The 71,487-nt window shown below is 39.7% G+C and overlaps 5 protein-coding genes across 8 annotated transcripts in view; 4 read left to right on the top strand and 1 right to left on the bottom strand.

Annotated features, from left to right (window-relative positions):
* Positions 1-9,929, top strand: part of LOC138966725 (post-GPI attachment to proteins factor 6-like) — an 11,394-nt gene extending 1,465 nt beyond the window's left edge. Inside the window, exons 2-12 of one of the 2 annotated variants that reach the window (XM_070339047.1) lie at positions 91-259; positions 735-939; positions 1,678-1,814; positions 2,861-3,114; positions 3,612-3,859; positions 4,311-4,537; positions 5,214-5,371; positions 5,825-6,003; positions 8,237-8,506; positions 8,902-9,109; positions 9,525-9,929. In XM_070339047.1, coding sequence (XP_070195148.1) covers positions 91-259; positions 735-939; positions 1,678-1,814; positions 2,861-3,114; positions 3,612-3,859; positions 4,311-4,537; positions 5,214-5,371; positions 5,825-6,003; positions 8,237-8,506; positions 8,902-9,109; positions 9,525-9,562 — 2,093 coding nt within the window. In that variant the 3' untranslated portion in view covers positions 9,563-9,929. The remainder of the gene's footprint in view (positions 1-90; positions 260-734; positions 940-1,677; positions 1,815-2,860; positions 3,115-3,611; positions 3,860-4,310; positions 4,538-5,213; positions 5,372-5,824; positions 6,004-8,236; positions 8,507-8,901; positions 9,110-9,524) is intronic. The other variant, XM_070339046.1, reaches the window with a different exon arrangement.
* Positions 9,930-23,990: 14,061 nt separating this feature from the next.
* Positions 23,991-28,336, bottom strand: LOC138965858 (uncharacterized). Its single transcript, XM_070337956.1, has 2 exons — positions 26,809-28,336; positions 23,991-24,772 (listed from the first exon to the last, which is right to left on the bottom strand). Exons 1-2 carry the CDS (start codon positions 28,321-28,323, stop codon positions 24,479-24,481), a joined length of 1,809 nt encoding a protein of 602 aa, XP_070194057.1. The 5' UTR covers positions 28,324-28,336; the 3' UTR covers positions 23,991-24,478.
* Positions 28,337-32,134: 3,798 nt separating this feature from the next.
* LOC138966723 (probable thiopurine S-methyltransferase) lies at positions 32,135-44,407 on the top strand. 3 transcript variants are annotated; one of them, XR_011455745.1, is made up of 10 exons: positions 32,135-32,784; positions 34,648-34,787; positions 35,410-35,502; positions 36,353-36,482; positions 37,503-37,555; positions 38,397-38,471; positions 38,912-38,997; positions 40,856-40,900; positions 41,377-43,883; positions 44,142-44,407. XR_011455745.1 is itself a non-coding variant. In XM_070339043.1 (9 exons), the coding sequence occupies exons 1-9, from the start codon at positions 32,557-32,559 to the stop codon at positions 41,487-41,489; spliced, it is 963 nt and encodes a 320-aa protein (XP_070195144.1). In that variant the 5' UTR covers positions 32,135-32,556; the 3' UTR covers positions 41,490-44,407. The 3 variants fall into 3 exon arrangements, 2 of the variants coding, with proteins under 2 accessions (XP_070195144.1, XP_070195145.1); XM_070339043.1 differs by having other exon boundaries at positions 41,377-44,407; XM_070339044.1 differs by lacking the exon at positions 40,856-40,900 and having other exon boundaries at positions 41,377-44,407.
* Positions 44,408-50,575: 6,168 nt separating this feature from the next.
* LOC138966724 (probable thiopurine S-methyltransferase) lies at positions 50,576-64,640 on the top strand. The gene is made up of 9 exons (XM_070339045.1): positions 50,576-50,693; positions 52,766-52,897; positions 53,599-53,691; positions 55,088-55,217; positions 56,287-56,339; positions 56,656-56,730; positions 57,753-57,838; positions 59,962-60,006; positions 60,711-64,640. Exons 2-9 carry the CDS (start codon positions 52,794-52,796, stop codon positions 60,824-60,826), a joined length of 702 nt encoding a protein of 233 aa, XP_070195146.1. The 5' UTR covers positions 50,576-50,693; positions 52,766-52,793; the 3' UTR covers positions 60,827-64,640.
* A 6,362-nt stretch (positions 64,641-71,002) lies between these two features.
* Positions 71,003-71,487, top strand: part of LOC138966722 (growth arrest and DNA damage-inducible protein GADD45 alpha-like) — a 2,234-nt gene continuing 1,749 nt past the window's right edge. Inside the window, exon 1 of the mRNA XM_070339042.1 lies at positions 71,003-71,174. Within this exon, the coding sequence (XP_070195143.1) occupies positions 71,128-71,174 (47 nt within the window). The 5' untranslated portion in view covers positions 71,003-71,127. The remainder of the gene's footprint in view (positions 71,175-71,487) is intronic.

Below are 71,487 nucleotides of genomic sequence, written 5' to 3'. Positions count from 1 at the left end.
GGCTTAAGAAACGGGGACAGAGTTCAGGCGATGGTAAAGCACAGGTGTTTCGAATGAGCTATTTGTTGATGTGTATGGCTATTTGTGCAGGTCTGACAGAGGCATTGATATGGAGGGCGGAGCAAGGAATCAGCTACTACTCAAACTATGTGTCAATCTCACCTATAAGATTCTCCGTCCCTGCCGATCGTGGGGAAGCTGTGTGGCGTTTTCGTGCTTCAAAGTCCCCTAACAGCTGTGATGTGAAAACCGTCAGCATGTACGTTTTAGTAGTAACTTTCAGGGCATGGGGAGAGAAGGGGGGGGGGGGGGGGGGGTAAGAGAGGGAGGAGGGGAGGGGATCAGGGGGGGGGGGGGTAGATTTATATGTATATTTGTGTGAAGGGGATTGAGGGTGGTGTACATGTTTGTGGGCAACAGAAATTAGTCTCCACAAAGTTTGGTAGGTCTGGCCACTGAGGGTTTTATTTCCATATAATTATTTCTCAGATTTTAACTTGTACTAAAGATGTTGAAGGTAATGCAGTCTCTGATGTTAAAAGTGTTATGCTTTTGATGATTTTTTGGGACTTTTACCAAAACTTGTGTCTGCATAGAGAGGTTGTTTAAATATTAGATTAAATTTAAAGGCATCAGGGACAAAAACTTGCAATGAAACATACAACGCATATGTAAGTGTTAAATGTTTTTAGAGAAAGTAATTTTTTCTTCTAATGTTTTCCTCTTTGTTGCAGCTTTCTTCAGTACGGCAGTCTGCCAGTAGTAAATCCACTGAATGAGAAGTTTCCAGAAAAGTTCTACCTGGGCCGAAGTCACTTGGTGCACCTGAATGTCTCATCAAACAACGTCAGCGCCTCTCACACTCAGCTTTTCCCACAGCCGGGTGACTGGTACGCCTTAGCTTTCATCCCTGAAAGCAATGACCAGATCACTCAGAAGGTATAAGTTTGAAACTATTCAGTATCTATCATTTTCTATTATATGCAGTGTGTTCGAGAATTGCTTCAGAACACTTACACAGCAGACAATTGTATATTGTGTGAGGAAGTATCTTTGTGTCAAACAATTGTATATTGTGTGAGGAAGTATCTTTGTGTCCATTTTTTTTATATTGTGTGAGGAAATATTTTTGTGTCAAACAGTTGTATATTGTGTGAGGAAGTATCTTTGTGTCAAGTTTAATTGCTTATGGTAACGGCACAGTAAGCTATAATGTGTGTCATTCATCCAAGGACTTTTTAGAAGAGCTATCTATCTTTCTAGAATTTTTTTGTGGTGGTGGTTGTTCATAGGTGGTAGCTAGTTTATTCTAGGTACATTGTACTTGCTTTTTGTGAAACTACAAATATTCAGTTGTTTATTTTAGATGGTAGCTTACAGTTGCAGGATTCTGCCCCAAATGCCAGAGTGCATAACGGGCAGTAGCCCCTTAAATGTGCGAGAATCATTCCCTTTTTGTTTGCTACAATGTACTTTGTGCTTTAAGTATCAGTGACTTTTCAATGTATTAATAAAAACTGCTTTGTAATAATTTAATTTGAGAATTTTTTTTTTTTTTTTGGGGGGGGGGGGGGGGGGGGGGGGGGCAAAATATGTACATTTGATCAAGCCATACATTGCTAGTGTTGTCACCGATTAACACGAACCAGTTTTATATACATTCTTTATCTTGTCAAGGGGCTGACAGTATCATGCAAGTACAAATTCAGCGCATCCTTGGAGATGAAAGAGTTGCCTCCCTACGATCACCTGAATATAAACCAGGTGTCTGACTTGAAGCTAACGGGTCCCCTTGGTCATGGGGTGTGGGTTGGGTGAGTCTACTAACACACATATTTATGCAGAGAGATTGTATCTGCATATAATGTCTATGCAGTGTTGTTCTCAGGCTTCGGTCATTGGTTCATACTTTTTTAATCTGACGCATTGGCCTGACACCTGGCTGGTCGACCGTCGGATAGTTTGGACATGTAGGATATCTTCTGACCATCAATTTTTCTACCAAGAGGACAAAGCCAGGGCATTTCGACCTATACATATTTAAATCAAGGTCCAACTGACCTGTTTTCTTCTGAAGCTGGGAACAACACTGTGTATGTGTGTAACTAATGAATTGTATGGACTTTTAACTACAATTACAATACTGGTGCATTTAACAAAACAAAACAAAATACAGGTGCATTAGTTCTGTCTTGAAAGCCTTTGATTTTCCCTTTATTGTGATTTAGTGTTTAATCACAGATGTCAAAATCTTACCAACAACAAAAATAAGAGCAGCGCTGTATTCTGTACACTGCTATTAAACTTAATAGCAAATCTTGTCTTGGCCTACTAAATACTTATATATATATATATATATATGTCCTCTTTTCTTTTTCTTTTATTTTGAAGCATAAGGTCTATTGCTTCTTATAATGCTTGCTTTGTGCATACTCGTTATGCGTTTTAACAAAGGAATGTGTCATGCTTTTTAAATGATATCTATTGTTATACAGTACTTTAAAAAATGCTATAAAAAGAAGGTTTTATATAAGTATACTTCCTTGTATAGACTTGGGTAAAATGTTTTTATTAGTAACACATACATGTGTATAGATCTGTGTGGTACATATTTAACCAAACACCCGGATTAACAGCTGCAATGGACTTTAGCTGACACGCTACTGGAATACTTGTCTCATTGTGGAATGATACTGTCATTATTTATGTGTATTTTAGTTCTGATGTATACCTCAACATTTGTGAACCCAATTTATCCACACTTGTTAAATTGTCAGAATATTTAATGACCTTTTATTGTTTGCATTTTATAATAACTTGGATTTATTATTATATTTCTTTTTTTACACAATCTCTACAGATTCAAAGTTCCTGCCACAGCCTTAACAGTTCAGCTAGATGCAACGGTAACGAACTGTTCCCTGGACTCGTGTTACCTGCAGTTAGCTAACCTGGATGATGAAACAGGTCAGCTAATGATAACCAATTGCAGCAATGCAAATAAAAGGAACTGTTCACTGAACCTAAGCTCACCTCTGCTGGGATTCAAACACTTTGTGCATCTGCAGTTGTTGTCTGGAAACGCAAGCGTGGAGGTTAACTTCACTGCAGAAGGTATTTTACTATCTGGGCGTGGATTTTAAAGCATCAATTGAAATGTTATTGTTAATTTGAAAGTAAATTGATTTTATATGGTACTGTAAGGTTTCATTGGTGGAAGCTGCTTAGCCTGAACTTGTAACCGTTTTGTTGTAATCTTGTTATGTTTGAATGCACAAATGTGTGATTATTTATGGATGTAACAAGAACAGTGGCACATTTATCTATTTGATCTATTTTTCAGTGTACGCTGTCATTGGTTATTTACTTGAGTAATACCACTGAAAAAACGGAACAACTAAGATTAGGTAGGATATTGCGAATATTATTTATGTGCTGTTTTTGGCTTCTGTTATTGGTGCGCTCATTTTAGCTGTTGAGATTTGGAGAATCAGTTCACCAGTGTCATAGTTTTCTTGTTGCTACATGTGTTTTGTTGATGTGCTGTCTCATTTCGATTTGCTTCATGTTTTGTTATTTTTAATTTATCCTATGTTTTTCTTTGTCTGCAGAATGTTCAGAGGCAAAAGAACCAGCAGACAACAGCACATTTTACTGTGAGCTTCAACCAAGTCTTGATCGCTTCCAGAAGCCTGGCGATTTCAGCACCAACTTTGTTCGCCTTTACAACGATACTGTGCAGCAAAACGAGTTTCTCCTGTCAAACACCAGCACTACTGTGGTACCGTTCAGCGTGGAGAGAATGACAGATATTGGTGGCACTCTTGGCGTGAAGGTTTCATTCAAGAAATCTGATGTGGTGAGATTATATTCTCCAAAGAAATCGTAAATGTGTGCCCTATAAATGTAGTGTTCCAGGTGGTTAGACGGATACAGCATGTGAGAGAAATAAACAAAAAAGTTACAACAATAGCTTCTGAGGAAATGAAAAGTCAACAAATATTATGAAATGTAGAAGTTTCCAAAAGATAAGCTTGAAATTTATAGAAACCAATCAGATTTTCTGTTCTTTTAAAAAAAAGTATTAACTATTATCTTGGAATTGTGTTTTCCACATATGGTGTTGGCAGTCTGGCCAGAAACTGCTAATTCTTCTTCTGAAAAAAAAAATGGTTTCATTTTGTTCAGTTGCGTTAATTCCTTATACTCTCAATTGGATTTTTTGTGTGGAAATTAAACAGTTTTATTGAAAACAAGACATTTTCCTTAAAGGCAGTCTCTACTGTTTTCTGTTTTCTTTTATTCACCAGGCAGAAGACCAGAATGTTCGTGTCTGCGGCCAGGTCAAGGTCAACAGATTGCCTTTGCTGACTGATGACCTTGACCTCTGTGCCAATGTCACCAACAGTCTTCGAGTAAACTCAAGCAGTGAAGGAGAGGATGGGATTGTGTCAAGCAATGTGTATGTCCCGTATCCCGAAGAAGGAATGTGGCAACTGGCTTTGAGACTGGAATGCTATAATGCAACAAACAGCAGGTTTGTACTGTACTGGAAGGATGCCAATATGTACTTTAAGTAACATTAATGTTTGAGCTGCATCTACTGCCAGAGCAATACTAATAAATTTACCCTTGTGACACCTTTCAAGTTAGGTGAAAAGAAACCAAGTTCTTTTTTTTTGCAGCAGAAATAAAGGATATGCAATATATATATGTTATTTGTATTATCGACCAAATTACAACATTTTACACAGATCAAGACATTCATTGTTCTACAAGACTGTGCTAGCAGTCCAGATTGACTGTTGAGATTTTGGTCAAAATACTGACAACATTTATGTATCAATCCATTTTAGGTACTATTCTTTTTGCTCTTGATGATTGAAATCCAATGTTCATCGATATATTTTTGTTTAAAAAGGAGAGAGCGGCTGAGTGGAAGAATATGTAAAACTCATGTATATGCTGCTCTGATGGTAAAAACTTGAGGCAAATACCTTGATTTATTTACGGTGAACTTTTTGATCAGTCATCCTTTATGCACACTTGTTTCTTATTTATTTTCTTCCAGCAGTTTAATTTAGTTAGTTAACATGGTAAGCATTCAATTAATGAACGGCATATTTACCAATTCAGTCTGTCAACTAATTTCAAATTCAGCCTAAAAAATAGCTACATTGTTTCATGTTGTTTTACTGTTTCTTCACTTGCAGTTCTGCCATAGTAGAGTGTGTGAACGGCACACAGAATGTGACAGTGGCAGTGAACATCGACAGCTGTGTGGACGGTGAATGTAACGGCCAGGGAGAGTGTCGAGAGTACATCAGGAGTTCTGATTTTATTGTCTTCTCTAGCTGTGTGTGTACGGCAGGTGAGAATTAGTTTATGCATCAGTCTTCAGTCTTTCTCTGTTAAATTTTTCGATAATGCAGTGGCAGTAGAATTTTGTGAAGGTCACTGGACACCATGAGAAAGTTTTTTTCTTGTACGAATGACAAACATTTACAAATAAGATGTATGTGTGTTTATGTGCCTGTGTTTGTGTGTGAGGTGAAGTTGTATGGGTCTAATTTAATTCAGTCATCACAAAGCAGTAGTTTTCTTCTTCTTCTTCTTCTTCTTCTTCTTCTTCTTCTTCTTCTTCTTCTTCTTCTTTTTCTTTTTCTTCTTCTTTTTTACACAATCATAGGCATTATTTGCATGACTGTTTATTGTCAGAGCAGTCTGAACAATATTCTCATGAAAGGGACTATTGTCTCTCTTTAGTTATTCAGCTTGCGACTTGAAACTTGACCATTAAGCTGAAGTTGCTGTACTTTTACAGGCTGGAGAGGCTATGGGTGTACAGATGGACGTGAGGCGTACAGCGGCAGCAGCCAGCTGACGGAGGTTCTGCTTCTGACAATTAGCAACCTCTTCTTCATGCCGGCTATCTTTGTGGCACTCCATCGCCGCTATTATATTGAGGCCATGGTCTACTTCTACAACATGTTCTTCTCCACGGTAAGAAGTGTTTTTTTCTCCTTTTAAAGACCTGATTTTCTTAGCTTTGTGTGTGTGGGGGAGGGCGGAGGGCTTGGCCACCCCCCGCGGGTTAGGGGGAAGAATTTACCCGATGCTCCCCAGCATGTCGTAAGAGGCGACTAACGGATTCTGTTTCTCTTTTTACCCTTGTTAAGTGTTTCTTGTATAGAATATAGTCAATTTTTGTAAAGATTTTAGTCAAGCAGTATGTAAGAAATGTTAAGTCCTTTGTACTGGAAACTTGCATTCTCCCAGTAAGGTAATATATTGTACTACGTTGCAAGCCCCTGGAGCAAATTTTTGATTAGTGCTTTTGTGAACAAGAAACAATTGACAAGTGGCTCTATCCCATCTCCCCCCTTTCCCCGTCGCGATATAACCTTCGTGGTTGAAAACAACGTTCAACACCAAATAAAGAAAGAAAGAAAGAGGGCTTGGCTTAAAAGATGCTTTTTCTCACTGTATGACACTCGGATGAAGTGATCGACTTTAATAGAGTTGAGGCTTCTATCTGTTACAGAACGTGTTGTTGGCATTATGAGAAAATACACTATATTTTCCATGTTTTATTCAGTGTTTTAGGGGCGGGCAGATAACTCAGTCTGTAGCTGCATTCTGGATTTGAAACCAGTTTGTCGCTATTGGTGGGTTTCAAACCTGGGTTCTGTGAGGGATTTATTACCCAGGGTCAACTTAGTGCAGACTCTCCTTGGTGTCTGAACACCCCCGTGTACCCATGATAAAGAGTCCAAGTTCACAGCGGAAGTCTCAGGGCTTGGAAACATCAATCAATCAATCAATGAGGCTTATATCGCGCATATTCCGTGGGTACAGTTCTAGGCGCTCTGCAGTGATGCCGTGTGAGATGAAATTTTATACGGCCAGTAGATTGCAGCCATGTCGGCGCATATTTACCTTTCACGGCCTTATTCCAAGTCACACGGGTATGGTAGACAATTATTAACTGTGCCTAAGCAATTTTGCCAGGAAAGACCCTTTTGTCAATCGTGGGATCTTTAACGTGCACACCCAATGTAGTATACACGGGGGGTGGTTCGGACACCGAAGAGAGTCTGCACACAAAGTTGACTCTGTGAAATAAATTTCCGCCGAACCTGGGATCGAACTCGCGCTGACAGCGGCCAACTGAATACAAATCCAGCGCGCTACCAACTGAGCTATATCCCCGAACACATGCATGCAGAAAAAACGAACAAACAGGTAGCGCTGTACTGTATGACAGCTTGCTTTCCCCAGGAAAGAAATAGCAATCCATTTCTGTTCTTATTACTGTTTCAAACTATTCCTCAAAATAAACTGCTTTGTCATCCCGTCATTATCTTTACCCACCCATTTGCTCTTTCTATTTGCACTTTTAGTATTTCGAGCCCGTTCTTTGCAATGGTAAGATGTTTGTTCTGATTTCTTTTGCTGTTATGGTTCTTGTTGACCTACATTTTTCTGTGCAGTCATTTGAGTCATACTGCAGTATTTCTTGAGTATCTTCGAATGTTTGAGTTTTGTTTTGTTTATTGTTGACCTTTGGTTTGTTTGTTTGTGTCACATATCGCATCAGAAGGGCTCTTTATCAAAGGTCTTTATACAGAACAAAAAGCAGAGTTCAGGAAGACTGAAATTATTGGTTTCTCTTACATGTACTTCTGGTTGTGTGTGGGAGGGAGGGATGGAGAGAGGGAAGTTTTTGGAGGGAGGGCCTAGGGATGTTTGTCTCACCAGCTGTCAATTTATTTTTTTAGATTTTAAAACTTCCCTCTAGTGCCATAACAATGCTTATAATGCCACAGATTGCATGATGCGAAATAAGTTCTTTGAAAAATGCTTGCTCAGCTAGGATGTTGATCTCTAGCTGTAAGCGTTCAAACGAAAGGATGCTTGTAGTTTTATGTATGTAATAGCCTGGTGGTGTCTGTGATCAGAAGCTGATGGTTTACAGTGGACAGATGGTGCCCTCAGGGGAGTCTTTTTAATTCAGCGGAACCCCCTTTTTAAGGCCTCTAAAAATCAGACAATCAGGTCCTAAAAATGAGGGAGTCTTAAAACGGGGGTAAATTTACAAAGATTATGAACAGAGCAGCTGATAAAACGGTCTGAAAAGGGAGGAAATCTTAAATTGGGGGTCTTATGAGGGGAGTTCCACTGTATTGATTTGTGTACGCTAATGACCAAAATCATCTTTTCTCACTGTTTGCAGTTCTACCATGCGTGCGACGGAGACCGCATAGACAAGTACGTCTACTGCATGACCAAGTACTCGGTGCTGGCGACAGGCGACTTTCTTGCGTCGACCTGCTCCCTTTGGGTGACGCTCATCGCCATGGCGCAGATTCCCATAGACTTCAGCTCGGCTATCCAGATGGCAGGGCCCCTGGCGCTGATTATGGGTGTGCTGCTTGACCGCCACAGCCTGTGGGTCATTGCCGTGCCAACCGGCGTCGGCCTTCTGCTTGTGATTGTGTCATGGGTAGGTCGAGGATTATGGTGGTGGTGGGGATGCTGATGCTGATGATGGTGATGATGATGATGACGACGATGGGGATGATGATGGTGATCATGATCATGATCATAATCATGACAGTTTTAGAACATTATCATTGTCACACTTTCTACTTGTTTAGCCCCTGCCCCTCGTTCTGATTTTTTGTTAGTGTTTTTAAGTCAGTTAGGAATGGAGAAAAAACCTGCACAAACAGACAATTTCATAGGATAAGTAAAACGTACAGACCTCTTATGATTAATCTAAGATCATAAAGAAATGCTGAAAATATTCTGTGTTTTTAGAAATTTGTTATTCATATATTATATAAGCTTTTTAACTGTGATTTTAATCTAAGCTTCCGTTTTCTAAACATCCTGCAGACAAAACGCTGCTGCAGCAACAAACGATGCTTCCCAGACAAGCGACGATACCTGTGGATGCTGCCCGGAGTTCTCTTTGCTGTGGCCGGTGCTGTCATGTTCGCCTTCTTTGAGACGGCCAAGAACTATAAATACATCCACAGCGCCTGGCATGTGTGTCTGTCTCTCTGCATCATCTTTCTTCTGCCTCCCCGTCGCAAAGAGAAAGGTAAGGCAAGTGAGCGGAGAGGGGTTTCTTTCGATTTCATTTAATTTCATACCTCATTATCCCATTGCTGGGAAACTTGGGTTGCTTCCTCCCAATGGAAAGCTAACAGCGACAAAAGTGGTGCTTACCAGTTGTGTGGGAGATAGGTGTAAGCATGCAGGGGGGAGAAGGTTTGGCTTTTGCTCTCCAGCTGTTTACTTCTAATTACAATGTACATTTTTTTGTGTTTATAGCAAATTGCTTTTACTTTCAAGGTATACTTATTTCTCAGTACCTTTGCGTTTTCAAGGAAATATGTCCAATTTATGGCTTCTTTTGGTTCTATCAATGGACAAAAGAAAAGACCTTACCTCTTTTTATTGTAAAAGTTCATGTTCCTTTTAGAAACAAGCACATCAAATAATTCAAATCGCAGGTTACTTGTTTTTCAGTGGTGATGTCAGTGAACTTTGACGACACGGAATCCACAGAAGGATTAGTGCTTGGGCCCAACAACTACACTCGCAGGATGAACTTTGAACTCTGAGTCAGCTCCAGCTCAGAGTGAGCTGGTTGGGATTTAACAGCTGGAGAGAAATCGCGTAAAACTTATGGATTGAGGAGTTTGGGAGATAATGGTCGGTGGTAATCAAATTTTGGCGATGCTAGTGCTGGAGAGCTCTGGTTCTATTTATCAGTATACAGACTATGTTTTATCAAGTTCAAGCTGTCTCTTGACAAATAGAATCACCCATGAGGTACTCTGAATATTGTTTTGAGAGTAGCCCACACACTAGTATTTTTTCTGTCTGTGGTTACTTTCTATGGGGGGGGGGGGGGGGGGTAATATGACACAGTGCACTTGACAGCTTACAGAGAAGCACTGGTTCAGTTTAAAGAACCAGTTACAACTGAAATTAAGTTTCAACTGACAGCTAACAGAGGCACATACAGTTCAATTAACCAGTCTATAACGACCACCTAAGAGACCTAATGAAGTGGCCGTTTTAAGCAGCTGGTCGCAATGGAAAGGTGAATTTATACATAAAAAATCCGGGATCCTTTGGGGGAGATCGTAATAGGCAGGTGTTTATTTTAAAGTTCCTCCTGCCTGTAATGGTTTGCATGTGCCTTTATCTTAGTTTTTAGTGAGAGAGTTTTGATTGCCCTAAATTTCACCAGCAACACCATGTTGAGGTGTGAATTTTGTCCCTGAATGTTGTTTCTGTCTAATGTGCCCCTCTTTGCTCTCTCTCTCTCTCTCTCTCTCTCTCTCTCTCTCTCTCTCTCTCTCTCTCTCTCTCTCTCTCTCTCTCTCTCTCTCTCTCTCTCTCTCAATGTTACCTTTTGTTCACACCCCTTCATAAGGGGCTATGGCCTAATGAATAAACCGTCTGCGTCTCCCCCCCTCTCTCTCTCTCTCTCTCTCTCTCTCTCTCTCTCTCTCTCTCTCTCTCTCTCTCTCTCTCTCTCTCTCTCTCTCTCTCTCTCTCTCTCTCTCTCTCTCTCTCTCTCTCTTGGGTTTGTTTTAGATTCTGTGAATTTCTTCTAGTTGATCAACTGCAGTTCTTTCTTTCAGGGATGCTTTTATCAATTCAATGTATATGCTTAATTGCAGATGTTTGTAGCCACATTCCCTCTTTTTTGTATCTGTTGCATACAGTATTGTGTTGTCTTATATCATCAGTCTTAAGACCTTTTCTTGTTGAAGGGAATTCTTGAGCGACCTTGAACAAAGCTGAACACATTTTGTGTGTGTCTTGGGCAAACTCTAGATCCTCGGACATTTGCATTGAAAGAAACTAACATATCTTGACGGCACTGCACAGTCGTGTAGTAATCAGGTAGTGTGCATTTTACTGATATGTTCTATTTAATGGACTGCTAGATCAGCAGATCAAAGCTGACATCATTACTAAAAAGATAAAATCAAAGGTTCAAAGACAACTTCTGGTAAAGATTTTCAGTTCAAGATGTCAATAGAATAATCAAGCGAGTGAAGGGAATTTGCTAAACATGTTTGGGAAGAAAAGATAATCAACCATAGTGTACTTTGTGGATGCCTTTTTTTGGAAATGTGTGGATGATTTTGTGGAAAAACAATTTTTGTTGCATTTATTCTAAGATTATCCTTTTTTTTATATAAAGTCTTATTTTCCATGTGTCTGTGATTTTAGGATTGTTAAGAATCAACTGCAGTTTTTAATTATGAAATCCCATTTGTGTATATAAATATTGCTGTGTCACTTTTAATTACCTCTTTTGTAGAATTAGAGATTTATGAAAGTAAATTGAAATCCACATTGCAGTGTTTTCCTTTGCTTGAACATTACATTTATAGTTGTGCCTCAGATTATGAACAAATTTGTGAAGACAAAAGTAACTCAAAACTTGTAATGATTAAGACATCTCAGTGTACATTTTCTGAACATTTTAAGGATAATTATTAATCTCCTTTAAGTGCCATTATTTTGCGTGCTTTTGTTGTTGATGACTAATGTATATTTCGATCTGATGGTAAAAACAAGTCGCGTAAGGCGAAATTACTACATTTAGTCAAGCTGTAGAACTCACAGAATGAAACTGAACGCACTGCATTTTTTCACAATGACCGTAGTCAGCCGCTTGTGCAAAACGGAGTGAAACTGACGAGCCTGTTCAGCACGGTAGTGGTTTCGCTGTGCTGCATAGCATGCTTTTCTGTACCTCTCTTCGTTTTAACTTTCTGAGCGTGTTTTTAATCCAAACATATCATATCTATATGTTTTTGGAATCAGGAACCGACAAGGAATAAGATGAAATTGTTTTTAAATCGATTTCGGAAATTTAATTTTGATCATAATTTTTATATTTTTAATTTTCAGAGCTTGTTTTTAATCCAAATATAACATATTTATATGTTTTTGGAATCAGAAAATGATGAAGAATAAGATGAACGTAAATTTGGATTGTTTTATAAAAAAAACATTTTAATTACAATTTTCAGATTTTTAATGACTAAAGTCATAAACTAATTTTTAAGCCACCAAGCTGAAATGCAATACCGAAGTCCGGCCTTCGTCGAAGATTGCTTTACAAAAATTTCAATCAATTTGATTGAAAAATGAGGGTGTGACAGTGCCGCCTCAACTTTTACAAAAAGCCGGATATGACGTCATCAAAAGTATTTATCGAATAAATGAAAAAAACGTCCGGGGATATCATTCCCAGGAACTCTCATGTAAAATTTCATAAAGATCGGTCCAGTAGTTTGGTCTGAATCACTCTACACACACACACACACACACACACACACACACACACACACACACACACACACACACCCACCATGACCCTCGTCTCGATTCCCCCTCTATGTTAAAACATTTAGTCAAAACTTGACTAAATGTAAAAAGAGTAATAAACAGTCATGATGTTTTTGATGATGATTCTGATGATGATGGTACAACACATGATCACAGATAGTCCGATAGTTCTTTCTGATCAGATTAATTGATATTTCGAAAGCCTCATTCTTTTAATTTTGTTGATATCCGTTACACTGTGATGCCTTTTGTTGTCAGAATGTAAAAATGAAGCATGCAGCTTTTGAAATCCAGTTGTTACAGGTTGATTTTAAAAAGCTTTGTTGTGAGTTGGACTTCACCAGTTTGGAAGGTTTTGTTATCAAGTTGATGTTGAAAGCTATTTTGACGAGGCGAGTTTTGAATAGCTTTGTTGTGATTCAGATTTGTAAATCTTGCTATCAGGAAGAATTTGAGAGCTCTGTTCATTGTTAACGACTCAAAAGACATGCACTATTTGGAGTGTCTGTTTGTGAACTCTCTACCTGTATGTACCCCACCCCACCCCCCCCCCCCCCCCCCCCCCCCCCCCGCGGGTTAGGGGGAAGAATTTACTCGATGCTCCCCAGCATGTCGTAAGAGGCGACTAACGGATTCTGTTTCTCCTTTTACCCTTGTTAAGTGTTTCTTGTATAGAAAATAGTCAATTTTTGTAAAGATTTTAGTCAAGCGGTATGTAAGAAATGTTAAGTCCTTTGTACTGGAAACTTGCATTCTCCCAGTAAGGTAATATATTGTACTACGTTGCAAGCCCCTGGAGCAAATTTTTGATTAGTGCTTTTGTGAACAAGAAACAATTGACAAGTGGCTCTATCCCATCTTCCCCCTTTCCCCGTCGCGATATAACCTTCGTGGTTGAAAACGACGTTAAACACCAAAGAAAGAAAGAAAGAAAGAAAGACCTGTATGTACCAGACATGTTAAAAGATCGCCCCTAGTTGTAACATTGAAGCATACATTTTATTTTATTTTCAACTGGACAGTATTTGCTTCTTAAGTTTCTGGGGACATCTGCTTAAGTGATTTGGTACACCATGCAGCAAAATTGGATGCAACAAGCTGTGATGGCTGATAGTCGCTCACCATCTGCAGCATACAGTTAGAAAGGTAGTGGGAACTGATCTGCGTAATTATGCTGTGGTCGCACAAGTCGTTTTCCAAACTGCTATATGTCTTTACATGTGCGAATCCTGGTTGTCAAAGAAATTGGTCACCCTGTAACACCAATCAGTCAAACCAAGTCTGAAACCCCCAATGATCAAATCAAACATCAACTGGAATGTTTGACCGGTTGCTAAATTTCATACTGGTATTTTGAGATTTGAACTGGCGTAATACCAGAAATGTGTGGTTAACGCCATCTCAGCTTATGTGATAAGTTAATTATATACAACTAGTTGTATTCAGCTTTGCTGTGTTGTGTAACAAAGCCCTAAGCAGTTTTGATAAGCAGCTACTGTTATCTTTTCAATGCAATCCGATCATGTGCAATTTCTTTCTCTGGTGTTGAATTACATCCACAAGCATTTCATTACAATTGTATTATGACTTCAGGGATGACAAATGGGGGCAGTGTTTTGTTGCATTGTATTGGTGTTTTATGATCTATCCTCACAATTCAGGCTTGTATTATTTTATTTCATTTTTGGGAATAATGCATAATCTGTTATTTGTACATAATTATGCTGTTATTTGTTCATGAACAAATGTTCAGTTCTTTATTGCACATATAGAACCCTTTCAAAACATTCCAGATGGTAAGACTTCTTTTCAGCAAGAAAGTCGGTGATCTTTGCATTACCTGTTAAAAAGAAAAGCAAAAAGGTAGCTTTTGGATTCAATAGTTTTAAAATCTCATCAAATTAGATAAAAGTCATCCTTTTTTTATTTGGTAGAAATTATAATGAATGCTTTTAAATGAATGTTTTTGATCTTTTCCATGCGTGCTGTTAGCAACATGCAGTTTCATACTTATGGGGGGTAATTTTTTGCTGATACATGTAGCACACACAGACAGTTATTGACAGGTTGACAAACAGACATGTTAATCTTGAAAATCCATCAGACATATTGCCAGTCTATGAGCATGTGCATACCATTTTGTATAGTAAATGCAAATCCAGTACAAATACAGAACATCTAGTCTCATAGTTTGTAGGACTGAATTTATATCTACTGAAGACACATCCATGTCTGTTTGATGTTGTAATTTTCTTGCTTGATTGTTATGTCTTTTTGTTGTTGTAAAGAATGTCATGTGAAATGCAATGATGCGCGTTGCAATGAAAGTGCTACAATGTCTTGTAGTGATGTTTGAAATTATTTTATTTACATATTGGTATATTGAGTGTACCTTTTAGACCTTTAAAGATGTGTTTATGATTGTTATGTACACTATGAATTTCTGTAGTCTATTTTCATGTTATTTAAATTCAAACTTTTTGGAATTAACTTATTACATATACATACATTCTGTTGCTTGTGTGAATATTTTATTCTTCTTGTGTAAAAGGCTGTTGTTGGCTATTTTGATTATTGCTCAATAGGGATGTACAATCCAAGATACTTTCGTTCCAAGAAATAATTTAATTTTGATAGCAGCTTTTAGTACAGTAGTTAAATAATGTGCTTGTATTAGTTTTTCAATTTGCATATGCTTTGATTTTCTTTTATGATTTTGCAGTTTTATGATTACAGCTTGGCCACTCTTTATTGGAGGATTGAATTGAACTGACTGATAGTTTAATTCACATCTCTATGCGTTTCACATATACATGAGTGGATAAAAGTCGTATCATATCTTTATCACAAATACATAAGTGAATAAAAGTTTGCAGTTAGGAATCAAATCAAGAGTTTCTTAAAGATTTAATAACAGATTAATGGGCCTGAAACTAAGAACATAGAAAAAGGATATGACAACGAGTTATGAGAATTTTGCGAGACAAGATAGGTTTGTGTAGAAAACTAAGCAAAATTCACACATTTTATTTTGACAAAATGTTGTGTTAGTCATGCAAGACAACTAAAATGTACCTTTGCCAGCAAACCTGATGTAGGTAATTTGCTTTGTACGGGAGCCATCAGTAATGTCACATGGGAAATAAATTCCGAAGACAGCTAGACATGCATTCACCTTATCACCTTATCAGACGAGGATGAGAAATTACATACAGTTAAAATTTATAATGGAAAAAAAGGGGAAAAAATCAATCCTTATGCCGCCTTACTTTGTTACTGCCTTGAACGATCATGAAAATTCAGTTATATCGTGAAGATGTGATTGGACAGTTTATTTTATTGTCTAATTTGCTCTGCATGCATGTCCATTAAAGCACACATATTGTTTGAAAGTTAGATCAGCAGCACCTGTCTTGCAAAAAATATGTGAATTTCAGAATTGATTTTTACATGACAGGGGATTAAAGTAACAACTATCATTGTACATGGTATGTGGGGTGGAGATTTTCATCTTTTGATTGAGACAGCTTAATTATACATTTATTGTCATTATCTTATATAGCAAAAGATTATTGTTTTATTATTTGATACAGAGCTACAGGTGATAGATGATTGTGTCAAATTTGCATCGCATATATAACTATTTTACAGAAACCAAGATTTTGAGAAAGCCTCTACAGTTTGTGATCAAGTATCCGCGCATTTCATCAATGTTAATTATAACAATAGTTTTTGCGATCTTCTTTTGATGTCTTCTGTGGTTTTGATTTACATCCAAGATATGTTGGCCTTTACTGCATGTCAGTTACTATTTTGATGAACAAATTGTTGCTTGAAATCACTTGTATTTCATCAATGTTAATTATAACAAAGCTTTTGCGATCTTCTTTTGATATTTCCTCTGGTTTTGATTAAACTACATCTGAGCTATGTTGGCTTTCACTGCATGTCAGTAAATATTTTGATGGATAAATTGTTGCTTGAAATCATTTGTCTTTTATATTACATACTGTGTTCGTTTTTCCATGTGTGTTTGCACAGAGTTAGGCAGGAGCATGTGACAGTGTATATATGTACATGCATGTGTGTGTGTGTTTGTGTGTGTGTGTGTGTGTGTGTGCTTATATGAAAAAAACATTGAAACAAACAATATGAACTGTCATGGTGATTGGCATGTGGCAAGTATCCTGAGGACGAAGTCCAGTATAAAGCCAGCCACCATCGACACACACACATGCGCGCAAGCACACACACACACACACAGAGTTTTAACTGACTTGACAATTTGAGAAAATCAATGATATTTTATTTTTTAGAGAAGCAACTGAATATGAACAGAAAGTGTGCAGAAGTATGTTTGGGTCCTGCAAGACCTTATGAACAACGATTTCTCCCTTGGGAGAAAAATGAGGATGTCATATATTTTATTTGGGTTCTCGTTTTAGTCGCACCCTCCGATGGCAGTTACTTTTGGCAACGCAGCATTACACTTTCTACCACCAGATTACTCTTTTTGGCTGGGCTCATTACACCTGGTAATTTTAGGGGTAGGCAGGTCTGACACACACACACACACACACACACACACACACACACACACACACACCTCTACATCTAACAAAATATACAAATCCAAATGAGACCTTGAGATCGTGCATTATCAACTATTTTGAGAGCTAATTAACTAGCTTATAAACAAAGAAAACAAAATCAGGCTACAAATATAGCCCCTGGCTTCACTACTCTTAAAAACACATTGTACAAACTCACCACCACAGCTCAAATTTGCTAACCATGCTGATAAAGCTTTTCCTTGAATTATTTTGTTCTTCTTAGCAAACGGAATCTAACTCTTTTTTTTTTTCACAAAAAAGTAGTAATGGAATTTATAATAATATATAATCTTTTAGAAATTGCTCGATGGGGTGGGTCTTATGGTGTTTGGGAATTACATGAAGTCTCCATCAAAAACTCACAAAAGTTTCAGAGATATAGACACTTTTGTGATTTCCTGGGTCGTCATTGACCCATGAAACACGGTGAATGTAACCGGCAAACACACACACACACACACGCACGCACGCACAAACACGCACGCGCGCACATATACGCACACACATACACAGCAAATAAGAATATCAACCACACACTCACCAGCATACTTTACTAGTGTAAACGATTCAATACAATCTCATAGTCAGGACCGGGTCAAAGATTGTATGAAAATGTGTTAAATGAAATTGATGAGAGTCTACACACACACACACACGCGCGCGCGCACACACACACACACCGTGCACACACATACACTAACACACACACACACACACTGTCACACACACAGCCACACTGACACGCACAAACACACACTCACAGTCATACACACACACACACACACACACACACACTTCAACAGGAGTGTACCCTACAACACACAAAACCACAACAACATATTATATTTTCCACGGCCTTGTATCCTGGTTGACGCACGGAAGCTCTTGATCATGTTGTTGACTCGCTAGCATGTTCTCCCGTTTGCTCTTAGCACTGTCGCTGATTGACACGGGCACAAAAGAGGCTCTTTGTCATGATTAATATTTTCAAGGTGTAAATCGTGCAAGAGGAAGCGCATTGTTTTTCGGCCCTCGAAAGTATGAGTGTTTACCATCGAACTTGCCTTATAAGAGAAATAAGGCTTTTATAAGAGGAGGCCTAAAATCTTTATTTTTATTTTTGTACATTTTGACAACGCGAGTTTCTTAAATATCATTCAGTCTAAGCAATCCGTGCCTGATATATTATTTTATCTCAGTAGCGACAAGAGATTCTTTCAAACGCACCCAGTAATTTATCCCAATACCGAAACTGAAAGCAGTCGGTTTGTGAGAAACACAAGTACATTTACATTGTTTTGCTGTGTGTGAGTGTGTGTGTGTGTGTGTGTGTGTGTGTGTTAAGCCTAGCGGTAATAGCTTCACTTACATTTCATACTGTCTGTTTTGTCTGTGTTTAAGATGTTATAGTGCGTACGTGTCTGAAAGATCAGTCTAGACATTTCAAGTGTCCGGATGGCAATCAAACAAACTCACGACAAAAACAGAATAAAACGGAAAATCAACTCAAGAAGAGCCAAGTAAAGTTCCAAATTTATATTCAATCCAAGATAACAATCATGAAAACATACATGGGCTCTTCCATATAACATATAACTACACAAAGTTCAAGTTGGCTATCGTTGCAGTTTTTTTGTTTGTTTATACTTCTTGCCCAAACATATTGCTTAAGTTTTTAATTTGCCGAAAAATCGGGCAGCATTTCTAGGCCTGGAAACCACTTTCAGAACGGATAAAAAACAAAACAAGTCCATTGTCCACCATGCCGTGGCACAAGAGTACGTTATGTTGTGTGTTCAGGCCGCCGTGGTCAGTCAGAGTTGGCTCGAAGCATTTGCTCTTTAAACCACTCACAACTCATGAGCAATGGGAAAACGCTACAATTAATGTATTCACTGTCGTTGTCGTAGGTCTGGGCTTTGCTACACATATGATAAATTTCCAAGTAACGTGATTGCATGGGGCCATGCCGGGTTTGTCAGACTAGGCTCGAAGCTCTTGTATCCTTAGCGGATTATGACTTTATTCAGTTATTCTGCAGAAAAGACAAATGCTGGAGAAAAACCGTTCTTTACTGCAGCATTAATTTCTGCATAATGTCATCTTTCGCCGAAGCAGCGTTTTTTTCTGCAGCAAAACATTTTACTGCAGTAAAATTGAAATCAAGAATGCTGCAGTAAAGCGGTGTTGTTGTTTTACTGCCGAAAACCTGTTTACATTTTTTCTGTGCGAATTTTGTACTGGCTCTTGGCGGATTATGACATTATTCAGTTATTCTGGAGAAAAACCGAAATGCTGGAGAAAAACTGTCTTTTCTGCAGCATTTCTGCATAATGTCATCTTTCGCCGAAGCAACGTTTTTTACTGCAGTAAAACAGCTTTTCTGAAGCATAATGTTTACTTGGTTTTCTGCAGCATTATTGCGATTAACTTTTTTTCAGAATAGTCTGTGACAGTTTTTCTGGAGACAAGAAGGGCAAAGCCCATACGACTCACATGCTTGACCTTGACCTTTACATGACCTTGACCTTCAGCTAAACCTAGCAATGACATCATACACTAAGAACTGCTTTACACATTTTTCCTACCAAAATACATGTGACCTTGACCCAAGGTCAAGGTCACCCAAACCAGCACGGTGGCCTATTGGTAAGGCGTCCGTCCCGTGATCGGGAGGTTGTGGGTTCGAACCCCGGCCGGGTCATACCTAAGACTTTAAAATTGGCAATCTAGTGGCTGCTCCGCCCGACGTCTGGCATTATGGGGTTTGTGCTAGGACTGGTTGGTCCGGTGTCAGAATAATGTGACTGGGTGAGACATGAAGCCTGTGCTGCGACTTCTGTCTTGTGTGTGGCGCACATTATATGTCAAAGCAGCACCGCCCTGATATGGCCCTTCGTGGTCGGCTGGGCGTTAAGCAAACAAACAAACAAACAAACAAACAAACAAACAAAGGTCATCCAAGGTCATGCAACACAAAGCTGTTAATTCAAGACATAGGAAGTACAATGGTGCTTATTGGCTCTTTCTACCATGAGATATGGTCACTTTTAGTGGTTCACTACCTTATTTTGGTCACATTTCATAAGGGTCAAAGTGACCTTGACCTTGATCATATGTGACCAAATGTGTCTCATGATGAAAGCATAACATGTGCCCCACATAATTTTTAAGTTTGAAACAGTTATCTTCCATACTTCAGGGTCAAGGTCACTTCAAAATATGTATACAATCCAACTTTGAAGAGCTCCTGTGACCTTGACCTTGAAGCAAGGTAAACCAAACTGGTATCAAAAGATGGGGCTTACTTTGCCCTATATATCATATATAGGTGAGGTATTAAATCTCAAAAACTTCAGAGAAAATGGGAAAATGTGAAAAATAGCTGTTTTTTAGACAACATTTATGGCCCCTGCGACCTTGACCTTGAAGCAAGGTCAAGATGCTATGTATGTTTTTTGGGGCCTTGTCATCATACACCATCTTGCCAAATTTGGTACTGATAGACTGAATAGTGTCCAAGAAATATCCAACGTTAAAGTTTTCCGGACGGACGGACGGACGGACGGACGCCGGGACGGACGGACGGACGGACGGACGACTCGGGTGAGTACATAGACTCACTTTTGCGTCGCATGTGAGTCAATAAAAATGAGACGCGAAATAAGCACCTTTTTAACCCCCAAGTTATTGTTTCTTTCTTTGCTTTTTGTACTTAAAACAAACTTTATTTTCTTTTTTTTATGCATATTGAATACAAGTTTACATCTAATCATGATCAGTCACTTTCAGCTTTAGAAGTTAAACTAAAAGCCATATTGCTGGGGATTTTTTGCAAATTTACTCCTGTTACCTTCACACCTGCTTTTCTCAAAATGGCCGCTTGAGTTTGAGCAAACTTTAAATCGCTATATCTCATCAACGCTAAACAATAGACACTTGTAGTAAAAACCATCTGAAAGCTGGTTATCTTCACTTTCAGGGGATACCAAAAACTCCAAATGTGAACAAGAAGGGCAAAGCCCATACGACTCACATGCTTGACCTTGACCTTTACATGACCTTGACCTTCAGCTAAACCTAGCAATGACATCATACACTAAGAACTGCTTTACACAGTTTTCCTACCAAAATACATGTGAAGGTCATCCAAGGTCATGCAACACAAAGCTGTTAATTCAAGACATAGGAAGTACAATGGTGCTTATTGGCTCTTTCTACCATGAGATATGGTCACTTTTAGTGGTTCACTACCTTATTTTGGTCACATTTCATAAGGGTCAAAGTGACCTTGACCTTGATCATATGTGACCAAATGTGTCTCATGATGAAAGCATAACATGTGCCCCACATAATATTTAAGTTTGAAACAGTTATCTTCCATACTTCAGGGTCAAGGTCACTTCAAAATATGTATACAATCCAACTTTGAAGAGCTCCTGTGACCTTGACCTTGAAGCAAGGTAAACCAAACTGGTATCAAAAGATGGGGCTTACTTTGCCCTATATATCATATATAGGTGAGGTATTAAATCTCAAAAACTTCAGAGAAAATGGGAAAAATGGGAAAAATAGCTGTTTTTTAGACAACATTTATGGCCCCTGCGACCTTGACCTTGAAGCAAGGTCAAGATGCTATGTATGTTTTTTGGGGCCTTGTCATCATACACCATCTTGCCAAATTTGGTACTGATAGACTGAATAGTGTCCAAGAAATATCCAACGTTAAAGTTTTCCGGACGGACGGACGGACGGACGGACGGACGGACGGACGGGGGGGGGGGGGGGGGGGGGGGGGGGGGGGACGGACGGACGGACGACTCGGGTGAGTACATAGACTCACTTTTGCTTCGCATGTGAGTCAAAAAACGAACGACCTTGCAAAGTAGCGTTTGCATTCGTCGCCCCCTGGGATAGTATAATAGTTTGTTCCGCAGTGTACCAATCAGAAGGCGTGTAGCATATAAGGGCATTATATTCAACTTCACAATGGCGGCCGAACGTGAACAATCATTCTGAAGCAAGTCGAACACGAAGTGGACTACTGTGTTCGTCTGGGAAAATGTGACAATGTTGCTTACAGGTGCCATTGTTTAATTTGAAACTTTGAACTTCCGGCGGAAAGGAAGTCAGACAGACAAAATATCGTGTCACAAACAACTATTGGTAATTCTGGATGAGTCCATCTCTCGACAGAGGGGGGCTCGCGTGCTCCAACATTATATGAGCCAGTACAAAATGCTGCAGAAAAAGTGTAAACCGGTTTTCTGCAGTAAAACAACAGCACCGTTTTACTGCAGCATTCTTGATTTCAATTTTACTGCAGTAAAATGTTTTGCTTTAGAAAAACCCGTTGCTTCGGCGAAAGATGACATTACGCAGAAATGCTGAAGAAAAGACATTTTTTCTCCAGCATTTCTGTTTTTCTGCAGAATAACTGAATAATGCCAAAATGCTGAACTGAGAAAAAGTGTAAACAGTTTTTCTCCAGTAAAACAACTTCACCGTTTTACTGCAGAATTCTTGATTTCAATTTTACTGCAGTAAAACTGTTTTACTGCAGAAAAAAACGTTGTTCTCGCGAAAGATGACATTATGCAGAAATAAATCAATCAATCAATATGAGGCTTATATCGCGCGTATTCCGTGGGTACAGTTCTAAGCGCAGGGATTTATTTATTTTTATTTTATTTTATGCAATTTATATTGCACACATATTCAAGGCGCAGGGATCTATTTATGCCGTGTGAGATGGATTTTTTTTACACAATACATTACGCATTCACATCGGCCAGCAGATCGCAGCCATTTCGGCGCATATCCTACTTTTCACGGCCTATTATTCCAAGTCACACGGGTATTTTGGTGGACATTTTTATCTATGCCTATACAATTTTGCCAGGAAAGACCCTTTTGTCAATCGTGGGATCTTTAACGTGCACACCCCAATGTAACAGTTTTTCTCCAGCATTTCTGTTTTTCTGCAGAATAACTGAATAAAGTCATAATCCGCTAAGGATACTCTTGCTCTTTAAACCACACACAACTCAAGGGAGAAACACTATGAACTGTCTAGAATGGCTCGAATCCCTTACAGATATCTCCACCTAGCGTTTTCGAGTTGATAACTGAATCTCAAACAGGGCAGACGTATGTTTCAGGCCTTTTCAGAACCTTACTCAAACCTCCCGAGCACTGACTGATAAGTGGGGGATGATTTGTTATACGATATAAGTGCACAGCACGGAAGGGATGGGGAGTGTTTCTAGGCTGCTCAGTGCTCGCTTACCTACAGAGTCTGACTACTGCAATTGGCATAGAAAACATACACAAATCCATCTGCTAAACAAACTACGTCAAAAATACTGCAAAGAAATACGCCACTAAACAGTACATTGTACGACCTAAGCATGAGGCAATACCAACACTCATAAGTAAACAAAACCGCAAACAAAGTGCTAAACCTATGATCGTACAAAACTGACTCTCTAACTATCTCGCAGGGAAGTCATGTCACGAAAACATCCTTTTTTCTCGGTAACTCACAGGAAGAACCACCAAAGCGTATACCTAACGCTGACATCTAACTGCAAACATACGCCAACAAAAACACTTTTTGCTCAGCTTGATGGCCATGCCATAACAAAACCCCTTTGCCCTTACAAATCGCCTACAATCGAATATCGTATACACTCTAGTCTACACGATGAATAAATAACAAGCTAATAAAAGAACGATCGTGGGAAGGAAGCAGAGAGAGAGAGAGAGAGAGAGAGAGAGAGAGAGAGAGAGAGAGAGAGAGAGAGAGAGAGAGAGAGAGAGAGAGAGAGAGAGAGAGAAATTGTGTGCAGTGTGTGTGTGTGTGTGTGTGTGTGTGCAGCCGGTGTGTGTGTGTGTGTGTGTGTGCAGTGTGTGTGTGTGTCTGTGTGTGTGCAGTGTGTGTGTGTAAGTGTGTGTGTGTGTGTGTGTGCAGTGTGTGTGTGTGTGTGTTTGTGTCAGTGTGTGTGTGCAGTGTGTGTGTGTGCAGCCGTGTGTGTGTGTGTGTGTGTGTGTGTGTGTCAGTGCCGTTAAAAGAAGTAGAACATGATGAGTACAACAGTAGAAGAAGACAAAAAGAAAAGGAAGGGATGGTGAAAACAATGTCTAACCCAGACTAAATCGGCTTCCTGCATCCTACCACAACTATTCTCCTTTCTCAGACATTATCAATAATAATCGGGGAAAATGCATTTTACACTCTATTCAAAAAGAGCTGTTTCAAAATACTCAAAAAAGAGGTCGGACAAAGGAAATGCTTAAATCTTGGTCACTACACAAAATTAATGGTCAATTTAGCAGCCATATCAGTTGGATGCCACTCGCCGGGGAGTGGTAAACTTGGGTAGACAACGGTGGCACTGAAGCCAAGCGGATGATCTGCCGCGGCATGCACGTTACCGCCTCACGATATAAGCTCGCATTAGCTCTGCTTGTTATTTCTTTTTATTGAATAAACCATTGAACGTTTTCTTGGCTAGTGTTTTCATTGCTTCAGGAAAGGGAGCCGAGACTACAGTAGGTACAGGTACACCTGGGTAGGGTGAGAACTCATCATCATCATCATCATCATCATCATCATCATCATCATCATCATCATCATCATCTTCATCATCATCCGGATTTGTTGACGACATGGCTAAGGAAGCCTTACGTTCGTTGGCCTGTCGCTTGTCAATCTCCACGTACATATTGGCAATCTGCAAAGGGGTGAGGTAACCGTCTGAGTCCTGGAAATAAACAATGATCGGCGGATAAGTGCATACTGAACAGGTGTTCAAGGGATATAATTTGAATTTACTTACTGCATGTCTCAGCATCGATGTACTCGTCCCACGCGCTTTCTTCCTAGTCTCTCCTTGTGGTTTTCCTTTTGTTTTCTTCTCCCCCCCCCCCCCTCTGTAGATCCCTCTGTTTTGATTTAGTTCCCAACATTTTTTTTCTGGTTAATTGTGTTGACCATCATCATGAAAACTTGTGTAACTTAATATTTTCATGGTCACGTGAAATAAGCATTTGCTGGAGTTTGTGTCCTAGCTGCATTTTTGTCTATTGTTTCATGTCATGTATTTGGAATGAAATTGTGTTTAAACCAAGGGATATAATTTTTTTTTAAACCCAACACCAACAACCAACCAACCATGATTATTCTTTTAGGTAAAAATAAAGATTGTCGGTGGCTGTTCTTCTTAGCCTATCTGAAGATCTCGAAACTGTAATACCTCCCGGCCTTAGAAAAAAAAGTCAAGATAACACATTTCTTTGTGAATACAGTCAGGAGCTGAGCTAGATTAAGTGAAAATCAGGTCATCTGACCGATTCATAACAAATTTACCGGTCATTTTCAAAAGCGGTTAGACAGTCTGTTCATTCTTCGAAAATCGATGGACCATTATTTAAACGACTCTCAGTTAGAACATTATAATTATGGCATTTTTCAGTTGTATGCGTCGATGATCGCACGACTATACATACCCCTTCCTATAGATTCTTCCCAAAACGTTTGTCAAAACAATCTTTAAATTCTATTATTCTCTTCTTATTCTTCTTCTTTCATGGGCTACAACTCCCACGTATACACTGGCAGGTCTGCATATAAGTTGACCTGGGAGATCGGAAAAATCTCCACACTTAACCCACCAGGCGGCCGCGGCCGGGATTTAAACTCACGACCTTCCGATTAGAAAACCGATGTCTTATCCACTACGCCGCTGCGCCCGTCTATTCTATTCAAAACTATGACTGACCGGAACACTTTGTAAATCATATTTGACCCCCAAAAAAAGCCTGTAACTGTTCCAGGTACCATTTACAGAAATTGTTGATAGTAAAATACACCTGCAGAATGCCTATCGTGCTGTCTGCCGACCCAAAGAGAGTAAGAGAGAGAGAGAGAGAGAGAGAGAGAGAGAGAGAGAGAGAGAGAGAGAGAGAGGTGCACCGAGAGAGAGAGAGAGAGAGAGAGAGAGAGAGAGAGAGAGAGAGAGAGAGAGAGAGAGAGAGAGAGAGAGAGAGAGAGAGAGAGAGAGAGAGAGAGAGAGCCAAACTCTTAACTCTTTCCGTAACATTTTGAATCAAAGTCAATCATTTCTTCCTACCCTTCTATTTGTTTTCCTGTTTGTGTCTTTCATCGATTTTTGCTTTTTTTGGCCATGTTACTATTGTTACTTCTTCTTCTTCTTCTTCTGCGTTCGTGGGCTGAAACTCCCACGTACACTCGTGTTTTTGCAAGAGTGGAATTTTACGAGTATGACCGTTTTTACCCCGCCATTTAGGCAGCCATACGCCGCTTTCGGAGGAAGCATGCTGGATATTTTCGTGTTTCTATAACCCACCGAACTCTGACATGGATTACAGGATCTTTTCCGTGCGCACTTGGTCTTGTGCTTGCGTGTACACACGAAGGGGGATAAGCCACTAGCAGGTCTGCACATAAGTTGACCTGGGAGATCGGAAAAATCTCCACACTTAACCCACCAGGCGGCCGCGGCCGGGATTCGAACCCTCGACCTTCCGATTAAGAGGCCGACGTCTTACCACCCCGCCACAGCGCCCGTCACTATTGTTACTATTGCCGGCTATTGATCGAAGTCAACTACGCGAAGTATACTTCGCGAAGCTTGCTGCGCGAAGTTACAGCTCTGAATTTTCGGTAAAAAAACCTTTGCGCAGTCTTCGCGAAGTCGTCTTCGGACTCTATTAAGCCTGTCCTTAAAGGAAAGGGTGGCAAATTTGCTGGTGAACAAAACAGAAATAAGGAAAATACCTCCTGTAGTTCAAGCTTGGGATGTTCCAGCAGCATCGTCTCGGTCAGCACGCAGGTGAGCAGCATGCCGTTATTGCAGCCAATCCACACTCTCTCCTTGCCGTCTGACGCAAGAGCGGAGGGTGACGTCAGCAGCTTGCACCCCAGTGTCAGCGGACCAAGAACGCGCTGCGGTTCACTTAGGAAGTCAATGACGCAAATCAGGTTCCATGCACCATCCGCGACAAGAAGCATCAACTTATTGTCTATCTTATGGAAGCAGACAGACGTCGGGCAGTTTCGGTCTGTTGCTGGTTTCACCGCCATGATGGCGTCATCAACGCCGTTCTCGTAGACCATGACTTTATTCGATTCCGTCACCACGGCGAAATGCTGACCATCGTGACTAACCCCCAGCACGACTGGCTTGCATGATATCTTGGTTCTCAATGTTCGTGATTGTGTATGCACGCTTGCAAACGGGTTGTTCTCGTATATCACGTGAGACCCATTCTCCGTCTGTGACCAAAAGTATTCCTTTGGTACGACTGCTCTGCTGTCGAACTGATTTCCAAGGGCAACTATCTTGCTGGTGTGTGTTGTTGAGGAATACACCAGAAGTTTATCCGAGGGAAGATGAATCATTTGCAGCTGACCTTTCTCGAATACTTGCTCTTCTTTCAGCTTCCTGCCACTTTTCGTCAGCACAACCAAACGTGACGAAACGTCGACGTCACTAAGAGTTCGGTAAGTCACACAGACGATGTCACGAAGGGGAAGAATAGCCGTTATGGTGCAATCGGGTGCATCCACCGCTCTGAATTGAGGCACAAGACACATGGAAGGAATCTCAGGTGCCTCAGGACTCATCTCAATGTTGACGGGCATTCCCAGGTACTCTTGGATGGCACTTTGGACGCTCTCCGGACTGCTTCCGTTCAAAACAACGCGTATTTTGCATTTGGTCAAAAGTTGTGCGAAATGAGGAAGTTTTGGATAGGGTTGGGTGTTTCTCTTGTGGAACTCAGTGAAGTACCTAATGACATACTGATCTGTCCGCGAAGAGTCCAGGCATTTCTCTAGGTCTTCTTTCTGGTTTCGTAGGTTGTCCACTTCTTTCCGCAAGCTGTGCACCGGACCGCCTAGTTCTTTTTTGCCTTGTTGTCTGAGAAGGTCAAATTCTTTGTCGGTGTTCTCACGATACTCTCTAGCCCACTTTATGATGGCTTCCATCTTGGTGTTCAAAAGTTCACGGGCACATTCTACAGACTTTTCGAAGTCTACAAGGTCACTCTCAGCTTTCTCCAGAATACTTTCAGCGTCTTCCAGTGACTTTTCAAGGCGTGCTTTGTTTGAAGACAGTTCTTCCTTTCTTCGTTTGGCAACCTCAGATATCTGTTGGACGTCATGATCAAGGTGGTGTTCTTCTTTACACACACCACAAATTAATGAGCTGCAACAGAAGAAAATGAGATCCTTTTCAGGATGGTAGCGGCACTCAGTACGCTCCATGTCTGGCGAAAGGACTGAAAACATTTCAGTAGCCCTGACTGTTGGTTATCAACAAACCACTCACAAAGCGAGACAGAAAAGGCATTCTAGTCAGAAGGTGTCTAGTAAAAAAAAAACCGGCAAAGAATTTGTTTTGATAATTTGACACTCGTAACAGATACACGTAATGTCGTCGACAGATCCGGATCGATCATTTTCCTTCCTTGAGTGTCTAAACTCGGCTCGAGTATGAGTGTCGTTTTAAAGAGCTGAGAACAACCGTTCGTTTCCTCGATCAGGCGCGAAAATCATTCTGCACAAACGTCAAGTTTGATTCCTCGAATTTAGATGTGTGTTCTGTTCCAGGTAGGCCTATACCTATACGATTGATACCTATATATATATATGCATGGTACACCTATTCGTACAACAAACAGGCGTGCGTTGTGCAGACCGTCTGAAACCCGGCGTTCAGCTTCTTAAATATCCACAGACACCACGAACCTACTTACCTTCCTGTGTAAACGATCGTGTCAGCCACCACAAACCAGGCCTTTACATGAAATAAGAGCTTCCTCCCATTTGGACACGTACCAAAAGTCAACACTCACATGACCGCTGTCTGCACGGCGTGGTTTAGAAAAAATAATAATCGTACAGGCCGACACTGGTATCCGTTCTGAAATTAAATCACATACGGTCTTCGGTATCTTAGAGTTGGCGCCCCAATGTATTCCCGAGAGCTTCTTCATTAGGGCAACCTCTTGATCCCTCTTTTCTCCATGTCTTCGATCTGGGGCTTCAATGCGAGACGTAGATCCAGTTTTACCCCGAGAAAAGTGGGATTCTCAACTTAGGGTAGGGTTCTGTCGCCCAGCTTAAATTTATGGTATCTTTCTCTTTGGATGTAGAGAGGGAAAAGACAACAGCCTGAATCTTGACTTCTAATTGATTAAAATTAGTCATTGATCTGTAAAGTGACTGCAAACGTCATACATGGCTGCCATGCGTTGCTCAGAATCACAATAGCCCGCTCAGAGAAAAGTCGCTCTGGATTGGTCTATCCAACGGGCTCACAACGAGGCAAATCGCTTCACGATGGCGACGAAGAAAGCACGATTGCTGCGAGATATGAAAAAAGTTGTACTTCTTAAACTAGTAGACGATTCGGTCAGTGAAATCGTCAGAGAGAATGTAGTTATGATGGGAAATTTAGCTGGGGTAGTCCCTGAACCTTGAAAAGCGGTGGATCCCTCGGGTCACGTCGAAAACCACGCTGAGAAGATCGAAACACGCTACACGTGAAAATTACTAATTAACGCTGTCAGTTACTGTTTTCACCAGTTAGTTACTAATTTTGCAATTAGTAATTTTCCCGTGATAATTACAATTATGAGGTTTTGGCACTAGTAAGCCGTCATACTTTCCGGCACTGCCCAAAGAAACGGCTTTTTGTCATTCGCACTGCGAGCGACCCGTGGCGAACCGCTCTGGGCAACTCGTGCTAGCGCTGCAAAATCTGCTACCAGGCTAGCCCTGCAGTGCGGCGACATAAGGGAGAAAAAAAAAACCTAAATTTTATAACCCGAAAAATCAGAATACACACCTGGAACCTGAAACGCCCTTATTCATAGGATTTAACAAAAATGGGTTTGCACCATGACAAAGTTAACGGTTACTTTAAATGTCATGGAATAGACTTCCGCCATAAGGCAGACCAGGAAAAGCCTGTTTGTTCACACTTGAGGACCATCAAAATTAAAATTCTTAGCAGTGACCGCCCTTAACCTCAGGAGTGCCGAATGCTTCAATGAAGCGTCCCTATGACAGTAACTTGATCCCGCAAAACTGAGAAGACAGGGATTTGAATGCTGTCCAGCGTTTTGCAAATAAAGGAAATTCGTGGTGAAACTGATTCGATAGCTTTTTGTGACTCCAAAATGCGATTACTTTAATTTGTAAACGTGCACAGAGTGGTTACGACGTCCCTTGACTGACGGAAGAGAAGGATTTCAGTTGTGATGAAGTAAATTCCCGAGTTAAAATAACGTTTTTTTCTGAACGAATTAGCGCAGGTCGGTCATCAGTACTTGTGAAGCCGGGGAGGGGGTATAGTCAATCAGTGCGGAGTTTATAATTATGCGAGATCAACAAGGGCGGCCGGTGAGAAAACTAGTTGGGCGGAGCATAGATGTGTATTCCCCAGTCAGTACACATCTATGGGCGGAGCGACTGCGGTAATCCGGCTGAGCCATGATCGTTACAGGGGTCCATAACCGACCCGTGGTCATTTGTCGCAGAACATCTGGGTCACCTCGTACTTGTTGTGTATCATATGCGCGCGTGTTTTCACAAAATCGGCTCAAAAAGTATGCTTCTCTATGGAGAAGGATGTCTGGTGACTGAGTCAACCGGACGGCCGTGCCCACAACCCGAACGGCGTGACTCGATCCTGCGAGGTGCGATTAGAGACAGTTCGTTTGTTTTTTTAGTCCAACGTGACCCTTTGATCTTACACCTGAGTGAGAGTCTGAAGTCCGGTTCACTGTCGGGCCGCCAGAGTCAGTCGGTTGAGGTGATGGAGAAGTTATCGATAAGTGCCGGAATCAGTTTCTTTAACAACATCCAGATAACTGAGTTTTTCAGGTTGGCCATCGTATGGTGAAGCGGAAGAAAGAAAAGATTGAAAAATAAAACCAACAACAACAGGTATTATCAATGGCCTTGTATAACTATTATTTTGAACTTTAGAGAGTGCAAATCATTACTGACTGACAATCGATAGTTACCAGTGCGGAGAAGTTCTTAGAACAGTATCGGAACACTCTTGTTGTATCAGTTTTGTTGTTGTAAAAATTAATGTAAGATCTGCCGAAACTCATTAAAATTTACGTCAAATTGGTGCGTTTTGGTCGAGTGGGATGTGTCGTTGATCTGTGTTGTTCCAGCCAGCCGAAGCCGGTGTAACACGAGAAAATTACTCCCACGAGATTTTTACTCCGGAGTAAACATTTCGTACGAAAAAGTTACTCCCTTTACGAAAAAAGCACTCCCCCATTGCACGAGAAAATGACTCCCCAAGACAGGTGAGTTCCGAGTAAACATTTCGTACAAAAATGTTACTCCCCTGACGAATAAATAACGAATAAATTACTTCACCCCAACACGAGCAATTTAACTTCCCATGCCAGGTGTACGAAATTTTTACTCCCTTGTCCTCTGTTAGTCTTGGTGGTGGAAGGGGTGGAAGGAGGGTAGCGCGACATTCGTGTGCGCGAGATCACTTATTGGCATTATCCCTTCGCCCGCATCCCATTTTTGCGTACGAGATTTTTACTGGAAGTAAAAAAAATGGGGAGTAAAAATTTCGTGGAGGGAGTAATTGTTTCGTGCCTTGGGGAGTTCTTTTCTCGTACGAAAAGTGTACTCGGAGTAAAGTGTTGGTCAGTTGTTGTTTTAAATTCGGTTGGTTTGGTGCCGCCTTATACACACAAGGATCATTATAGGCCAACGTGACTTGTATCATTTTACCGGCATCGCATTCTAAGAAAGAGCGGAATCACTATGCGCGCGGTACATTTCTAGAATCGAGTCGCGCAAAGTTGGAATTCCTACACTGCCGGCCATTGTCGGAATTCCAACAAAGCGCAGGTCATTTCCGGAACAGCGCCGATGAGTCGCAACATTTATCTTAGACTCGGTCATCCCTTCGTATCTCGGCTTGGACCTAATAATGGAACCTTTACAAGGGAGGCAACGCTGCTGTCGTCACTGTTCGCCTCACCAAGATCTCGGTGAGGCGAACAGTGACGACAGCAGCGTTGCCTCCCTTGTAAAACGCTGCTTTCAGGTCAGAAGTCACGATACTGTCTTGTTGATAAAAATACGTTCTTAACAGAACGCATACGTAAATTTATCAGTTCAACTTGAACAGATACGGCGAGTTCCGAGCATGAAACTGGGTTTTAACTACCGTGAACAGTAAATGTCTCACTTGTCATGGTGGGAATCAGTGTTAGGCCTATGTAATTGTAAACAATCACGAGCTGTATGACACACTTTGACTTTCGTGTCTTGGTGATCATCTCTGTGTGTATCTTTTTCAACTGTCACACAACTGTACGATCAGACAATACACAGACGTGGAGGTGATGACAACCAGATTAGTCATACGGTCACAGAAAAAGCTAGGTGAAAAGATGATCTCATGTGCAATGCCGTGCCATTTCAGAGGATCTTGGATGTCAAAAGAACTTTCTCATATTTAGACCAAGAGTCATGTTTAAATTATACAAAGCCTTTGTTGTGTCCCATTTAGAACATGCAAATGTGATTTGGTTCCCCTGCCCTAAAAGAAGGTCAGTTGCTATTGAACAATTGCAAAGGAGTGCCTCTAAGTTTGTCAAAGAGGTACACAATTTAGATAATTGTGAATGTGTACAGGCACTCAAACTGTCATCTTCAAAAAGCGGAAGACTCACAGGAGATTTGTTTCAGACCTGTAAGGTATTTAATGTTGTGTATAACTTTTTGTCACAAAGCAGGGCTCCCGACTCACCGCGCTACCCAGAGTGTCCTGGGACCCTAATTGTCAATTTTAATTTGAAGGGTGTCCAAGCGGATCTTTAGAGGGTTCCAATACCAGGGGGACTTTTGGAAGTTTAAATTGCATGACCTTCACAAAGACGTTGTTTTTCATACATCGGTTAAGATTTATACCTAATTCAATTTGTGTTGATACAGATCTGGCAGAAAATGCTATTGTCTTTGAAATCCAGTCAAGTTGACATTTTTGTCTGGCGCGCATGATATTAAAAACTAAAATTCAGTGCGTTCTGGGACCCGCTCTTTTCAGGTTTAGTGCATCCTGGGACCCCCCTTCAAGAATTCCTAGTAGGCGTAGTGTTTTTTCAAAGATCTGATAAACAAAGGGAAGTAAACATAAACAAAGGGAAGTAAGCGCTCTAAATGCATGTGACATGTGTAACAGAGTAAGTGAGAGTTATTGGGAACCAGTCTCCTGGCACCTGAGAGAATAACAAGCATTACAATGAACAAGCGACTTTCATCCTGAAAAAAGGATGAGCGCTGCAAGCTCATATGTTCCTCATTCTCCAAGGCACTCCAACGAACACTTGCGTTCACAGTCAAACACAAGAACCAGCTTTTAATCCTGACTTGACATATTGTCCGTAACGCGTAGTGTTTTTTCAACTTTGGTGCGTATAGGATATAGGGACGCACAGTTTGGGGAGCCCTGCTTATTAGTTAACACTGACATTTTCTTATAACATTAACAATTTAGGCACCATCTGAACAAACTGTGTGTTCATCTTTGTCGCACTCACATAGAAAGAACACTTCATTAAAGACCAACTGAGTTTCAACCATGTGAAACTCATTTCCAGACAACATCAATTGTGCACCAAATAGTTATACCTTCAAAAGTCTTAGTCACAGAAGGGGTATATTGTCACACATTTTACTTTTCTCTATGTTAAATAGAGACTTTGAGAGTGCAATAGCTGTGTAAGTGACAACACAAACTTTATAAAGACACACAAGGAAGGGAGGGATTAAGAAACCTGCAAGTCTTGACAGATTTAGAATCCTGTCCCTACCACTACTACTATTACTACTACCACATGTGCAGCATACACACTTGACATGATTTTTTTGGGTGAATATGTAGGCCAATAGATTTGGGTAGTGATATTAGCGCTACAACACATACTTTGTATAGAGAAAGGGAAAGGTATTATAGATTCCTGAAATATTTTGTGTTTTATGGTATATTTTTTCTAGGAATGAGTGTGTTCATGTGCATGTTTTTGTGCGCACAATTTGGTGTGTATGTCAGCATACATGTAGTTTCATTTTACAGGGGTGCATGTGGCTCTGCCCAGTGTTTGGGCAGCAAGTATAGTTTGCTGGAGAAAATAAGGATTTGATTCAGGGAAGATCACTAAAATGATCATCCCATTGTACCAGCTGTTGGCTTATAGAATGTTCGTAACCCACATCACTTAATGTGCATGTTACTGAACATTTTCATTGTATTTAAAGTTTTCGTGTGAAAACCAATGGTCGATCAATCAGTCCTAGAAGGTTGGATTCCATTTTAACTTGTTTCTTATAAAATTTATTTAAAGCTGTAACACTACTTCACTACAAGAAAGCTTGATTGGTTGCTGTAATCAAGCAACTGAGTTTTGTGGGATGTGTTAAATTATTCATGTCTGTTTGAAAGCAGCTAGTGCGATCATTGCCACATGCACTCATCGGTCTTGTTACAGTTCTCATGTATTAGCAATTTTAAACGTACAGTACTTATTTAAAATGAAGTAATGAAACATAGTTTTTTTCCAGGTCACTGCATTTTTCTCAGTCTCACATCCTTGCATCATGTCAGAAACCGGCACTGTGACGTCAAAAGTCATGAGTACTGACGAATGGGTTCAGAGGTGGGACGAACGTGCCATAGGCTTCCACAAGGATACAATTCATCCGTAAGTTTCACTTTCATTATAGTTGAACCCCCTTAAGACCTAAACAAACATATGGGAAAATAACGTCTGGAAGAATTAGAAGTTTGAATTTAGAATGAAGATAAATTTACAGAGGCTATGGACAGAAAGTGTGAAAAAAATCAAGGTTGGAAATAATTAGTGAAAAGGTGGGGAGGTCTTAAATTGTGGGTTTTTATTCATTTTGGTACTTTTATTCATGTGAAAAAGGAATGATTAAGTTTTTTTTCTTCTGAAAGTCAGCTTTTCTTTCTTACCTGAATTATACTACGTAACTTCACTAAGGTTTAGACATATTTTGTGTGATTGTATATTTGTTGAAAATTTTCAGAATTTACAACCGTGTTTCTGAGAAAATTGGCTTAGACTTTATTTAAGAAACGAAGGTGACATTGTGAAGACTCAGTTGTAATTTAACCAGTGCTTGTAAATGCTGATATGATTTTATGCTGTTTGATCAAACAGCTCTCAAGTCCTGACACAGATTCATTCACTTGCTTTTTCCTTTGCAGATCACAGGGAAGAATCAGTTCAGGTGATTTGTTTATAATGATCAGCCATGATTTCATCATGCTACATAGAAACTGACTCAGTTATTTTTCAGGTTGCTGGAAAAGCATCTACTCGTTATGGTGAATGGCAAAACCAACATTAGAATATTCTTCCCTCTCTGTGGAAAGGCGCTGGATATGAAATGGTAAGAAAGGGTTATGATTGATAACAAGGTTACGAATCATTACCGTATGGGAGGTAGTGATGTAGATACATGTATATATGTGTGTTTTCTGTATGATTATGAATATTCATGATGGATGAGGTATGGATGATAACATGATCTATGTCATGAAAAGAATAAGTTGATCCTCCCTCTTGTCTCCACCTCCTTTCCCGTCTGTTATTCTGCAATAAACAAACATGTCAAACCATAAACCCTTGCTGCTAAAATGTACTATTTCTGAACATTTTCAATTACATGTACAACATTTCACCTTCCTTTTCTTTGAAGAGAAAAGAAACAACAACAAACCTACAAATCCAGTTGCAACAACAACTCAACAACAACAACAAAAGAAAAAAGAAAAGTCCCTTGCGCTGAGAATATTTATTAAAGAAAACATGGTTTGATTAGGTAATTGTTTGATTGGCTGATATTAAAGCAGTTAACTTATCAATTGATCCACTGAATCTGTCAAGATCAGTCTTGGGATCGAGAGACAATGCTTAACTGTTCTTTTTCTGTTAATTATGGCATATTTATTTATTTATTTATTTAAAGACCGCTAGGTCCATGGTCTACACTGGTACTTGCGATGACTGGCCCTTCCAATGAGAGGACACCTCCCATAAAAGCACAGCTGTTGTCCCTTTGTCTACTATTTTATTTACCTGTTGTAATAGGCTGCCTGCAATGAAGGGGCATTTTTAGCTGGTCCGAAGGGTGTCCTTTTATCAAAGGTACCATAATGTATAAACCAAAAAATTGTTTTGTCCATGATTAAACTGTACAACGACAAACCTTTTTATTTTTTGATTCTTGACATGTAAAGGCTTGCAGACCAGGGTCACACAGTGATCGGGGTGGAAGCAGCACAGAAAGCTGTTGAGGAGTTCTTTGAGGAACAGAAAGTACCCTTCACAACGCAGTCTGTACCTGCCATCAATGGCAAACTCTTTCAGGTAAATGCTTTTTGCATTGCTTTTTGTTTTTTCAAAATTATTATTTCACAAATATCAGAAAGCAAAAAAAGTTCAGTTTATACAACATTTGTTATTGACATACTAGAAACATTTACTTGGACCTCAATCAATCTATTGAATTTTTTTTTTTAAAGAGGACAAATCTAAACAACGAAGTGACTGTGGTAAGATGAACAAAGTTAAAAAACAAAGGAATACTGTACTCACCGATACAAGAACGAGACAAGACGGTACGAATTTTCGCTTATGGAAGCTTCATCAGGAAAAACAAGAACACAAAAGACAACAAAAAGCAGACGCAACACGGAACGAACAAGGTTTGAAAGAAAATGGAGGGGAAACGCGCAAATAAGGGGAGGAACTCTAGGAACGGAAATGAATGAAAGGGGAGAGAAGTGGTTGGATGATAAAGAAAATTCACAGCAGACAAATATTCTTTTCTTTTTTTCTAATTTTCATTCATTTTGATTCCTATTAAATTGAATACTTAAAATAATGAAAACAATTTGTTGATCCATAAAAGTGATTGTACACGTATTCATCAGGACAATATTTTTTGACACTTCTAAGCCTATACCTGCTGATGGTAAACACCATTCAAAAAGTTGCAAAGACATTTGTCATAAGTAAAGGTTCATGTTAAGACTGCAGTAAATACACTGAACACGTTTGGACAGTTCAGGTCAATGAAGGTCACGGTGGTCATGCCGATGAGAATGCTGATATAATGTGTGATAATTGTTCGCAATGGTTTGTGATGGGCGATTTGTAATAGGTGGAGGACTATAGTGTGAAAGTACTGTTATACCTCTAGGGTTAAACAAATTGAACAAGTAGGTCTCTACAGAGAGGTAGATTAAAAAAAAATGGTTCATTTACTGACACTATGACGAGAAAGTCTGAGAAAATGAGGTCTTGATAAAGAGGGGGAGAGAGAGAGAGATTACACAAATGCAGTGGAGAAAGATTACACAAATTCAATGCTTTTGTTTTTTGTAGAGTGAAGACAAAAAGTTGAACATCTACTGTTGTGACTTCTACAACTTTTCCAAGTGAGTATCAATGTTTAATTTTTTTTTAATCTTGTCTAAAAATGCATCAACCATAAAAGTTTGACTGAAGGTTTCGTTGATTGAATGATGCATGCTTTTTTATGTACATATATGTGAGCACACATTTGTGCATGCACACCCCCTTACACACATGTATACTTAAACACTTACTTACTTACTTACTTACTGCCTGTTATGCCGGTTGGCATGTAGGTCAGCTACAAAGGACCTCCACTCCTGTCTGTTCTGGGCGAGTCTATGGATGGTACTCTACGTTTGGTCTTGACCTCACATGGGTGCCTGATGGATTGCCACCTTGATGTGGTCGGGGGGCTTGCGTGCCTCGGCAACCCATAGAGCTATGCCGGCGGGAGATTCGTCTCCTGGTAGGGCCACCCAAGCCGGATAGGTCGAAGGGTAGAGGTCTGACAAAGCGCAATCCACTGGTCCTCCAGGTTGGGGGTTGGGCACTGGGCTAACAACCCAGTCCCTTAAAAAAAAAAGGCATGTTACGGAAACAGCAACAAAGGAAATCATGTGTGACGGGCTTCCAGAGTCATCGGAAGATACTTGTATACTTAAACACATATATCCATAAACATTTATAAGTGAACAGGCTTTTTTCACAGGGAGACACACACACAGACACACACACACACTCTTACTCACACACACACACACACACACACACACACACACACACACACACACACACACACACACACACACACACACACACACACACACACACACTCAAACACTCAAACAGGCCCATGGTTACAAGGATGCAATAAGATTAAACAGTGTACATGGTTATTTACATGTCTTTTCTTATTTTCAGAGATATAGCTGGACAGGTTGATGGCATATGGGACAGAGGAGCACTTGTGGCAATTAACAACGAAGATCGTGAGAAGTAATTGTTGCCAAATTTGTCTCTTCATCATTGAGATACAGAGGAATCCCTTAATTTAAAACCTCAAAAAATATGAAAAAAATCTGGTCTTATAAATGAGCGAGTTTTAAAATGGGGGTAAATTTGCATGAACAGAAAATCTTAAATACCAAGGTCTTTAAGGGGGAATTGTATTGTTTTTGTTGTTGAATGTTCCTGCACTAAAACTTGCGGGACCAAATGGTACAGAGAAAGTAAATATCCTAATGGGAAAATTAAGTGTACAGCTGTTTTCAATCACCCCGGCATATAGGCAGTCATACTCCTGATGAATTCCTCGATGAAGCAGCTTGAACCAGTTTTCTGTTTTTTGTTGTTGTCTTTTATGAAAAAATAACTTTCTTCCATGGCAATTTTCGTTCTCTAGAAATATTTGTCAATAAAATATTCATATCTTCCAGATACGCAACCATTCTGAAAGGCTTGATGGCACCAGGTTGTAGGTATCTGCTGTCTGCACTGCAGTATGATGAAACCAAATATGCAGGTGAGATACGAGGTGCATGGATTGAGATGTATCTAGTGAATGATAAAAAATGCATCTACTTACTGCATACATAATGTATATCATACGTTCTATGATGCTGATCTCATTTGGGTGTACATGTACCAAAATGTTCACATTTTTGTTTTAAGAATGTTGTTCTCGCTGTAGAAATTGCGAGTCACACGGACTATTGTATAAAAAATTAGCTCCTTCTTCTTCTTCTGCGTTCCCATTGCCATGCTACACTGTCAGGGTTGTTGACATGATGAAGTTTGCAGTTTGCCGCAGGGACTCGGACTAGCTCCAAATATCTTTTTGAAACTAATTATTTTCCTTTTTTCACCTGCTGTGACCTTGAAAGTTGACAAATGTCTGGAGGTTATCAGGGACTATGAAGGCGTGTGAAGTTTCAAAAGTCTAACTTCATAAACATTTGAGAAAAATGCCAGTGTCAATTTGTATGTCTGTGAACCGTAACGAACGTGACTAGAAAATTGTCATTTTCGTTGAGTCAGTACCAGATTTAAAAACGGAATATCTTCCATTCTATCAACTGCTTACATCAGAAACTTGGCAACTAGGTATATTTGTTGATGCTGTAAGAAGAGCTACATCAACAGAATGCTTGGTTTTATCGCACACGTTGGTGATTGAGACATAAATACCGCCTAACGGTGGTGACACTTGTGACACTATGATTATGGCAAATACATGTATAATGTTTCCATAATTTCTCTTGAACTTTTTAAATTTTATTGGTTAGGTAGATTTCCTCCAACACAATAATGCGAAAAAGTTTTTGTTGCTGACAGTTTTACCCTCAGTTTTAAAACCAAGTGTCCAAGTTGTGGCAAATCAGAAGAAAATTTGATGAAACTGTGTAAATATTTGTTGTTATACCTGATGCTCAATTTGTATACAGTTATATGTAAGACAGATAAGCAAATATATAAGCGCATGCAGACAAATACTGAAGTAAGGCCCCCGCTTCTGCTGGGAACATATATGTATACATGGGGAGTAATAGGCATAAACAAGGGAGGTAAGTTCTCGTGGTTCTGGCGGATTTTCTCCCCCTCAAGATGTGCAAGCCATAATGTTTAGAAGAGTTACTCCCCTTCGCTTTTGACTGCAAGCATGTTTTTGTTTACAACCCTGATGTGTTTTTGTTCATTCGGTTGTATTTATGTCAGATTTCAACTCATGCAAGATTATACAGAGCATCACTCATCTGGTAAAACTAAACTGAGCAAAATAATTATTGCACCAATTTTCGTACCCTAACTAAAACATTCAATCCCGAGTCATTTCATTCAAAGTTAACATGCCATTATAGGGCCTTCACTTGGCTATATGGCACACTTTTCGGATCAAAGATTTCTGTTATAGGTATCACGTGACCGCCGCCGAAGTAAGGGTACCCCCAAAATCGACCTGACAAAAACGTCAGGTACCAATTAAAAAATCGACAAAAATTCAGAATAGGCTTAAAGCTGTGGTCTATGTCATTTTTGCTTATGCAGGTGTCAGAGCACATGAGCAGTAGAAAAGGAGAGACTTTGAGTCCATTTTGAGGGGTACCATGACAAAAAGCGCTGTATTTCAGTAATGCCGGAACTGCGAAGTTGTAGTCCTTGATGAACCATCGTGTAATATGTTTGATGTCAAGATCAAGACTGACACATAGACAGACAGAGATGCACGCAGACAGGCAGACAGTCTGACACAAACAAATGCAGACAGACACACACATACAGCGTTGCTGATGATGACTTTTTTTATATTGTTTTTTGACTATTGGTTTGGATGACATATCTGCTGTACATGTATCAACAATTTTGTTTAATACATATGGCAGGTCCCCCACATCATCTGAGTGATGATGCTGTACAACAACTCTATGGTAAGCCTCCCCTCCCCCCGAAAACGGAGTATGGATGCCTAAATGGCGGGGGAAAAAAAGGGTCATGCAAGTAAAATCCCACTCATGCAAAAGACGAGTGTACGTGGGAGTTACAGCCCATGGATGCAGAAGAAGAAGAAATTGCAATTTTTAGGCGTATATGTACGTGTACAAATATGATTCATGTATATGGATCCCTTCTCAAGCATGAGCCGATATAAACACGTTCAGTTTTGAAGTTCCAGCACAGATTTATAAGTGGAAAAATTATGTCAGTGTCTTACATTAAAGCCTTTTTCTGCCTTTTGTTAATTAACTGGAAAAGAAAATGTTACATGTAGTTTCAATACCAATCACATCATTATTACTTCCTGTTGACCATTCTCAGATGACATAACCTAATTAGCTAAGCTAGTGTTATGCTCTACATGCATGTTGCAATGATATTGTGAAACTTTCTTTTCTTTTTCTTTTAGGTGACAAGTACAGCATTGAAATGATTGATGATGTGGACGCATTAGAGAGCAGACATTCTCAGTGGGGGATTGACTGGCTGAGAGAGAAGGTGTTTCTCATCACTCCAAAATGAGCAAATCCCAAATTGCCAGTGCAAGCATTCAGGAATTCCAGAGATACTTATCCAGATACAGTAGAATTTCTCCAAGGAAGAAATGATGCTGAGAAACCTCAGTGTTATTCAAGTAAGGGCTGCTGGTCTTATAATGGCCATGGAATTTAGAAGAAGGTGGTGAAGATGGTGTAAATTGATTCATACAATTATGCAGAACATTGGGGAGAATATATTAACTTTATTCCCCCCTCTGCTTCTTTACCTCTGTAAACTTGTAGGGGTAGTTATTTTTCGATAATGACCCAGCAACCAAACAAATAACGACCCAGCAACAGCCTGAATCCTCGATAGTGCAATGGGTTGAGAAGTTGTTCTGTTTCGGTACTACTTTTTGCGACTGAAAAGTTCCGAACGCTCTAACGTACGAAGTATACATCTCTGGAGCAAACAATACAAACATACCGCATTTAAATTAGCAACTACAGGCCTGAACACATGAATCTTCATATAAAATCCATGAGTTCGGTTGTTTTCTGAATCTAGATTTGCCGTGCTCAAACGTTCATCACAAGCAATTTCCCGCAAGGCAAGTAACTCATACTTTGTCTAGCGACAAGAGTAGTTCCCCTTCTTTTCACTCAGTTTCTTCGACAACAGACTGCAATCCGACGGTCAGTTTTCAACAATATTTCATTTAATAAACAGATCACACGCAACCAAATGCACACATCTCATCAATTTAAGCAACATAAAGCGGTTTCATACACTATTTTCCCCAGAAAACTGAACTTCATACGGTTTTTAACGTTGGAACACGGGTGCAAAAGTTCGTCTGCTAGTCCCATTTGACGAAAGAACATTATCCTAAGCGATACCAAAACATATACAGAACACACAATATCTGCCTTTGCCGCCACAGCAGAATAACAGCATGATTATCTGTGTACTTGATTTTAGTCCAAAATAGGAAAACTGACAAGAAGTGTTAACAGAATGGATTGATTTGCACGGAACTATACAACCGCGCATTAATCGATCGCCTGCGCAGGTTGACTGGTTGAGTGAATAGGATTCGATCAAACTTTCGCAAAAAACCTCCTCTTTTCTTTGAATAACTGAAGAAAGGAGGAATAAAGAGGTTACACACCTCGTCTCAGTGATTATAAAAAATAATGGTCTCAGTTCGCGGTCATGAAAAAGCTCGCTAAAGCTAGCATTTTTCATGATCCGCTAACTTCGACCATTATTTTTAATAATCACTGAGACTCGGCATGTAACCTCTATATTCATGGCCTGATTGATTAAATGAATGATGTGTATATTTGTCTCTCTGGACAGTCTATAATGAATTATGATATATTGGATAACTAGCTGGGCTATTGAAAAAAAGGAGTTACCTATATATCCTATTCAGTTAAAATCATGTTTATGTACGTTTATTAGAAAATTTGACCTACTAAATGATCAGTGTATTATTAAAGAATAAAAAGGTGTCATTAGTATTGCTAGAACAAAATGATTTTCAAAAATGTTTGTATTGTGTTGTTGTTTTTTTTATATCATTCATGGACAAAAAACAAAACGACACAAAGGAAAATTGATTTGTTCAACATGTTTTATTGTTTTAGCTTTTTTAAAAATGAAAGTAGTTTTGGCAAACGACTATTGAATGTGTCCATGATCATAAAAATGCATTTTATGCATATGCTTTTATTTGTGACTTTATCTTTGGATGATTCATGTAATTATGAAGAATATATGTGACCCACTCCAACGAAAGGACAACAAAGTCGCTGAGGCCGAACAGAGATAACAGCAATAAACCTGAGCCATGGCCAAAATTTTGGATTTTGAGATATTTGCATTTCTGCACTCTACCTGTTATATCTATTCTGTAAATTAATATGAATTTCAGATTCGCTTTGCAAATATGATAAAAATGAGTTTTTCTTGTACTGCGGACGCAAAATAAGCACCATTTTTACCCTCAAATTAGTGTTTCTTTCTCCGCTTTTTGTACTTAAAACAAATTTCATTTTCATTTTTCGATCGTAATCGCTGAAAATGCGTATGGTTTGAGGTATACAACGTAGGACCCAAAAAACACCGAAAATCCGTAAGAATTACGCAGAATGCGTAGGACTTGACAGGTATGCATATTGAAAACAAGTTTACATCTAATCATTATTAGTCACTTTCAGCTTTATAAGTTTAACTTAAAACCCTGTTCAAGTTGTTGCTGGGGATTTTTGCAAATTTACTCCTGTTACCTTCACACCTGCTTTTCTCAAAATGGCCGCTTGAGTTTGAGCAAACTTTAAATCGCTATATCTCATCAATGCTTAACAATAGACACTTGTAGTGAAGACCACCTGAAAGCTGGTTATCTTCACTTATAAGGGATACCAAAAAGTCCAAATGTGACCCTCCACCACGAAATGAGTCGCATGTCACCTCGCGCGGTTCTGCGCTAGGCTTAACATAAGTCCGGGGAGTGTCTAGTAACAGTGTGAGGGTCACCATAGTCACAGGCTTGTAACTCAAACAGTTTTCGCTCTCAGTTTCTAAAACGGTTTTCACCACTGGATAGAGCATAAAAAACTCAATAGGAAAATGTAAAAATATGAAAATCATGCAAAGGTGACATGCAACTCATTTCGTGGTGGAGAGTCACAAATGTCAAAAATGACACTTTGTTATCCTTTTGTGGGAGTGGGTCACATATATGTTTTTACCTCAGTAAAATCAGCAATAGTAAAATCAGCAATAACATGACTTAATTAAAGAATGATATTACTCTGGTTTTTATCTCATTTACAGTGGTTTTGTCTTTATCGAAGCTGTTGATTGATAACAATAGGTAAAAAAAGAAGTGGTAGAATGTCATGAATTTCTGATCAAGGATGAGGAAAGCAAAGACAAATAATATAATATGATTTAATTGTACTGTTTACTGAGACAGAGAGAGAGAGAGAGAGAGAGAGAGAGAGAGAGAGAGAGAGAGAGAGAGAGAGAGAGAGAGAGAGAGAGAGAGAGAGAAGACAAGACAAAATCTTTATTATCGAGGGTAATAGATAAGCAAGAATATTGCTTTTTTACATCCAGCCCTCGCCCTAATATAGGGTCAACAAGAACAGAAAACAATATGTGTAATCAAAGAACTATAAGAGAGAGAGAGAGAGAGAGAGAGAGAGAGAGAGAGAGAGAGAGAGACTCTTACCGCACATTTTGAATCAACATCAATTATTTCTTCCTACCTTTCTATTCTTTTTCCTGTTTGTGACTTCCATCGATTTTTGTTGTTGTTGGCATGTTACTATTGTTACTAATTGCCGATGTAATACAAAATTTTTACTCCGAGTACATCTGTCGTATGAGAAAAAAACTCCCCAAGGAACGAACAAATTAATCCCTCCACGAAATGTTTACTCCTCAAATTTGTACTCCCAGTAAAATTCTCGTACGAGATTTTTATTCCCAGGTTTATATTTTGCGGTGAACGTTCATCTTGCTGTACTCGTGCGATGGCTCCAAAATGGTATGTCGCGCACACAGATTGTCTCTCTAGTTGAATGATGCAATAGTAAAGTGACGCTTGGCTAGTAGAATGACACGATAATGTGATGGCGTGGTGCAAATTGGTATGATACGATAGTAAAATGACTCTTGGCATGTGAATTAACGCGAAAATGGGATTGGGGCAAAATAGGATGGTGGCAAAACGGGATGGCGCCAAAATGGGACATCGCGCTAGTGGTATGACACGATAATAAAATGACGCTTGGCTTGTGAAATGTCGTGAAGTAGGGATGGGGCAAAATGGGATGGCGGCAAAACAGGACGGCGCCAAAATGGGATGTGGCGCTTGTGGAATGACACGACAGAAAAATGAGGCTTGTGAAATGGCGCGAAAATGGGATTTGGGGGGGGGGGGGATGGGATAACGCCAATATATTGGATCTCGCGCAAACGGAATGTCGCGCTACCAGGTCAAACAGGGGACAGGGGGGTAAAAGTTTCGTACAAAATTTTTACTCGGGAGTACACCTGTCGTTAAGAGCAAATTGCTTGTGTAAGGGTAGAGTAATTTATTCGTCAGGAGAGTAACATTTTGGTACGAAATTTTTACTCGTAGTACACCTGTTGTGTGGAGTAATTTTCTCGTGTTGTGGGTGAGTAATTTGTTTGTAAAGGGAGTACAAGTTTCGTACAAAATTTTTACTAGGGAGTACCTGTCGTCGGAAGCAAATTGCTTGTGTTAGGGTGGAGTAATTTATTCGTTATTTATTCGTCAGGGGAGTACAATTTTTGTGCGAAATTTTTACTCCGAATATAGTACACCTGTCGTGGGCAGTAATTTTCTCGTGTTATGGGGGAGTAATTTTTTTCTAAAGGGGAGTATAAGTTTCTTACGAAATTTTTACTCCGGCGGAGTAAAAACCTCGTGGGAGTAATTTTCTCGTGCTACACCAGCTATCGATCTAGTAAATAAAAGGGTAGCAAATTTGCTGGTGAACGAAACAGACATAAGGAATACCTCTTGTAGTTCAAGCTTGGGATGTTCCCGCAGCATCGTCTCGGTCAGCACGCAGGTGAGCAGCATGCCATTCTCGCAGCCAATCCACACTCTCTCCTTGCCGTCTGAGGCAAGACGAGCGGAGGGTGACGTCAGCAGCTTGCACCCCAGTGTCAGCGGACCTAGAACTCGCTGCGGCGCACCTAGGAAGTCAATGACGCAAATCAGGTTCCATGCACCATCCGCGACAAGAAGCATCGACTTATTGTCGTATCTTATGGAAGCAGACAGACGTCGGGCAGTTTCGGGTTGTTGCTGGCTTCACCGTCCGCCATGTGGCGTCATCAACGCCGTTCTCGTACTAGACCATGACTTTATCCGATTCCGTCACCACGGCGAAATGATCACCATCGTGACTAACCCTCAGCACGACTGGCTTGCATGATATCTTGGTTCTCAATGTTCGTGATTGTGTATGCACGCTTGCAAACGGGTTGTTCGTGAGACCCATTCTCCGTCTCTGGTCTGTGACCAAAAGTATTCCTTTGGTACGACTGCTCCGCTGTCGATCTGGTTTCCAAGGGCACTGACTATCTTGCTGGTGTGTGTTGTTGAGGAATACACCAGCAGTTTATCCGAGGGCAGATGAATCATTTGCAGCTGACCTGTCTCGAATACTTGCTCTTTCACGGCTTCCTGCCACTTTTCGTCAGTACTGACAACCAAACGTGACGAAACGTCGACGTCACCGCTAAGAGTTCGGTAAGTGACACAGACGACGTCACGAAGGGGAAGAATAGCCGTTATAGTTCAATCGGGTGCATCCACCGCTTTGAATTGAGGCACAACTGAGACACATAGAAGGAATCTCAGGTGCCTCAGGACCGTCATCTCCCCCCTTTCCTAACCTAGGTGGTGGGTTCAAGTGCTAGTCTTTCGGATGAGACGAAAAACCGAGGTCCCTTTGTGTACACTACATTGGGGTGTGCACGTTAAAGATCCCACGATTGACAAAAGGGTCTTTCCTGGCAAAATTGTATAGGCATAGATAAAAATGTCCACCAAAACTGATACCCGTGTGACTTGGAATAATAGGCCGTGAAAAGTAGGATATGCGCCGAAATGGCTGCGATCTGCTGGCCGATGTGAATGTGTGATGTATTGTGTAAAAAAAATTCCATCTCACACGGCATAAATAAATCCCTGCGCCTTGAATATGTGCGCGATATAAATTGCATAAAATAAAAATTGAAAAAAAAATCCCTGCGCTTAGAACTGTACCCACGGAATACGCGCGATATAAGCCTCATATTGATATTGATTGATTGACTCTTGGATGGCACTTTGGACGCTCTCCGGACTGCTTCCGTTCAAAACAACGCGAATTTGCATTTGGTCATAAGCTGTGCGAAATGAGGAAGAGTTTTGGATAGGGTTGGGTGTTTCTCTTGTGGAACTCAGTGAAGTACCTAATGACATACTGATCTGTCCGCGAAGTGTCCAGGCTGTCCACTTCGATTTTGGCCCTGCGGTCATATTACGATTCAAGTCTCGGCCTAGTTGATCTTGTATATAAACTCCACACTGAACCAAAAAACACCCTTCGATAGTACTGATGAGCGACCATGGGTACCTTACATTCATGGGGCCAAATTTTTGCAACCAATTTTTGTATTTAACTTTAAATTTAAATTTGATTCATCCTAAAATGTTTCCCTTCGCATTCAAGGGACGTAACCACTCGGTACACGTTTTCGAAGAAATCGATTTTAAGGGTGAAATCTATTAAATTTCACCACCAATTTTCTTCACATGCAAGAAACTGACATGCTTTTTGTCCTTAAATAATTTCAGTTCATTAATTTTACCAGGAAACATTTCAGTCTCGAGTATATATCGAGAATCGTAATATGACGCGGCAGGGCCAAGATGACAGCGTCACACCGGTTCGGCACTCACCAGACATCATAGTCCTTCTCCATAGGGAAGCATACTTTTTGAGCCGATTTTGTGAAAACACGCGCTCATATAAGTTATACAAAACAAGTACGAGGTGACCCAGATTTTCTGCGACAAATGACCACGGGTCGGTTATGGACCCCTGTAACAATCCTAACTCGAACCCCCAACTCGAACTTGACTTGGCGCGATTAGAGACAGTTTTGTTCGTTGTTTAGTCCATCACAGTATCCCCTTGATCTTACACCTGAGTGAGAGTCTGGAGTCCGGTTCACCGCTGTCGGGCCGCCATAGTCAGTCGGTTGAGGTGATCGATACTTATGGCGATAAGTGCCGGAACTTATTTATTAAACAACATCCAGATAACTGAGTTTTTCAGGTTGGCCATCGTATGGTGAGGCGGAAGAAAGAAAAGATTGAAAAACAAAACCAACAACAAGAGGTATCATCACTGGCCTTATAGAACTATTGTTTTGAACTTCAGAGGGGCGGGGATGTAGCTCAGTCGGTAGCGCGCTGGATTTGTATCCAGTTGGCCGTTGTCAGCGTGAGTTCGTCCCCACGTTCGGCGAGAGATTTATTTCTCAGAGTCAACTTTGTGTGCAGACTCTCCTCGGTGTCCGAACACCCCCGTGTGTACAGCGGCAAGCACAAGACCAAGTGCGCACGAAAAAGATCCTGTAATCCATGTCAGTCAGAGTTCGGTGGGTTATAGAAACACGAAAATACCCAGCATGCTTCCTCCGAAAACGGCGTATGGCTGCCTAAATGGCGGGGTAAAAAACGGTCATACACGTGAAATTCCACAAACACGAGTGTACGTGGGAGTTTCAGCCCACGAACGCAGAAGAAGAAGAAGAACTTTAGAGATCAGTGCCAGTGAAATCAGAGATCGAGTACACATCCTAGTTGGGGAGGCAAGTTCGAATGGCTCTGTTGGACGCAAAACCTCTGGACGCAAAACTTACTTAATTTCCAACAAAGCGCCGCATTTCCGGAAACGAGCTGCCTCGTTCTAGACTGAATGGCATCCCGCCTTCGACTGGCACAAAAAAAGTATACCCTTTTCACAGGTCACAAGAAAATTGGTTGATTAAAATCAACATGGCCGAAGCAATGTTTTCGTAAAAGAAGCGGTATTGTACGGGCACATGTTGAATTTGGGTTACATGTGTTGCAGCTTCCCTTCTTCGTGTCCGATAGACAAGGACAATAAATAGTAGAGCACAGTGCAATTTCATGTTGGCATCTTCTCCACTGAAAGCTATAACCCAAAGACTGAAGACCAAAGTGCTTTCACTTCTGACCCGAATCACCCCCCTCCTGCTAGGTACACGTGCACTTAAGTTAACCTCTGCTTTGACCTGTGTGCCCGGCCAGGAGTCGGATGAGAGAGAGAGAGAGAGAGAGAGAGAGAGAGAGAGAGAGAGAGAGAGAGAGAGAGAGACACACACACATAGACAGAGACAGCATATAGAAACTGACAGAAGCGGAGAGACTCAGAGGGAGACACAGACAAAGACATACACTACAGAGAGAGAGAGAGACTCGGAGAGAGAGAGAGAGAGAGAGAGAGAGAGAGAGAGAGAGAGAGAGAGAGAGAAAACTGTAACTGATCTCGTGAGAACAGTAACAAAACGAGACATGTCACCTCTCCGAATGTATTCCAATAGATGACCGCTCCTGCGGCCATCAATGAATAAGGTATAATTATGAAAAAGCAAGGTATTATACAGGGGAAGTCCGGCTTGACTGTTGTCTCGATCTATTTTGAACACCATGGGTTTTGTTTCAGAGTAAAGTTAGTTTGTTACAACAGGCTGAAATCATCTTTAATTTGAATCAACATGTTGCAACAATCAATCACATCAGTATAGCGCACATCATGTACTTGCACATATGTTTCAAGAGCCCAGATTGCCATGCAGTGACACTGAAGAGCCTGCTCAGTAAAGGGAACTTGAAGTAAAGTTGTCTCTGCAGTCCAGCCTGAGACTGTGTGAGTGTAATATATAATCAATTAAGACTGAGTAAAAATCATTACAATCGATAGTTACCAGTGAGAAGTTCTATCGGAATACTCTTGTTGTATTTTTGTTGTAAAATCACTTTAAGATCTGAAACGTTAAAAATTGTGTCAAATCATTGGTGCGTTTTGGTCGAGTGGGATGTGTCGTTGATCTGTGTTGTTCCAGCCCGCCGAAGTTATCAAAAGTGTTTTTTGTTTTTTTTAAATTCAGTTGGTTTGGTGCGTACGTTATACTGGCAATGCATCTGCTTTTTTCAAGACTGATCATTTTAACACACAAGGACCATTAAAAGCCAACATGACTTGCCAATCATTTTACATCGCATTCTAAGAAAGAGCGGAATTCTCTCTATGCGCGCGGTACATTTCTAGAATCGCGTCGCGCAAAGTTGGAATTCCTACACTGCCGGCCATTGTTGGGATTCCAACAAAGCGCAGGTCATTTCCGGAACAGCGCCGATGACGAGATGAGTCGCAACATCTCTCTTAGACTCGGCCATCCCTTCGTATCTCGGTGAGGCGAACGGTAACGACAGTGTTGTCTCCCTTGTACAACGCTGCTTTCAAAACAGGTCAGAAGTCGCGATACTTGTTGATAAAAATACGTTCTAAACAGCAAGAGAGCAACTGTCAAAGCAACACGCACACGTAAATCAGTTCAAGTTGAACAGATACGGCGAGTTCCGAGTTTGAAACTGGGTTTTAACTACCGTCAACAGTAAATTTCTCATTTGTCATGGCGGGAGTCAGTGTAGTGTTATGTAAACAATCACGAGGCCGAGCTAACACTTAATTTCGTGTCTTGGTGATCATCTCTGTGTGTATCTTTTTCACCTGTCACACAACTGTAGGATCAGACAATACACAGGCGTGGAGGTGATGACAACTAGATTAGTCTTACGGTCACAGAAAAAGCTAGGTGAAAAGATGATCTCATGTGCAATGCAGTGCCATTTCAGAGGATGCGGGATGTCAAAAGAACATTCTCATATTTAAACCAAGAGTCATGTTTAAATTGTAAAAAGCCTTTGTTGTGTCCCATTTAGAACATGCAAATGTGATTTGGTTCCCCTGCCCTAAAAGAAGGTCAGTTGCTATTGCAAAAATTGCAAAGGAGTGCCTCTAAGTTTGTCAAAGAGGTACACAATTTAGATAATTGTGAATGTGTACAGGCACTCAAACTGTCATCTTCAAAAAGCGGAAGACTCACAGGAGAATTGTTTTAGACCTGTAAGGTATTTAATGGTTTTAATGTTGTGTATAACTTTTTTTTCACAAAGCAGGGCTCCCGACACACCGCTCTACCCAGAGTGTCCGGGACCCCAATTCATATGAAAAACAACGTCTTTGTGAAGGTCATGCAATTTAAACTTCCAAAAGTCCCCCTGGTATTGGAATCCTCTAAGGATCCGCTGGCACCCCCTAAAAACTAACATATTGACAATTGAATTGAATTGAATTGTCAATGTTAGTTTTTAGGGGGTCCCAGCGGATCCTTAGAGGATTCCAATACCAGGGGGACTTTTGGAAGTTTAAATTGCATGACCTTCACAAAGACGTTGTTTTTCATATATATCGGTTAAGATTTATACCTAATTAAATTTGTGTTGATACAGATCATCTGGCAGAAAATGCTATTGTTTTTGAAACCCAGTCAAGTTGACATTTTTGTCCGATGCGCATGATATTAAAAACTAATATTCAGTGCGTTCTGGGACCCGCTCTTTTCAGGTTTAGTGCATCCTGGGACCCCCCTTTAAGAATTCGATCCTAGTACGCGTAGTGTTTTTTCAAAGATCTGATAAACAAAGGGATATAATCGCTTTAAATCAAATTCATACAACATGTGTAATAGAGTAAGTGAGAGTTATTTTGGAACCTGTCTCCTGGCACCTGATAGAATAACAAGCATTACAATGAACAAGCGACTTTCATCCTGAAAAAAGGATGAGCGCTGCAAGCTGACAAGCTGTGGACTGGGTGGCCGAGTGGTAACGCACTTGCGCTCGGAAGCGAGAGGTTGCGAGTTTGACCCTGGGTCAGGGCGTTAGCAATTTTCTCCCCCCTTTCCTAACCTATGTGGTGGGTTCAAGTGCTAGTCTTGCGGATGAGACGAAAAACCGAGGTCCCTTCGTGTACACTACATTGGGGTGTGCACGTTAAAGATCCCACGATTGACAAAAGGGTCTTTCCTGGCAAAATTGTATAGGCATAGATAAAAATGTCCACCAAAATACCCGTGTAACTTGGAATAATAGGCCGTGAAAAGTAGGATATGCGCCGAAATGGCTGCGATCTGCTGGCCGATGTGAATGCGTGATGTATTGTGTAAAAAAAATTCCATCTCACACGGCATAAATAAATCCCTGCGCCTTGAATATGTGCGCGATATAAATTGCATAAAATAAAAATTTAAACAAAATAAAAAAAAATCCCTGCGCTTAGAACTGTACCCACGGAATACGCGCGATATAAGCCTCATATTGATATTGATTGATTGATATGTTCCTCATTCTCCAAGGCACTCCAACTAACACTTGCGTTCACAGTCAAACACAAGAACCAGCTTTTATTCCTGACTGGACATATAGTCCTTAGTGATTTTTCAACTTTTTTTTCTGGACAGTTTGCATCATAAAAGTTTGCGTACCGGTTTGAAAACATTCTAGCGCCATCACTGGATCATTGCCACATATGCACTCATCAATCTTGTTACAGTTAATGTATTAGCAATTTTAAACGTACGGTACTTATTTAAAATGAAATAATAAAACATTGTTTTTTTCCCAGGTCACTGCATTATTCTCAGGCTTGCATCATGTCAGAAACCAGCACTGTGAAGTCAACAGTCTTGAGTACGGATGAATGGGTTCAGAGTTGGGACAAAGGAGCCATAGGCTTCCACAAGGATACAATTCATCCGTAAGTTTCACTTCCATTATAGTTGAAACCCCTTAAGACCTAAAAAAAAAATATGGGAAAATAACGTCTGGAAGAATTAGGATCTTAATTTAGAATGAAGATAAATTTACAGAGGCTATGGACAGAAAGTGTGAAAAAAATCAAGGTTGGAAATAATTAGTGAAAAGGTGAGGAGGTCTTAAATTGTGGGATTTTAAAATGAGGGCTCCACTATATTCATTTGGGTACTTTTTAGTTTTACTCATGTGAAAAAGGAATGATTTGAAAGTTTTTTTTCTGAAAGTCAGCTTTTCCTTCTTACCTGAAATAAACCAACGTCAATTATATGAGGTTTAGACATATTTTGTGTGATTGTATATTTTTTGACAATTTTCAGAATGTATAAATGTGTTTGTGAGAAAATTAGCTTAGTCTTCATTTAAGGAAAGCAAGTGGACATTGTGAAGACTCAGATGTAATTTAACCAGTGGAAGATGATTTTTGTATATATAGCACGTACAAATTGCACGTTGTAAATGCTGATATGATTTTATTTCCGAAATATGCATGCTGTTTGATCAAACAGCTCTAGAATCCTGACACAGATTCATCGCATTTTCCTTTGCAGATCACAGGGAAGAATCTGTTCAGGTGATTTGTTTATAATGATCAGCCATGATTTCATCAGATTAGTCATAGTAACTGACTCAGTTATTTTTCAGGTTGTTGGAGAAGCATCTATCGGTTATGGTGAATGGCAAAACCAACATTAGAATATTCTTCCCTCTCTGTGGAAAGGCGCTGGATATGAAATGGTAAGAAAGGGTTATGATTGATAACAAGGTTAGGAATCATTACCGTATCGGAGGTAGTGATGTAGATACATGTACCGTACTTTTTTCCTCGAGTTTGACCCCTGCGTCTTGTATAAGGAACCCCCTGAGTACCAGTCAAACAACTTGTGATAATGCATGTTTCAGCTACTAGGTACTACCCTGGCCAAGTTTCCTCTCAAGACATCAAAGAGACCGCCCCATAGGTTAAACTCGGTCACTGACCCCGGTGCAGGAAGTGTTTCCTCTCTCAGATCTATGACAGGGGAACCACCTCTCATAGCAAAAACTGGGTCATTGACCCCTGGGAAGAAGGTCAGTGTCTAAACAAGGCAACCCAGCTATCACAATGGACCTGCCTTTGATCTCCCCGCACACACAGAGCACATATTTCCACTCTGTATTCTTCCTTTGATGTGCGGCTTATTTTCATTCTTCCACGTTTGTTACCGGGGTATACTTTTTTAATTTTGGTGCGCCCTATCGGCCCCCTGCGCCCAATGGGTGACTGGAATACAATTTTTTTTAAAAAGAGGGGGTTGCGCCTTATGCGCTGTAGCGCAGCATATAGCGCCTTGTAACCCGGAAAGTACGGTATATATGTGTGTTTTCTGTATGATTATGAATATTCATGATGGATGAGATATGGATGATAACATGATCAATGTCATGAAAAGTACAAGTTGATCCTTCTACATGTCTCCACCACATTGCCCATCTGTTGTGCTGCAAGAAACTCACAGTGTTTTATGAACATGTCAAACCATAGACCCTTGCTGCTAAAACGTATTGTTTCTGAACATTTTTAATTACATGTACAACATTTCATCATATCCTGTTCCTTTGAAGAGAAGAGAAACTGTGAACAACCAACCAACAAATCCAGTTGCAACAACAACTCAACAACAACAACAACAAAGAATGAGAAGTCCCTTGAGCTGAGAATATTTATTAAAGCAAACATGGTTTGATTAATTGTTTGATTGGCTGATTGATTAAGCGGTTAACTTATCAATTCATCCACTGAATCTGTCAAGATCAGTCTTGGGATCAAGAGACAATCCTTAACTGTTCTTTTTCTGTTAATTATGGCATTATTATTTATTTATTTATATAAAGACCGCTAGGTCTATGGTCTACTTGCGATGACAGGCCCTTCCAATGAGAGGACACCTCCCATAAAAGGACAGCTGTTGTCCCTTTGTCTTTTTACTTGTTTTAAAAGGCCGCCTGCAATGAAGGGGCACTTTTAGCTGGTCCGAAGGGTGTCCTTTTATCAAAGGTACCAGTGTATAGTAATTCTTTTGTTTTGTCTATGATTAAACGGTACAAAGACAAACATTTTCTTGGGGTTTTTATTTTTGATAATTATGTGAAGGCTTGCAGACCAGGGTCACACAGTGATCGGGGTGGAAGCAGCACAGCAGGCTGTGGAGGAGTTCTTTGAGGAACAGAAAGTACCCTTCACAACGCAGTCTGTACCTGCTGTCAATGGCAAACTCTTTCAGGTAAATGCTTTTTGCATTGCTTTAAAAAAAAAAATTGTTTAAAGGCATATGTACGCGCTCCCGTGTTTACAAAGTGTAGTTTGCCCATAATCGATGTCAAACGCACCATAAGACCATGTAATGACGATATGTCGCCATGCGCGGACCATATACATGCATTACAGCTTGTTTTAGAGTCTCAAAAACTTTGGATGTAAACAAAGACGCGGAGTTATTTCCCTTGCGTCAACTCTACCTCTGTTGGCAAATCTATAAATAGGACGATCCAGATCAAAATGAAAATTAACATATCTCAACATTGAAGGGGTCCTAGACCACAATATTTTGCAGGGAACTTAATTTAGCATGTCTCCAGCTGTTGGTAAAGCAATTAGCGTGTATAGTCATCGAGTACATATGGCTTTAAGTATTATTCATAAATATTAAAAAGCAAAAAAATTCAGTTTATACAACTTTTGTTATTGACGTGACATACTAGAAACATTTACTATGACTTCAGTTAATCTATTGATTTTTTTTTAAAGACAACAAAGAAGATACACAGCAGACAAATATTCATTTTTTTCTAATTTTCATTTATTTTGATTTGCATTAAAATGAATAATGATAATAATAAAAGTGTTTTTACATGTATTTAGATAGAAAATATTCTTTGACACATTTCCACGTACCTGTTCATGGTAAACACCGTTTAAAAAGTTGCATAGACATATGCTATAAGTAAAGGTTCATGGTGAGACTGCAGGAAATACAATGTGAACATGTTTGAACAGTTCCAGTCTATGAAGGTCACGGTGGTCATGCCGATGAGGATGCTGATCTATTGTGTGATAATTGTTCGCAATGTTTGTGATGGGTGATTTGTAATGGGTGGAGGACTATAGTGTGAAAGTACAGTTATACCTCTAGGGTTAAACAAATTGAACAAGTAGGTCTCTACAGAGAGGTAGTTTAAAAAAAAAGGTTCATTTACTGACACTATGACCAGAAAGTCTGAGAAAATGAGGTCTTGATAAAGAGGGGGAGAGAGAGAGAGATGACAAAAATGCAGTGTTTGTGTTTTTTGTAGAGTGAAGACAAAAAGTTAAACATCTACTGTTGTGACTTCTACAACTTTTCCAAGTGAGTATCAATGTTATGTTTGTTTTTTATTCTTATCTAATCTTTTTTTTTATATGTGAACAGGCTGGTTCACAGACAGACACAGAGACAAACACAGACAGACAGAGACAGACACATATATACACACACACACACACACATAACACACATACATACACTAACACACACACACACACACACACACACACACACACACACACACACACACACACACACACACACACACACACACACACACACACACATTATTACGAGGATGCAATAAAAAATAAACATCATACATGGCTATTAATTTGTATTAAATTCTTATTTTCAGAGATATAGCTGGACAAGTTGATGGCATATGGGATAGAGGAGCACTTGTGGCCATTAACAACGAAGATCACGAGAAGTAATTATTGCCAAATTTGTCTCTTGATCATTGAGATATTGTTTTGTTGTTGAAGTTAATTATTATAAAACGCAAAAAGTAAAAGAGTTCAGAGAAAAAAGAAAAAAAGATTGAAAGATAAAAAAAAAATTAAAAAAAATGTTTTGCTTGCTGGAAATGCAAACCCGTTACCAGACTATCGACTTGATTAGCTGTTAAGCACTCTACCAACGGAGCTATAACCAGGCTCACTGTTTTCAGGAGTTAAAAGAGAAATTTTGACTTCGAATGTTACGCGCGAGTTCCAGACCTGTGCACATCTATATCTGTAATTTCTTTGATTTTTATATGCAGAATACGGTGCTACAGATTTTTAATTAAAATTCCGAAATTCCAATGTTTTACTCAAAAAAATGTTTTTTGTACTTTTGTTCTGTTTTAAGATGTTTTGACCAATTAGTTGGCCGTTGCGCTGAAAAGACGTTTTCCGATTTACCGGAAGCGCGCGTGTTCTCAGCATTGAGTCTTTGTTCTTAGACTTAGTTCGTCCAGCGTCTGTGTGGCAACTTGTGATTGAAGTGCTTTTAGTTATGCGCTATAGAAATCTCCTTAATAAATAAAATAAGTGAAACATGGAAAAGAAAAAAAGAGTGCGAGATTCAGATAGTGAAGAGGAGACACCGGCTCTGTCACCAAAGAAGACAACAGTGTTGATGTTTCACCTTGGCTTGTTAATAAATAGCAATTCCCATTCTACTGCATCATAGTGTTTCAGTTTGTGTGCTTTGTGAGCAGAATTATGTTTTGAACTGTCGTTACAGCTTACTACTGAAACATTTAAAAACTACTGAGATTTGGTTTGTTTACTACTGATGAGCGTTTTGAGTGTGCACAGGTCTGGAGTTCTCAAATTCCTCAGTGAAAGAGGTCAAACCAGTTTTCTGTTTTTTTGTTGCCCGAAGCTTTCTTTCATAGCATTATCTCTTTCATGGCAATTTTCATTCTGTAGAAATATCTGTTTATGTGATTTTTATATTTTCCAGATACGCAACCATTCTGAAAGGCTTGATGGCACCAGGTTGTAGGTATCTGCTGTCTGCAACACAGTATGATGAAACCAAATATGCAGGTGAGATACCAGGTGCATGGAGACGTATCAAGGGAATGATGCAAAATGCACCTACGTACTGCATACACAATGTATATCATACGTTCTACGATGCTGATCTCATTGGAGTGTATCAAAATGTTCAATTTTTTGTTTTAAGAATGTTGTTCTTGCTGTGAAAATGTAAAAATCTAGCTCCAAATATCTGTTAGAAACTAATTATTTTCCTTTTTTTTTTTTACCCTACTGTGACCTTGAAAGTTGACAAATTTCTGGAGGTTATCAGGGGCTATGAAGGTGTGTGAAGTTTTGAAAGTCTAACTGCATAAACATTTGAGAAAATGTCATTGTCAATTTGTATGTCTGTGAACCGTAACGATCTTGACAGGAAAATTGTCATTTTTATTGAGTCGGTACCAGATTTAAAAACGTAATAACTTCCATTCTATCAACTGCTTACATCAGAAACTTGGCAGCTGGGTATATTTGTTGATGCTGTAAGAAGCGGTACATCAACGGAGTGCTTGGTTTTATATAGCACACGTTGGTGGTTGAGACATAAATATAAATATACAGCCTAACGGTGGTGACACTTGTGACACTATGATTATGGCAAATACATGTACATGTATAATGTTTCCATAATTTCTCTTTAACTTTTTTGATTTTATTGGTTGGTAGATTTCCTCCAGCACAATAATACGGAAAAGTTTTTGTTGCTGACAGTTTTACCCTCAGTTTTAAAACCAAGTTTCGAAGTTGTGGCAAATCAGAAGAAAATTTGATAAAACTGTAAATATTTGTTGTTATACCTGATGCTCAATTTTTACACAGTTGTATGTGTGAGAGTAAGACAGATGAGCAAACAAACAAGCGCATGCAGACAATTACTGAAAAATACTGAAGTAATCCCCCCGCTTCTGCTGGGAACATACACATGACGAGTATAAACAAGGGAGGTAAGTTCTCGTGGTTCTGGCGGAGTTGCTCCCCCTCAAGATGTGCAAGCCATAATGTTTAGAAGAGTTACTCCCCTTTGCAAGGTTCTGCTCACAATCGCATTTGACCGCAAGCATGTCTTTGCTTACAACCCTGGTGTGTTTTTGTTCATACGGTTGTTTTTATGTTAGATTTCAACTCATGCTAGATCGTACAGAAATCAGTTTAAGCATGGCTGGTAAATTAGTTGGAGAGGAAGTTAACCGGTTAATTCTTTCTCTGCATAATATTATAACTATTTTTGACAATGTTGAGCTTAATAGACAAAATACTAAGTATAACACAAATGAAACTTGAACAGTTTTTATTGTACGTCTATGTCTCAATTATTCTTATATTGTGTAATGGCATTTTTCAGTGAAAATTAAATAAATTGTTCGGATTTTGGCTAATGTAAAGCTAAATTTAGCAACTTCATACGATTCATACATAATTCAGGTTGAAGAACGAAACGAACAGAAAACATCGACGGCGCATGAAATAATTTTAAGACAATATTTGACATATTATATGGTTATACAGTGCCAAATTATAAAGGTGACAGTGGCATTTTTAGGGTAAATAACAGCAGTTATAATATAAGATTTGTTTAGCACCTGAGGTATTTTAGACTTGACCCATTGTCCGGCTCTTTGAATTCCAAGTTTTGCTTACCATCAACCAACCACCATTACCAATGTAGTCCTCTTCGGAGGCTACAATGTAATTTTCAACTCTTTGAGAGCAGACTAGATCTGCTTATTGTAAGAATTAATGTTGACTGAATAACATTGGTCAGGAAGGGTATCTCTGGGGTGTAATACTATTCTAGATAGTATCATTGACACTATGCATGCGACTTATTCTGAATGAATCATTCCCAACATTTCATGTGCGCGTTCATGCCATTCGCCATTCAGGTCACAAAATGTTGAGTAATGATTTTGATTCTTTATGGCATTTGAGGATGAAGCAGAAAATCCTCTCCTCTACCTCTCCGTCCTTTATTCATTTACACTAGACAGACAGTCTGACACAAACAAATGCAGACAGTCACACACTTACCGTGCTGATGATGATGAGTGAGTTTTTTTTGGTTTTTTACTGGTTTTTTTCATAACTGCTGTACATGTATTATTAACATTTTGTTTTAATACATGTTGCAGGGCCCCCACACCATCTGAGTGATGATGCTGTTCAACAACTCTATGGTAAGCCTCCCCCAACCCCCCCCTCCTTGTCCTTGAGTACCCCACAAAGTGTGTGGTTAGGTTATGATTACTTGACCTTCCCTCTTTTTCCTGTTGACCTAAGACTTTTTTCTGTGAAAATTAACAACTCATGGATAAAACACAGACACACACACACACACACACACTACGGAAAACAAACAAACCAGACTGAATTTACTATACATTCCCCCCCTCCCCCCTCAAAAAAAGAAAAGAAGAATAAAAAGTTATCTACATACTTACAGAAACACGAAAATACCAAGCATGCATACCCCAAAGGGTCATGCAAGTAAAATTCCACTCATGCAAAAGACGAGTGTACATTGGAGTTACAGCCAATGGTTGCAGAAGAAGAAGAAATTGCAATTTTTAGGCATATATTTATACGTGTACAAATATGATACATGTATATGGATGCGTACTCAAGCATGAGCCTACATAGACACGTTCAGCACGGATTTAAAAGTGGAAAAATGATGTTGGTGTCTTACATTAAAACGTTTTTCTGCCTTTTGTTAATTAACTGGAAAAGAAAATGTTACATGTAGTTTCAATACCAATCACATCATTATTACTTCCTGTTGACCATTCTCAGATGACATAACCTAATTAGCTAAGCTAGTGTTATGCTCTACATGCATGTTGCAATGATATTGTGAAACTTTCTTTTCATTTTCTTTTAGGTGACAAGTACAGCATTGAAATGATTGATGATGTGGACGCATTAGAGAGCAGAGATTCTGGTCGCTGGGGGATTGACTGGCTGAGAGAGAAGGTGTTTCTCATCACTCCTAAATGAGCTAATCCCAAATTGCCAGTGCAAGCATTCAGGAATTCCAGAGATACTTAGGCCACACAAAAAAATATATGATGGTTTAGGGTAACCCAACCAACCCTATTTTTACCTGCCGACCCTAAAACTTTTTTTTTTATTTAAGAAAAACCACAAAAACTGTTGGCATATTTTGCGAACCATACCCAGACTAAGGGAAGTAACCTTCTTTAAAATTGACTAAATTAAAAAAAAAATATATATATATTTATAAAAAAAGACGACCTACCGACCCTATCTTTTTTTGGTCACGTTACCCTAAACAAACATATATTTTTGTTTGGCCTTATCCAGATACTGTAGAATTTCTCCCAGGAAGAAATCTCAGTGTTATTCAAATAAAGGCTGCTGGTCTTATAATGGCCATGGAACTTAGAAGAAGGTGTTGAAGATGCAGAACATTGGGGAGAAGATATAAACTATATATTCACGGCCCGATTGATTAAATGAATGATGTATATATTTGTCTGTCTGGATAATCTATAATGAATTATGAATATTCAATATCTAGCTGGACTATTTAAAAATCAAATTACCTATATGCTATTCAGTTAAAATCATGTTTACATTCCTGTATCAGAAAATGTGACCAATCTAAATGATCAGTGTATCATTAAAGAAGAAATGTATTGGTGTCATTAGTATCGCTACAACAAAATGATTTTAAAAAATGTTTGTATTGTTGTTATGTTCATATATGGACCAAATACAAAACAACAGAAAACGACAAGAAAATGATTTTTTCAACATGTGTTATTGTTTTTACTATTTTTAAAATGAAAGTAGTTTTGGCAAACGACTATTAAATGTGTCCATGATCATAAAATTGCATTTTATGCATATGCTTATATTTGTGACTTTGGATGATGCATGTAATTATGAAGACAACATATGTTTGCAATAGTAAAATAAGCAATAGCATGACTTAATTAAAGAATCATATTATTCTGTGGTTTCTCTCATTTACAGTGTTTTTGTCTTTATCGAAGCTGTTGATTGATAAAAATAGGTAAAACAAGTCGCATAAGGCGAAAATACAACATTTAGTCAAGCTGTCGAGCTCACAGAATGAAACTGAACGCACTGCATTTTTTCAGCAAACTGTATACTCTTAGCATCGTCAGTCCACCGCTCGTGGAAAGGCAGTGAAATTGACAAGAAGAGCGGGGTAGTAGTTGCGCTGAGAAGGATAGCACGCTTTTCTTTATCTCTATTCTTTTTAACTTTCTGAGCTTGTTTTTAATCTAAACATATCATACCTATATGTTTTTGGAATCAGGAATAAGATGAAATTATTTTTAAATCAATTTCGGAAAATTAATTTTAATCATAATTGTTATATTTTTAATTTTCAGAGATTGTTTGTAATCCGAATATAACATATTTATATTTTTTTGGAATCAGAAAATGATGCAGAATAAGATGAAATTTTTTGTTTTTGGATCGTTTTATAAAAATATAATTTTAATTACAATTTTCAGATTTTTAATGACCAAAGTCATCAATTAATTTTTAAGCCTCCAAGTTGAAATGCAATACCAAAGTCCAGCCTTCGTCGAAGATTGCTTGGCCAAAATTTCAATCAATTTGATTGAAAAATGAGGGTGTGACAGTGCCGCCTCAACTTTTACAAAAAGCCGGATATGACGTCATCAAAGGCATTTATCGAAAAAATAAAAAAACGTCTGGGGATATCATTCCCAGGAACTTTCATGTCAATTTTAATTAAGATCGGTCCAGTAGTTTACTCTGAATCGCTCTACACACACACACACACACACACACACACACACACACACACACACACACACACACACCAAAACTTGACTAAATGTAAAAAGAAGAGATAGAATGTCATGAATTTCTGATCAAGGATTAAGAAAGCAAAGACAAATAATATGATTTATGTACTGTTTACTGTGAAATTAAAAGAGAGTGCCATTTTCATCTGTACTATCAGAGACATATGTCTCTGGTACTATCGGAACCCATTCTGATAATCATTGGTCCATGCAATCGCTCTTGTCTCTCTGACAGGATGGATAATTGCTACGCGGAGTACAGGGAAAGAAAGTGTCTAAAAGCCGAAATCTATCAAAACAAGAATACAGAGTTATCTCCCAGATGTTTTTCGCTAATGTTTCTGATCAAAAGACGAAAGACGAACGTGATTGTAGAATGGCCGACTTCGACAGTGATCTCCGTTCTGTTCTTCACAGTTATGATAAAAAAACGCTCGCGCTGGACCCGAGTACTCTTCAGACTGGCTCGCTCAATAAATATAAATGTTTGGAATGTCTGTGGTGTGAATGTTGATTTCTGACCAGAAATGCAGATCTATCTCTGCGGGCCGATTCATAGATTCAACCTACTAACTGCGACCTCATCTGTGATCAGATGGCCAAGCAATGCATGAAATCTTTTATTCTAAAGCCTTATGGCTCGTTTCGACAAGCATTAAACGGATGACATTAACCACATGCAGCTTATTCTTCAGAAAAATGCACACAAAAAATGGGTTGGGTTCGGTGATTTGTACATAAAGTGATAAACGTCTTCCTCGCGATAGATTCGCTGATTATTTTGTCTTATGAAGCCGTCATCAACACGAACACAATGATTGCAGAAGCCAAACTCTGTACCTACACGACCGAGACACAAGACTGATTATTTCACAGCTGCAATGTGAATAGAGAACAAAGACGTTTTGGGTAAGCTTACTCACGTCAGGTCTTCACTGACAAGCTAGGAACAGACGGAAAATTCCGAACAAAAGTAAATGACGTCAAAGTCTCTTTCGCTTTGCGTGTAACTTTGTCATGACGTATTTTTGTGTGACGCGTTCGGCTGTTCTATCAGTTCAATGGCTGCGTGTTGCCCCGCCGGTGTGAACTCCTCCTACGGCCAAGTCGTTTTTGTGGTTTATTTCGCATTTAGGTCCCAGGTAACATTATGAAGTTTTAATACGATCAATCGGACCTATTATCAAGTTAGTGTATCAACTTTTGAACGAACTGCGCCCAGTAGTTTCCCAGCAATAAGCTGTTAAGTGGAGAAAGACACACACACAGACAGACACACAATTAAAGTCTGCTGAGCCCAAGTACTAGCGTATTCGGGGATAAAGACATCGTTCTAAGGTCAAAACAAGTCGAAATGTTGAGACTGCTGTGGGAAGGAGACCGTGATATTGTTGCATCACTCACAACTGGTTACGGAAATTTTTTCGTCCGCTCCGTAGCCATTTTGTTATGATCACGTGACAAAGTTGATTATCACGTGACACTTTTGCCATATTTAGAGTTGTTTGCACAGTAAATACATCCGCGAAAGATAGCTCGCTTGGAACTGTCTTACATAACAATTCCTTTGTAATTTAAAAATTACACAACACCATAAAAAATCATTATCGACGATTGCGAATCTGCTTATATCAATAACACATTACGAAAAGCTCTAAATATGTTAAAAAAAAAAATCGATTTCCTCTCCAGAGAAGGAAAACAAAGGCATCCTGTCAGGGATAAATGAGACCCGAAGGGAAGTAACTCATTTTACCTGAGTTTAAGATGTATCGGAACCATGGTAAATCATGTTAAAAATGGTGTTTAAGCAAGAAGATTCTAAGTGTTATCCAGCATGTATTTGTCATTAAATCTTAATTTTTTCCCAAGGACTGATTATTTATTCCACCTAGAATTACCATGAATTTTACGTTTGTGCGATTGATTGTGTCTTTTGTTTTAATATGTTAACGCAATAAACAGTTTATACAAACATATTAATTCTTCTTTCTTTGGGAGTAGCTCAGTTTGATTCAAAACATGATTCTAAGCAAATGCATGTTCTGTTTTGATGGAATGTTTTCTCTCTTGTCTATGTATTCACACACACACACACACACACACACACAACATAGTTGGTTAGTTAGTTGTTGCTTTTTGGGTCCAGCGGACCATATAGGCCAAAATCAGGACCCCACACATGCAGTGCTAACTGTAATCTGTGACAAAAAAAACAAGAAAGGTAAGTTGTTGGAACATTGTTATTGACAAAATTACGTTTCAATCACAAATATATCAACCCAAAGGTCGTGAACAGACAAATATTCACACAAAACTTATCTTGATAGAATCCGTTTTCGCCCACTCGCCAGGAAGCCGAGCGAATGAATCATTTGCTCGGCTTCCTGGCGAGTGGGCGAAAACTGATTCTATCAAGATAAAATAATTTTGTGTGAATATTTGTTTGTCTGTTCACTTAAAAGACCTTTGGGTTGATATATTTGTGATTGTAACATAATTTTGTCAATAACAACGTTCTAACAACTTCTCTTAATTGTTTTTTGATTCTGAATTTTGGAACGTTGACAGTCTCTTTGTTTTTGGATTTGTAATCTGTGACATTATCAAAACCACATAAACCAGAAGTACACAAATGATCAGTCTTCACTTCACATGTACAGACAGGAGTTGAAAAACAGAAAAGTGAGAACAAAATCGGTGTTTGCGGTAACATCCCGCCGATGGCATAATTATTAGAGAGTTCACTGAAAGGATATTTAGAAACAAATTAGGTTAGCCTGATATCACTTTGGTTGTAAGACCATGCAGCATTGTGATGTTCCATGTATGTTCATTGTTGAAATAACCAGAGATACTGTGATTATAAGAAATATCTGTGTCAACTGAACTACATGTACTCAGCAATTTGTAGATGCGCATTCTAATATATAATGTAAACAACAACAGCAACAGCATTCTACACCCTACGTACGAGGTGTCTGGGAACACATCCGCACGGAGGGGTTTTGCGACCAGCGCAGCAAAGAGAAAGCGGGACATTTTTCTCGGGCGCGTGCGGCAGCCAGCACTATGTCTCTCTACTGTTTAAAATATAATGTAAACAACAACAGCAACAACGATGAAGAGTTGGTTAGGTAGTACGCTAGGTTGTGCAGAGATGTGATGATTTTCGTATATATATGTGTTTTTGCTTTGATTTTTGTTTGTTTGTTTTGTTTTTTTGTTTGACGGTATTATTAACTGACGGTATTATTATTAAGCAGGTAATACGTCCATAATGCCAAGTATTGTAATCTGCATGTTATGTTAAGCTCCGGCCTTACTTGTAGGCGAACGGTATGTTATATGTCCGTCTGTTGTATATATATATATATGTCTTGTATACTTGCCATTTACATATTTATTATAAATGTTGATGGATGAATGATGATACTTGTACATTGTAGACGGATGCATGTTATTGATTAAAAGCCCCACAATGATGTGCTTGGAAAAAAAAAATGTGAGGTAATTTCCCGATTCGTTCAAAGCAATTTTAGTCATTTCCGTTCTTCCCATTTGGTGCGATACTTTTGCTGGCCACTGTACACCATTACATGGCATGATGTTTGTTGTACAATGTTCAGAAGCGATTTTGCAGCCTTAAAGTAAACCTTTTAAAATTTCAATTACTTCCACGGCGCACAACCGATGACTACCGTGGCGCACAACCGATCTGTACAAGGATTTTCCGTGGTGTGCAACCGTCAAACTGTTTAGTGTCCTTGCATATCCGTAAAATATGAAGTAACTATGTAACATTAGCTAATAAAATTTAACCCAATGGTCAATAAATAATCATTGATTAAAAATGAAAAAACCCCACAAAAAACAAACAAACAACAACAACAACAGCAACAACAACTGGAAAAAAAATTCAAGAGAACAATTATCGTGTGGTACCAAAATTATATCAAGTCATGGTCGACAGTGTGTTGATCAGTTTAAATACTTGTTTATTTCTCATTCATTTTTGAATGAAGTCATGCAAACAACAAAGGATACAAATTTAAACCTAAATATGCTCTTGGTGATGGCATAAATAAATGAAGTTGCGGACAATATTATTCAAGATGTGTTGATTCTGGCGTATGCTCCTCTCTAGTATGCCAACCTTACATCCATAAACTTTATTAAAAAAAAACACAAACCCACAGACACAGTGACACACTAAACCCGCTCGTAATTAAGCTGAAAAACTATCTGGGACTGCCGCATGCACAAACTTGTAAAAAAATCATTCGACAAGGCGCAGTGGCGTGGTGGTAAGACGTCGGCCTCCTAATCGGAAGGTCGTGTGTTCGAATCCCGGTCGCTGCCGCCTGGTGGGTTAAAAGTGGAGATTTTTTCGATCTCCCAGGTCAACTTATGTGCAGACCTGCTAGTGACTTAAAGGCCCGGCAGGAGTATATAAGGAGCCTGACCTTCTGCGTTGGCAAATCATTTCAAACCTCTTGCAGGCAACGGACAAATACTGCTCCTACATTTTCTTTAATATCTCGGTTAAGCATGAGTTACGGTGTCAGATTTTTTGTTCACACAGCTGGTTTTCACACATTTACCGCCCTATGCGCTTAGATAAGGTTAATTCTCCATAATAAAGAAGATATTTGTAAACAAACATTTCAATGGGGATCTTGTTCAAAGAAAAGGGCGGAGTCAACACTCTCTGACGTCACAGATTTACACCATGCGTTCCAAAAATAGCAAAACACGTGGCATGCGGCAATTTGGTTCCAGAACATGCTGTCTCAGGTGCATGTGTATTTGTTACATCGGATATGAAGAAAGAAATGCAACTAACCTTTACCACCAGTTGTGGCCTTGATAGGGTATTCCTGTGGGGTTGGGATAAAGCTCTCTCACTAATTTGAGCACACAGTCGGGCATCATTTCTCGGTTAATGTTTACCCGTGTTGGATTGTCTTGATGTAAGGAAGACGTCTTTTTCGCCAAGTACAATGCACAATTCCAAGCACCGCGTCGGTCTAGCATGGACCAATACTTCTTGTAGAGTACTTTTCTAACGCCGGAATTCCTGCGGTGTGGCAATTGGCCTGTACCTAGCCACCTCTGGCGATGATTTGTCACACAAGGGCTGCAAAAACAAAAGGCACACTGGCCTACCCCAGAGGAGAGCCCTGTACTAGGACCCGTGTCTCCGCTTTCACCATCGCCTCCAGGATCAGATAACCACGTCTGCACCCTAACGGTACTACACACACGAGAGACAGCCTCTGTATCGAGGTCACACGATGATGGCACAGCACCTCTTGGTACACAAGTCGAATCTTTTATTACACACCTTCGAGTTTCAAATGGCCACTGATTCTCAGTAAATAGTCTCCTTATTGCGTTCTCCTGGTCACTGTTAATGTTGAGAAGTGTTAAATCAAATTTCGCCATTTATTTCCACAGACAGAAAGAGATGTCGGTGCAATACAGCTTACAGACCGCAGCCTAGCCCTTACTAAGTTACTATCACCATCGGATGTTGGAATGTGAAACACTCACTTCCCGCCTTCAGCTGTCGACAACACTGATTGTGTTAGAGGCTCTCGCTGGGTGGAATAACAGACCGTGTTCCAAAGTATGCGTATACACTACGCAGATTATCACCGCTGACTTCGTCTACATGGTCGTCCCGCTAACTATAATTACTGTCCCTGAAAGTGCCTCACAGGATGGGCAAGTTTACTTTCAAAACAGAAAGGGGTAATCTAAACTCGGTTTGTTCTAAGTGGACATGGGACACAACGGGACTCGGATCTTGGGTCGCCCCTGGCAACACAAATGGAAGAATCCAGGATATGCAAATGGTCTTCTGCAGTTTATTCCAAGGTGGTAGGGGGTTGAAAGGGGGAACGAACGGGAGGGGGGAGGGGACAGTGGTCGGTGGAGCTACTATACTAAGACTGCAACAATGGACTGGTGATGTGAAATCATCACCCACACATTTTGAGGTACCCTCCCCCCTCACCATTCGGTTCACAAGCCTGTTTTTGTCCTTGGTCAGTTTGAAAATGATTGGTTTGTTCAAGTATTCCGCCAAAAAAATGCGCCAAGATTTCCCTCCTCATTTTAGTGGTGTTTGACGCTTGCCCCACTCACTTAGTCAGAGTCTGATGCAAAAATTGACTCGAGAATTCTGTTCATTGACGTTGTGACGTACTAAACTGTTTATTGTTCGCGGTTTTGGCTGATTCTGTGTTGTTTTTCTGCAATATCAGCGAAACTTCATAGCGGTGACTGAGTTACAGCAACCAAGACTAAGTTTCATTTTGTCCGTTTGACAAGCCTGACATCTACAGCCTTGACATTGTTATTCTGTTTCTCTCTGTGTGACTGATTTCTTTGACACAAAGGTTCTCTGTGTGAAAGTTCAATTGTATTGTAAATTTATATAAACAAAATACGCAATCAATATGCAAGATATCACAAATGTTCAGAAACGAAAATATGTGAAAAACTCTGAAGAAGCTGTTAAAAGAAGAAATGCTGCTCGCACAGACAGAAAGCCAGATGGTAAAATTCAGTTTAGCGGTGAGAGAGAGGAAATTGATCTTATTTACGCCCAAGTTCAAAAGGTTAAAACATTTTTGGAAGAAGGAAATCCAAACAAAGAGCTTGTGGACACTATCTTGTGCTTTTTTTATTGACAAAAACATTGAAGCTGATTTATTAGAGCGCCCTGATGCCCCCGCGTCCCCAGTGCACTTTGGCCTGTACGTGTTTACATCGCGTGCCACGCGTTGTGCTATTTTTGCTAAGCCCCGCCCCTTTTTCTGTTGCATTATGGGAGAGGCCGGATTGGCCGTGACGTGTTTAACCCCCTTCGTGTGTACACGCAAGCACAAGACCAAGTGCGCACGGAAAAGATCCTGTAATCCATGTCAGAGTTCGGTGGGTTTTTGAAACATGAAAATACCCAGCATGAGAGATGTTCAACGTGCGGGATACTTCACCTGCCTTGACCTCTCACCAATTCATTGTAAAGCGCTTAGACATCGTCAAGCGCTCTATAAATCTCCCATAATTATTATTATTATTATGATATGGGTATAACGCATACTAAACATATACTGATATAGTGACAAAAGCTGAAAAGACAGCAGATAATAATTATTGTAATATGTCAAATTCCCATTTACATAGGTTTGCAAACATGTGACAGCTGATTGTGCAATACCGGTGTAGGATCCGGTCCGGTCCCCCCTCTGAAGTAGTCCCCCGGGGGACCAATTCGTGGCAAAAACTGCTCTATAATGGTCCCCCCTTAGACATCCAGCCTCGTTTTTCTTGTTACAATGTTAGTAATGTTACCAGCAATTTCAGAGAAAAGAAAGGAAAGAATCAGAGACTGGTTTCATTTCTTCTTATCAGTATTTATTTATTATTCATTTTATTTCATATGATTTTTCTTTTGAACGGTAAATCAGATCTATTTTATTTTCTGCAAAATATAGTCAAACAAAGAGATTGCTGTCTGTGCACTACATAATACCGGACGAAGATATAGATTGAAAATGGCTTGAATGCCTAAGAAAAACGAGGCTGGATGTCTAAGGGGGGACCATTATAGAGAAGTTTTTGCCACGAATTGGTCCCCCGGGGGACTACTTCAGAGGGGGGACCGGACCGGATCCTACACCGGGATACAAAAGTGAAGCACGGTAAGTTGCTATGTGTTCGAGGAGCGAATGCAACGGTCTAGTCAGTGTTGAAGCTTATCGGGAAATCCCGATTGTTGTTGATCACTCGCTGCCACTGGCATTCTACTTACTTCATTCTGAACCTTCCGATATTCAGGGATCATAGTCAGCTTCTTGACTGGACCCGATACATGCGATAGGTGTCATACAACCTCGGTGTGTGTGTGTGTGTGTGTGTGTGTGTGTGTGTGTGTGTGTGTGTGTGTGTGTGTGTGTGTGTGTGTGTGTATGAATTTGGTCAAGTTTGGCCATGTTTCCACCTTGAGCTCGGTTGTGTAGGGAAATACACACATGAAGGTTTCAAACACGAAGATGTGCAAATGTACATTTTAGGTGCCTGTGGGTTACGACATACAAGTCTACTCATAACTACTCAAGCTGTGCGTGACTGTATCGTCGAGTTGCTATTGGGAAAAGGTTGCTGATTTGTTATTTCCCGGGTTGGAGGATTTTCACAGAAAACACGCAGTCCATGCTGATCACGATCACAGCAAGGCCGCAGTCAACCAATCACAGCCGCCGCAGACGGATCCGTGTCAAGATCAGTTCTATTTTTAAGCTTTAGTGGGATTTCCTACTCGGGTTGTTCACTTGCAAAGCGAGACAAGCATTCCTGTCAGAAGAAAGTTGACTGTCTGAGCGTAAAGACTGTCGCGCTCAGAACAAGTTTTATTGACACAAATCACTCAATTTTAATCAGTGACTGATCAAAATGACGCTGCCAGATCTCGAAGAACACGAAGAGGAGAACAATAACCCGTAAGTACAAACTTTTTGCTCTTTTTGTAGCGTTTACACGTTTGATAGGTCTAGCTAGTCGGTTCGCCTTCTACCTCGTAAATTTCTCAGAAATTAGCTGCCAAATTTGACCTTTCTGTTAAAAACGAAAAGTTTTGTTTGTTTGTTGTTGTTTAAAAGCCACAACTTTCAAATCGGTTTTGGGCTCAGCCGTTTTGTCATTGAAGATAACTTGTTCATTATCATGGGATTCAGCAAGTCCCGATCGCCGTGAAACCGCCGGGGCCATTTTGTAGAACTATTAGTTCCTGTGTTCACGCGTCTTGGGTCAATA

The sequence above is a fragment of the Littorina saxatilis genome, linkage group LG5, assembly GCF_037325665.1.
Source record: "Littorina saxatilis isolate snail1 linkage group LG5, US_GU_Lsax_2.0, whole genome shotgun sequence".
NCBI lineage: Eukaryota > Metazoa > Mollusca > Gastropoda > Littorinimorpha > Littorinidae > Littorina > Littorina saxatilis.
The sequence above is the reverse complement of the archived record's forward strand: the minus strand, read 5'-3'. Positions and strand labels throughout refer to the sequence as shown.

Excerpts from the sequence above, each read along its gene's own strand:
- LOC138966723 (XM_070339043.1), top strand. The coding sequence starts at position 32,557 with ATGTTTAAATTATACAAAGCCTTTGTTGTGTCCCATTTAGAACATGCA. Across the intron at positions 34,788-35,409 it reads CACAAGGATACAATTCATCC|GTTGCTGGAAAAGCATCTAC; the intron begins GTAAGTTTCACT and ends GTTATTTTTCAG. Across the intron at positions 38,472-38,911 it reads AACAACGAAGATCGTGAGAA|ATACGCAACCATTCTGAAAG; the intron begins GTAATTGTTGCC and ends CATATCTTCCAG.
- LOC138965858 (XM_070337956.1), bottom strand. The coding sequence starts at position 28,323 with ATGTTTTCAGTCCTTTCGCCAGACATGGAGCGTACTGAGTGCCGCTAC. Across the intron at positions 24,773-26,808 it reads CCAAGCTTGAACTACAGGAG|GACTCAGACGGTTACCTCAC; the intron begins GTATTTTCCTTA and ends GTTTATTTCCAG.
- LOC138966724 (XM_070339045.1), top strand. The coding sequence starts at position 52,794 with ATGTCAGAAACCAGCACTGTGAAGTCAACAGTCTTGAGTACGGATGAA. Across the intron at positions 55,218-56,286 it reads TCAATGGCAAACTCTTTCAG|AGTGAAGACAAAAAGTTAAA; the intron begins GTAAATGCTTTT and ends TGTTTTTTGTAG. Across the intron at positions 57,839-59,961 it reads TGATGAAACCAAATATGCAG|GGCCCCCACACCATCTGAGT; the intron begins GTGAGATACCAG and ends TACATGTTGCAG.